Here is a 72,089-nt window from a genome sequence, read left to right as displayed (position 1 = left end):
GGAGTAGGAAATATGAAAGCATATCCCCCCCCCCCCTTTTTATAAAGGATTGGAGAGATAAGTATGTGTTACAAATCCTATCAATTTAGCTGATGTGGTCTTGATCTTTTTCTGTGGAGACTGGCCATGCCAGCTTTAGGAAGATGATTTTGCCATTGTTCCTTAGGTAGCTGTGGTCCCTCCAGGGTCGGCTGCTTTGAACAAAACAAAGAGTCAGAAGGCTTGATGAATGGCCACTATTTTAAAAGCTAACATCTGGTTTTCTTTACTGCTCTGGTAATGGACATTGTGTGTGGCTTTTCAGGGAGCATCCACTGGACTACTAGGTCTGTTTGTTTAATTCAATTGAGATTATTATAGTATTCACTGATGCTAATTTGATAATAGGAAGAAGGCTTTCCAGTACTCTCTTTGCTTCCTCTCACCAAGGCATTTGATTATCCCACCTATCTGGGGATTTAAACATGAATCTCTAAAGTGCTAGACTTCCTCAGAAGACCAGATGTTGGAAGAGAGAACCACTGGGCTGTTCTACTTTATCACATTCTTGTGTTACTGTGACATATGGTATGAAGCAAATATTAGTGCATGGAAATATAAAACATCAGGATGCATCTGAGTTATTTCTCCCTAGTTACATTTGATCTGTGAATGCCGGAAACACTCCATTTCATAGCCATATTTATCATTCAAAGTAAATCATGCATTTGGGGGGCATAAAATGAGATGCTTTAGAATGCATGCAATTACCAACTATTGCATATTTCTCCAAAGAAAGATTTGAATTATATGGTCAGTAAAAAGGGTTGCGGCTTTAAAATGTGGCAAAGAGAAGCTGAGGTGAAGAATACATTATAATAGGTTAATATTAAGCAAATGTTATTTTCCCTTCCCTTCAGTCCCAGAAATCAATTCCTTTAACAGTTGCCTTTTGGAGTATTTTTGTTTGTTTTGTTTACTTTGTTTTGTTTTTATTATACAGTCATTCTTGAAATTTAGTATCTGTAAATCAGACTTTTATAGATCAACTAATAGTTTTCAATAGATTTCCATTGCATTTTCAGAGTACACTTGGCTCTGAGACATATTAAAAATTACTTTTAAAATAATTTGCTAGTGGGACAGGGTATCAAGATAAAAAATCAAGAGTGAGTATTAGAGAAGCTGTGAATGAATGCTAAATCTAGTGTTAGAGGTAAAAGGAAATTCCAGGAGAAAATTTAAGGTCAGCTTAGTTTCAGGAGGTTAAACAGACAATGTCAAGAATCCTGAGGGTCCAAATTTGGAATCAGCAGAAGCACTGAGGTTGCAGCAGTAAAGATGTCTTAAGGAGGAAATCCCCAACTGTTTATCCTTGTTTTCCTGTCTTAGTTCTTCTTCCTTTACCCTCTGACTTGCACTACAAAAACATACAGTGGAGGTTAGGGTGAGGATTTTTAAATTTATTAAAAAAATTGCCTTGAAAAATAAAGTCAAATGAATACTATCCTAAGCTCCTTATTGCTTGTCAATATAAAGAACAGACTAGGGAGTACTTACAGTTTAATTTTTAGAAACTACTTTAAAAATTGTTGACTTAAGAACCTTAAGTGGCTATCCTTCCCTTGGAAGAACTTTCTAATTTTATACATTTATGTATTCTTTCCTGCTACCTCCCCACCTCTTTCCTCCACCTCTATCCCCCAAAAAGCCCAACAAAGATACGTCATTTCTTTTAATAGACCTGATTATATACATTCCATCTGGAAATCACTTCTTTGCTTTCTAAGATACCAACCCATCTTGTAATCAATCAAACTGATGCTAATGTTTGTTTGTTTGTTTAATACAGTGACTTCACATTTGCAATGAAATATTGGATAAGATAAGAGTCTCAGCTTTCTTAGAGTCAATAAAGCTTAGAGTCTCAGCTTTACTTTTTTTGGTAAGGTCCAAATTACTCCTGCTCACCAGATAGGGAAGCCCATATGCAGTCATTTCTTTTGCTTTTCTTTCTGCCCTCCCCAACCTTCTGTCCTCATGATAGTTTGCTATACATATTTACATCTTGTTTCAAGATTTATGTCTTCTGCAATGAATCTGCCTCTACTCCTCCTGGAAGACTTATGCTTTCCTTCCTATGTGTTCCCATAGCATGTTTTTATTAAAGCATTAAAGCAAATTTCACATTGTGCTGTCATTTTATCTCACCCTTCCCAAAACACAATGTCTTTTAAATCAAAGCTCTATTTTATTCTTGCCCATATTCCTAAAATTTGGTACAGTATACAGCATATAAAAATAACAACAATGCTAACAAGGAGATACAGAAACAGGAAAAAAAATAATGACAGGAGGGGTGCCTGGGTGGTTCAGTCGGTTAAGTGTCTGACTTTGGCTCAGGTCATGATCTCACGGTTCGTGAGTTCGAGCCCCACATTGGGCTCTGTGCTGACAGCTCGGAGCCTAGAGCCTGCTTCAGATCCTGTGTCTCCCTCTCTCTCTCCCCCTACCCACTCACTCTCTGTCTCTCTCTCAAAAGTAAATAAACATTTAAAAAAATTTTTTTAAATAATGACAGTAATACCAACTAAAAGACAATACTTATTAAGGTTTTATAGTCCAAAGTTTGTCTTGGTCACTTACATGTTAAAATTGTTTCTTGTTTGAAAGAAACAGAAAATCTCAAAATAATGAGTTAAGAATGAAAGAAGTCTACTTTTTTCCTCACAGTCAAGAAGTTCAGAGGCTAGACATAATATGTCACTCTGTGGTAGCAAAACCCCAGGCCCTTTGTATCTTATGATCCTCCATGGTAGAATTCTATTCTGAAGGTCATCTCATGCTTCAAGATGGATGTTAGAGCTTCTGGAGATCTGGCCATCATGCCTGAATTGCTGTCAGCCAAGAAAGAGAAGGGGGACAAACTCCTCCTCTTCACCTACTTCTTTTAAGATCTCTTCTCAGAAGTTTCATGTGGAACTTTGCTTATGCCATATTGGCTGAAACTAGTCACATGAGCATTCTTAACTGAAAGGCATGGTGGGAAATGGAGTCTTTTTTTGTGTGCAAATGATGTGAAATGTTCATTTTCTATATCAGACAAGAACACAGCTAAGTAATCCAACTCTACTGCAGCACTATAAAAACTATCCCTTAACCACAGTGCAATATTTCAATGCATCTGCACAAGGATGCATGCTCTATAAAAGGAGTAAGGTTTCTGCTGCCTTGTCAAGTATTTCTGGTCCTTACCCAGGTCCTACTGCAATACTGGTGGTCCCAGTGATTTTATCAAATAAATCATGTTTTAAAAATAAAACATTTAAAAAGAAGTCAAAATGCCTGAGTAACCAACTTAAACTTTATGTGTTTAAATGTGAGATTTGCCTCCTGCTAATAAACCTTTATTTCACTCAGACTAAGCAATACATCTTCCATACTGAAATATCTTCTTTGCTCAATTAAGCCAAAGAGGAAAAAAAAAAAAAAACAAACTGAAATGATTAGTAAGGAAAAATGTAGGGATTAACACACCCTCTTAAATGGTTTTCAAATATTTTTAAGACTTAAGAAGTGTTTAAAGTTTGTCATTCCTAGTAGGAAAATATTATCTGAATGAATACCCCAATGGGAAACCACTGTAAAATGTCTCAGTTGCATATTGGGCAGAGGGGTAGCGATTATCTTCACAGCACCCCAGCTTTCTCCATGAGAAGGCCAGAGGTACGCTGGTTTGTGTTATTGTGACGTCCATTAGGTGATCTAAGTTGCTTATCCTTCAGCAAGGGCTTTATTTGTCAGAAGGGCATTATTCTTGACCTCCAAATTTGGCTGACAATTTACTGGTGAGATTCATAACCTTTGGGTTGCTCTGATATTTTTATATATTTGCTGGGTTCTGGGCCACATGCTGGAAGGCCATGATAACTTCTGGATCCTGCATTCCTGCAAGAACCTCTGGATCACTAAGAATTTCACTGAGCCCAGGCATTCCTGACATTCCAGGCTTGCCCCCTGTCATTCCAGGCATCCCCCCAGGAAAGCCACCTGGGAAAGAGCCATCCTGAGCTCCTGATAGTCCTCTGGCTTCTTCTTTCCTCTAGGCTCTCTCATGTTCTTTCCAAGTCTTCTTAACCCTTTCTACTTTTTCTTTGATCTCTCACTTTTCACATTTTCTCTCCTACTTTCTCTGATGTCCAGCAGTTTTCTGGGTCCTCGGTTGAATTTCTCTCCTCATTACACTAGCATCTTCATCATAATCCAGTTTACAAGCAAGGGCAAGATCATGTGCTGCTTCTTCCCAATGGCCTAGAAGTCTGTATGCTTTCCCTTGTTGCTTGTGAGATTGAGCTGAATCAGGATTTCTTTCTATAGCTCTGTCACAGTCTTGCATGGCAGTATTTATTTGGCTTCTGTAATTTGATGAAGACACTGGCTCTCTTGGCATACAGAGTGCCCAAGCAAGCATTCAGCTTAATAGCATCTGTGAACAAGTCAATGGCTTTCTGTAGTTCACCATCACTTAGGGCATCAATGGCAGCTACATTTTTATCATTTGCCATATCCATCATTTCCTCAGTCATCTCTACATTTTCATCTCCCATTTCTTGAGGGGCATGAGTATCTGGTTCAATCACACTTCACTGTAAACTTTTAGACCACTTTCCTCACTTTATGATTTGTCTGTCTTTGTTTTCCTCCTCCTTCTTACTGTTTTTTCTTCTTTGATATTGTCTTCTGATGTAGTTTTATAAATAGCAGGTGGTATTTTACCCCCATGCTCTCCACCCACTCATGCAGGAAGTGCATTTCCTCAGTGTGCAGAATACTCAGATCCTGCCTGCACATTTTCACCAAGGCCCGAAGCTTGTTCACTGTGGGGTCCATGGTCCAGAGGCAACAGGAGGTGGTGGGTGCAACAGTGGTTGCAGTCTGATTCCAGGCATGGCACTAGTTCAGAGTGATTGAAACCATATGACTAAATAAAAATTGGGGATTCTATTAGGAAGGAAGGAAAGAAGAATTGACGTTAGAAGATAATTAGGAGTCTTTGGCATATGTGTATTATCAAATTTAACCATCTAAACAACCTTATAAGTACTAACCTTAGGGTACTATTATTACTACCATTCATTTCTTTGACGAATATGATTGTACATTACTGTACATTAGATATAGTTCTAGGGCTTTGGGATTTGGCAGGACACAAAGCATGCAAGCCCTTGTCCCCTTGGAGGTTTTATTCTAGTTGGTAAGGGAGACATCAAACAAATACACATATAATATGCTAAGCAGTGATAAGGGTAATGAAGAAATGTTAATCAGCATAGGAGAATAGTGTATAATGTTTAATTTTAATAGAGTGACCCTGAAAGGACTTTGAAGAGGTGACTTCTGAGCAAGGATCTGAATGGAGCCATATAAACATCTGGGAGAGGAGGTTTCCAGGCAAAAGGAACAAAAACACCTTCAGTTGATGGGTGCCTGAGTGACTCAGTCAGTTAAGCATCTGACTTCAGCTTAGGTCATAATCTCGTGGTCTGTGAATCCTAGCCCCGCATCGGGCTCTGCTCACTGGTTCAGATTCTGTGTCTCCCCCTCTCAAAAATAAATAAACATTAAGAAACATTAAAAAAAAAACAACACACCTATAGTTGGAAATTAGGAAGTTAATAAAAATGCTGGTGAATATGGAAGTAAAATCAGAGAAAGAGGCAGGGTCAGACTGCAGAGAGTTGTAAACAATAGGAAGTTTGAGTTTTACTTTTGCGTTTGATAGGGCCACTGGAGTTTTGGAGCTGATGAGTGAAATGATTAAATTTAGATCTTAAATAAACCATTTTGGTTGCTGCATAAATTACAGACTCAGAGTGTATGTGGGACCAGTGGGATAGAAGGCAGAGTGAAAGCAAAGAAAGCAAAAAGACTATTTTAAGAGTGTAGGTGAGAGATGATGATGGTTTGGATGAGGACGGCAACAATGTTGAATGTGATAAATGATAAGAGGCAGGGTATACTCTGAAAGTGGAGTTGATGGATCAAATGTGGTAAGAATGAAAAACGTTAAGGATTGTAGGTTTTTATAATGCTTAATTTTATGCGTCAGGTTAGCTGGAGCATGGTGCCCAGTTTTTGGAATTGGTTCTCTAATCTTACTAAATTCAAAGGCACTGATGACTACTCCATTAGTAAACAGAGCATGGATAGTTTGTGGTGTGATGTGACAATAGAGGTTCATGAAGTATCGCCATTGGATACTCCTAATCAAACTCTTAGACAAGTTTCTGAGTGACCATGTTTTTAATATTTTAGAACATTTTTTATCAAAATAATGAGTATGAGATTGGCTAGTTGCTCCTAATTGCACTGGACAAAGTGAGGAAATAAAAGGATGAGGAAATGAAAGGAAATAAAAGGATGAAAAATTCCCAGATCATGTGCTGCATAAATGACCTAAAAGTATCTCTGTCTGTCCTGAAAGAAACCCTTATCACCTGTAGCCAAAGAGCTGAGATTGCTGAAAACTAAACTCAGAGTCTCATCCTGCAAGTGGTTGAATTACAATGCAAATTGAATTTTCAACCTCACAGGGTGTCTGCTATTAAAGTGAGGGCATAGATTGGGAAGGAATGAGATCCTGAAAATTTGATTGGGGACATATGGGAAGATCCTGATAAAGCTGGGGACATTGAACCCTTAAACTCCCATGAGTCTTCTTTGCCAGTAGAAGAAACCACTCCATCCTTATCTGAGGAGATTAACCCTCCTCTGCCTGAACAAATTGTAATGGCCTCCCCTAAGGTAGTTGCCTTACAAGACACTGCTGATTCTCCTCAGAACCTACCCCCACCACTCCTCTTTGCTTCTAGATTTATCACTGGACTCAAGTTCCTGTAGGCCCCTAATGGTGAGGTACAAAGTGTAACCCATAAATAGGTGGAGTACACTCCACAAGAACTACTTGATTTTTCCAATTTATATAAAGAGAAATCCAAGAAATGTGGATAGGAGTAAATATTAAAGGTGTGGCATAGTGGTAGAAAGACCATAAAATTGGATCAGGCAGAATTTATTTAGGCCCACTAAGCAGAGATCTGGATTTAATGTTGCAACTTAGAGGGTTGGAAAAAGCTCTAACTGGTTGGTTGGTTGGCTACCTAAAACACAAACCAACAGGTGACTGACACTAAATGAACTGAAATGCCAGAACTGCCTTGATAAACTAGAAAGGAGGAGATTCAAAAGCTTAGGGAGACTGGAATGTTAGAGTGGATTTATCATTTAAGATATGCTCATCCACCCTAGGAGGGTACAAAGGACATAATTTTCACTATGACTATGAACAACAAGTTTGTGAGGGGAGCCCCAACATTCTTGAGGAGCTCTGTGATTTTCTTTCTTTTTTCCTTTTATTTTTGAGAGAGAGAGAGAGAGAGAGACAGAGTGTGAGTGGTAGAGGCAGAGAGAGAGAGAAAGAGAGAGAAAGAATTTGAAGCAGGCTCCAAGCTGTCAGCACAGAGCCTGACATGCGGCTCGAACTTAAGAACTGTGAGACCATGACCTGAGCTGAAATCAGATGCCTAACTTACTGAGCCACCCAGGTGCCCCTGATTTTCTAAGTCAGAAATTATAGTGGGAACATCTGTCACTGAATTGGAAAACCTAAATGCAATGGAAGTAATTGAATCCCAAGATGTCAGAGGCCAAGTGGTGCTATTTAATCACCAAAGGCAAGGTGGGCATGGTTACTATAATGGACAGCAGAATCAAAGCAGCAGTCAGAATCTTATGACTTTCAGAGACCTACAGTATTGGCTAGTTGATCATGGTATTTCTAGGAGTAAAACACATGGTAAGTCTACTAAATTCTTACTTGATTTGTATAAGCAGAGAGATCTAGGTCACAGGAACAAGAGACAAATTTGAATTATAAAAGCAGAATCACAGACCCATAATTCCTAAACTCCAAGCCAGTTTATAGAGACTAAGAACCCCTTGAATTGAATGAAAGAGAGGACAGTTCCCCTTGTGGAAGGACCTCACCACACTGTCAAAAATGTATACTGTTAATATTTCTCTCAGTGTATTCCAAAGGGATATATGGCCTTTTATCAAGGTGACTATGTACTGAGGAAAATAAAATAATGCCCTTTTTTTCCACAACTTGTCAGTGGCACTTTTTCTTTTCAACATCCTGTTCTGTAGCTTCCTTGGTCTTTTTTTGCCTGGATGCCAAAGAGCCTGGCATTGGCATGGGTCATGCTAACACTGGAAAAGGTCTTGAAGTTCTTCTCTTTTATAATGACTCTGGCTTTCTCCTTCTTATAGGCATTCCCTATAGGCATGACCAGTCTTGTCAGCTGGGTAGCCAATCTGAGTTCTTCAGAAGAGTTGTCTTCTTTCTTGGAGGCTGAGGGCTTCCTGGGGGGAGAGGATGAGCTTGGAGTGGTATTCCTTCAGCTGCTGCACATTGGCCTGCAGAGGTTTAAGGACTTGTTCCACCTTCTTGGATCTACTGATCCCAATGGCCTGTGCCACCTTCTTGTGAATGCCAGCCACCCTTCCACCCTTTAACTCTTCCAAGCTGAAGCCCCTGCCAGCTCGCACTTTGGTGTGATACCTCACCATAGGGCACCTCACAGTGGGCTGGATGGGCCCACATGCAGGGCATTGGGCATTGTGGCATGCCTTGGCTTCTCAGGTCTTGTATTTGTGGATCTTCTGCACCAGCTGGCTGAACCACATGGCCAAGTGCCCTGGCCTGTCCTTGTGAAAGTCACGCTTCAGGATCATGTCATTCTGAATGGGTGCCATGGTTGCTGCCTATGGGCCTCCTACAAGGGAGAACTAAAAATAGTGACCGTTTAAGATTATTGGACACAAGCTCTGCATTGACACCAAAAATATTACATATACATAATATTTAATAAATAGATATGAATACATATAATAAACATAAATAATATATATAAAATATTTGTTTTTTTCCCTTTTCTCTCTTTATCATATCACATAAGATAAGATGTACAGATTTTACATTACAGTATTTAAATACAAGATATAAGGAAGAAAAGTGAATGTCACCTAAGGACTTTGCATCCTTTTCTAGGAAAACTATGAGTGTGTTTTGGTTGTACATAGGATATCTCTATCATGTTAGGCAGAAGTGTGACCTTATGGCCTTTGTTTGGAGATTAAATATGATTTAAGAAGGTGCATATGGACGTCAAGTTGATAAGGGGTGGACGGTGATGGTTAATTTTATGTCAGCTTGGCTAGATGTTGATGTGAAGATACTTTTTAAATTAACATTTAAATTTAAGTTTCATTTAGATAAATATTAACATGATTAATGTGATTAACATTTAAATCAATAGACTCTGAGTAAAGTAGATTACCCTTCATAACGTGAGGCAGTACCCTTTAATCGTTGAAGGCCTTAAGTGCAAAGACTATGGTTCCCCAAGGAAGAAGGAATTCTGCTTCCTGACTGTGTTTGGACTTAAGCTGCAACCTCAACTCCTCCCCAAGTTTCTAGCCTATTGGCCTTCCCTACAGATTTCAGACTAGCTATCCCTCAACAATTGCCTGAGCTAATAATTCTTTAAAAGACATCTCTCTTTCTACATGCTTACACATCTAATTGGTTCTGCCTTATGGAGAACCCTGACTAACACAGTTTTGATCTGAGCAGATAGGTGAATTGTAACATTGATGAAGATGAAACAGGCAGAGAACTGACTTGTGGTGGGGAGGGGAGAGAGCAAATGGAGAGGAGCATGAGTGTTATATTAGACATGCTAATTTTGAGAACCTTATTAGACAACCACGTGGAGATGTTGAGTAAGCAATTGGTAAATGAGTTTAATGCTCAGGGGATATGTCAGAACTAGAAATCTAAAACTGGGAGCCATCAGCATATAGAAGATGTTTAAAACACTGGAACTAATGAGCTCATCTATAGAGAGAATGTTGATAGAGAATGGAAGAGAGCTGACGACTAAGCCCCGAGGAAGTCCAATATTTAAAGGTCAGGAAGAAGGAGAACCAAGCATAAGGAACTAAAAAAGAACAGCCAAAAGTGCAAGTACAAGAAAACCCAGGAGATTATAGTGATCTAGAAGATAAATAAAGAAGGTGTCTTAAGAACAGGCGATTCATCAACTGTGTCAGATGCTGCCAAGAATTGGGAATTGTTCATTGGGTTTGGCATTGTAGATGTCCACGGTGACCCTGAGAAGTGGAATATCAGTAAATGGTAGGGGCAAAGCCTGATTGAGATGGGATGCTTCCACTGCCCCACATGGCATTTCACATGTTTTTCTAATCTTCAATACTCTATTCATATTATATATCCAGGTGATGGCTTCAACTTCTATTTCACTGGGAGGAAGATTCAAAGCAATCAGACAAAATCTATGGCATTTCCCCATTATCAAATCTTGTCATCTGTTGCATTTTTATGCAAATATTCATCTTCCCTGCTCCTATTTAACTCCTTGCTTTAATTTAATATCAACCTCCCAGGATGCACTCAATCTCATCCCCTCTTGCCTATTCTATGACTTTCCAATTACAATTGTACTTTCTGTTCTGCATCCTTTTTCTCTCTTTGCTGCATTGCTAACCTCACAATACAAAATACAGAAATTTCTCCCATTAAAAAAAAAAAATCCTCCCTGGACTTTGTCATGGAAAAGATATATGGTTCCTGGGTACAGTGTAATGTGTTATGGCCTTCTTACTCTACACTGTGCTAGAACTTGTCCAGTAATGCATAAAGATCTAAGCAAGTATCCACACATTCAATGTTCAGTAATTTGAAAATATTAACAGTGAAAAGCTGAAATTAAAATTTTCTAAGTGGATTCTTTTGGGTTTTCACACCAACTAGTAGTCAATACAAACGCCCCCCTCTGCTTTCCCACCAATCTTTCTTTGCTCTTAAATCCCACAAAACCCTACAGCACTACCCCCATTTCTGTGCTCATTTTTATAGCAAAACTCCTTAGAAAGTTGTCCACTCTTGCTCTCTTTACTTCCCCAATAGCTATTTTCTCTTCAACTCATTCCAGTCAGACTTTGCCCCTACCATTTACTAATATTCCACTTCTCAGGGTCACTGTGGACCTACATTTTGCCAAACCCAATGAACAATTCCCAATTCTTGGCAACATCTGACACAGTTGATAAATCCCCAGTTCCTAAGACACCTTCTTTATTTATTGTCTAGATCACTGTACTCTCCTTGTACTTGTGGCTGCTTTTTTTTTTCTTCAGTTCCTTTTGTTTGATTCTCCTTCTTCCTGACTTCTAAATATTGGACTTCCTCAGAGCTCAATCATCAGCTCTCTTCTGTTCTCTATCAACATTCTCTCTATTGTTGAGCTCATTAGTCCCAATGTCTTAAACATCTTCTATATGCTGGTGTCCCTAGGGAAGCACAGAATGATTGTTGGACTGTGCTGAGTCCTGCTTGAGGTTTGCCATCACAAATTCAGAATGTCCCTGTAAGAATATTGAATGTTTTTCTTCAGCCATACTGAGATGCTATGGAGTAGCTGCAAAGTGGTCAAGAACCAGGTTTAAACAGAGTTAGAGTTTGTCATGTAAAAGTTACATGGATGGTGGTAGGCAAAATTTTAAAGATGACTCTCCAGGATCCTATCCACTGGTTATTCCATCAGGCATTAATCTAGCTCCTGCTATAAAGGAACTTTGAAGACGTAAGGTTATTAATCAGCTGAATTTAAGATAAGGAGATTATCTTGCATAATCCAGGTGGGCCCAATGTAGACACATGAAACATTAAAAGCAGAGAGGCAGAAGAAGAGATTAGAGATATTCTAAGTATGAGAAAGATTCAATGGAACTTATTGGCTTTGAAATGTGATGGTCTACATGCAAGGACCAGACAGTGGCCTCTAGGGGCTAAGGGTGGCTCCCAGCCAACAGCCTGCAAAGAAATGGGACCTCAGTCCTACAATTGTATGGAATTGTTTGGCCAACATCTGAATGAGCTTAGAAGTGGATAATTCCTCAGAGTCTCCAGGTAAGAACCCACAAGACATTGACCTATAGAACTGTGAAATAAACAAATGAGTGTTGTTTCAAACCACTGTGTTTGCATAGGAAATAAAGGTCAAGTCGTTGATGGACTATGAAAAGGATTGGTCATTAGTAATAGACTGTAGAATCCTACCTACATAGCAAGGTAAGGAGGAAGAAGAAGGAAGAGAGGAATGTTGAAAAAAAGTGGATTAAAATTCTTGATGAACTAAGAATTATTGGAACCAGTGCTAAGCTGAAAAGATAGGATCCAAAATATGGCTGTAAAAGTGCATGGTAGAGATGGGATAAAAGACAAGACTTTTAGAAGAGGGAAGGACAATTTATTGTTAGAGGCCAGGATAATGGGTGGATTATCTGTACATGTGGTAAAACCAGATAACATAGTGACTGATACAGTAGCAGAGAAAAACTTATTGACTGAGGCAGGTGCTAAAGTCCCAAGTGAATGGTAAGGAAAAAGCATGGTATCCATGGATGATTGTGTTATGTAGTGATGGCAGGCAATATAGTCTTATGGCATTTACTTTGAAGAACATTGGATTTGGGGATGGTGAGAAAAGAAATGATTTAGACACAGTAAGAAAGATCAAGAAAGATGATTATCCTACCACAAAGCCCTTCACCACATGGGGTGATGTGGTAAAAAACAAAACAAAACAAAACAAACAAACAAACAAACAGAAACAAGAGAAACGAAGAAACAGCCACTGCAGAGAAGAGCTTTAGGAAACCATTTTCCCTTAAAGAAGGTGAAGAGATTGCTTAGAAAAGAAGTTTTTGTTTGTTTTTGTTTTTGCCCTTATGATGCCCATGAATTCCAAAAGGAAGAGTGGAAGAGTTTGGTGCTCTGCTGGGGCAAGGGTGATGGTGGTAATGGTAGACGAGAGCTTGCATTAGATTCAGGGTTATATAAAAACATAAGGGAATAGGAATTCTTTTTTTTTTTTTTAATTTTTTTTTTTAACGTTTATTTATTTTTGAGACAGAGAGAGACAGAGCATGAACAGGGGAGGGGCAGAGAGAGAGGGAGACACAGATCGGAAACAGGCTCCAGGCTCTGAGCCATCAGCCCAGAGCCCGACGCTGGGCTCGAACTCATGGACCGTGAGATCGTGACCTGAGCCGAGGTTGGATGCTTAACCGACTGAGCCACCCAGGCGCCCCAGGAATTCTTGTAAAAGATATCATATAAGTCTTGGACCTCTTGTGGAGATAAAATGTATGGCAATTTTGGAGAAGGTAGGCCATTAATTCTAATTTTACCTTCCTTCTTGGGATTGATTTTTTAAGGCATTGGGGCTGAGCTGATGGTATTGCAGGGGTAGAAATTAGTGCTCTTATTAGGTACATGAGAAGTTCTCTGGACTTTCCTTAAATCCTGATGCTTTACATTTAATAAAACTGAGGCAAAGAGAGATTGAGTAAATCTTCCTAATTTGTCAGCAAGCAAGTGGAAGAGCTAGGATGCAAAGTCAAGCAATTGGACTCCAGAGCAGAGTTCTATTGTGCTAGAGGCACTCAGGAATGCTTGTTGACTAAAAAAATGGTTGCAGAGAAACCTGTTATTTGGGAAAATGCCCTCCCTCTGGGGTGATGTCAGTTTGCTAAGGACCCAACACTAGTGAGAGGCAGACCTGGGCATAATGGGCTTCCAAGACTACACCATCATAATGCCATGTTTTTCTATCTTATGCTTCTCTTAGAACATTGTTTTAGAAACCCAGTCACTATGCCGTGAGGAAGCCCAGTCTGCATGGAGAGAAAAGGAGGCCCACAGGCCCTCCGACAGTCATTGGATAAATTGGATAAATAACACTAACTTGCCAGCCATGGGAAAGAGTCATCTTGGATATGGATCCTTAGCCCTAAATTGTGCTCCCCAAATGATGCCACAGGGGACAGACATAAGCCTTCCCTTTTGAGTCTTGCCCAAATTGCATATTTATGAGCAACATAAATAATAATTGTTATTTTAAGCCACAAAATTCAGGAGTTTGTAAGGCAACAATAAATAACTAGAACATTTGTCCACCGAACTACCTGATGTCCCTGAGCTTTTGCTTCCCCAGCTATAAAATAAGGATCAGATCAACAGACCAGAGGGTTGCCCCACAGATTCACAAAACGGAAATATACATATTGTGGCACAAGTAGGTATTCAATCAAAGTTGCCTTTCTCCTCATGCCCTCTGTAGCTTCCCTCCCAGATTAGACAATGCAGCCAGAAATGTTTTGTATGTATATAAGTAGGCAAAAAGCTGAGATCAGAGGGGCACCTGGGTGGCTCAGTTGGTTAAGTGTCCAACTTCAGCTCAGGTCATGATCTCACGGTTCATGAGTTCAAGCCCTGCATCGGGCTCTGTGCTGACAGCTCAGAGCCTGGAGCCTGCCTTGGATTCTGTCTGTCTGTCTGTCTGTCTCTCTCTCTCTCTCTCTCTCTCTCTCTCCCTCCCCCCCCTCCCCCACTCACCCTCTGTCTCTCTCTCTCAAAAAAACAAAACAAAACATTAAACAATTGTTTTTTAAATGGGAGGAAGAAGAAAGGCTACTCTATCTGCTGATTCTCATCCCCCAATAGCTCACACTTTTGCTTTAGTTGAGTCTCTGCTTGAGATTCTCCATCTTGTGCCTTTCTACACATCAACATTCATTATTTTTCTCTGTAGCTCTGATCACCTGAATATTATATATTTGTGTGTCTATTATACTGACTTACTGCACTGACATGGAAACTCCATGAAAACAGGGATTTTTCACTTATGTCCCCCTCTTTCTGCAGCACCTGGAACAGTGCCTGACCTACAGCAGGAATTCCATAAATATTTGTTGAGTGGCTCAATGAATGAATTCTTCCTGGTATAGTCTCTCCTTTTGTTTTAATTTACTTCTTTTAGATGGCATGCACAAGAACATGTTGAATGGAACATTGACTTTAAGATTAGAAAGTCAGACAGACTCTAAGAAAGGAAAAGGCAGTCAAATATGCCAATTACTTCAGAAGGGTAATGGCATATTTTGAAATTTGGAGGCTGGTTCATTAAAATTCATTTTGCACTACATAAAATAAGGAATCGGAAGCCTGACAGAAATGAAACTCAAATAGGCATTCATTTCCTTTATCTTTTTACAAGACAGATCAATTAGTAATTTTATGGTTGAAAAACCCCATTTTTAAATGTTATGTGGGACTTAGTGTAATATCAAATCTGGCCTAATGTCACCTTTATTAAGGAATTGAAAACACTTTTACATCTGTTCATTCTACTAAAAAAAAACATACTGAGAAGCACATTTTTGTCATCTAAAGTTTATAACGGAGGAGAAAAATGGGCACAGAAATGATCTTGTTGCATAATTAACATCCCAAAAAGTAAGGGCGAATGATCAGCACTGGACTGGAACATTTTGAGCTGCACTTACATTTGTAAACGAAGCTACGGAAACCCTCCCAAACAGGTGTGTTAGAGGGTCCAGATGGCCTCAACGAGAGGCCAGGAAGCCAACACCTTCTGCTGTGTTTCTGGCCACTCTCACAGGCTCAGTGGGTTTGGCTGCATCAGTGCCTTGTGCTGGGGGGCAGCCAAGGGGACACACAGGTGGTGCCGGATGAGAAACAGGGTTTCCAACAAGAGACTGCTGTGCTGCTGGAGAACTGCCTCCCTTTCCACTACCAGGTTATAAAACTAAGATCCAAGTCATTTATGGCTGGTATAGATCCTAGATACTTTTAGGTAAGAGAGCATAGGTGTTATTTAACCTCAATATCCTAACTCAGGTAATTACATTATGCCACCTGAAATTTTCCCTGCAGGTTCAATCAAATCTGGTATTTTCCTTTGCTTTTTAGTCCTGTGTACAGTTGCTGTGCTGTTAAACAGCTGCTAAGCACCATCCTATACACCACAAAGAGTGTATATTCTTTATGAGTTGGATGTAGGGATGAGGATGTGTGATGCTGGCAAACCTTCTTGTGGAGCTCGTTCTAGCAGGATGTTTTGCTAATCATAAACAAGAAAACCTTTGGCCCTTTTGGTTGCAAACAGAGCCTTGGGAAAGTGATGCGGATTGATTCATTTGGTCCCTTCCAGTGAGAGTGAGGCAGCAAGGGAGTTTTACAAGTCACAAACCTAATGATGGAATCTTTACCTAGTGCAGGGAGCCCTAAAGAATGATCACTGTACAAATAAACCTACTGAGAAAGCTTGGGAGCCATATGCAAAGTATTATGATGGAGGCCACTTCTTTCCTCTCTCCCTTTCGCTTTTCCACCAACTTACCTCCATCTAGCATTCATATTTTAAAAGAGGATTACCCATGGAGGGGAACCAATTTTGAATACTGAAAGGACCAGTTCCCCAAACACCCACCTTCTCATTCTTCTACAGAATTTTGTTGGGTTAAGACTTTGCATTTAAAGAAAGGATCATTAAAATCAGCGTGTGAATTTAGAAAACTAATCATAGCTACATGTATTATTCCAGCAGTTTTTATTTTTTTTATTTTTATTTTTTCAATATATGAAATTTATTGTCAAATTGGTTTCCATACAACACCCAGTGCTCATCCCAAAAGGTGCCCTCCTCGATACCCATCACCCACCCTCCCCTCCCTCCCACCCCCCATCAACTCTCAGTTTGTTCTCAGTTTTTTAAGAGTCTCTTATGCTTTGGCTCTCTCCCACTCTAACCTCTTTTTTTTTTTTTTCTTCCCCTCCCCCGTGGGTTTCTGTTAAGTTTCTCAGGATCCACATAAGAGTGAAACCATGTGGTATCTGTCTTTCTCTCTATGGCTTATTTCACTTAGCATCACACTCTCCAGTTCCATCCACGTTGCTACAAAGGGCCATATTTTGTTCTTTCTCATTGCCACGTAGTATTCCATTGTGTATATAAACCACAATTTCTTTATCCATTCATCAGTTGATGGACATTTAGGCTCTTTCCATAATTTGGCTATTGTTGAGAATGCTGCTATAAACATTGGGGTACAAGTGCCCCTATGCATCAGTACTCCTGTATCCCTTGGGTAAATTCCTAGCAGTGCTATTGCTGGGTCATAGGGTAGGTCTATTTTTAATTTTCTGAGGAACCTCCACACTGTTTTCCAGAGTGGCTGCACCAATTTGCATTCCCACCAACAGTGCAAGAGGCTTCCCGTTTCTCCACATCCTTTCCAGCATCTGTAGTCTCCTGATTTGTTCATTTTGGCCACTCTGACTGGCGTGAGGTGATATCTGAGTGTGGTTCTGATTTGTATTTCCCTGATAAGGAGCGATGTTGAGCATCTTTTCATGTGCCTGTTGGCCATCCAGATGTCTTCTTTAGAGAAGTGTCTATTCATGTTTTCAGCCCATTTCTTCACTGGGTTATTTGTTTTTAGGGTGTGGAGTTTGGTGAGCTCTTTATAGATTGTGGATACTAGCCCTTTGTCTGATATGTCATTTGCAAATATCTTTTCCCATTCCGTTGGTTGCCTTTTAGTTTTGTTGATTGTTTCCTTTGCTGTGCAGAAGCTTTCTGTCTTCATAAGGTCCCAGTAATTCATTTTTGCTTTTAATTCCCTTGCCTTTGGGGATGTGTCGAGTAAGAGATTGCTACGGCTGAGGTCAGAGAGGTCTTTTCCTGCTTTCACCTCTAGGGTTTTGATGGTTTCCTGTCTCACATTCAGGTCCTTTATCCATTTTGAGTTTATTTTTGTAAATGGCGTGAGAAAGTGGTCTAGTTTCAACCTTCTGCATGTTGCTGTCCAGTTCTCCCAGGCCCATTTGTTAAAGAGACTGTCTTTTTCCATTGGATGTTCTTTCCTGCTTTGTCAAAGATGAGTTGGCCATACGTTTGTGGGTCTAGTTCTGGGGTTTCTATTCTATTCCATTGGTCTATGTGTCTGTTTTTGTGCCAATACCATGCTGTCTTGATGATGACAGCTTTGTAGTAGAGGCTAAAGTCTGGGATTGTGATGCCTCCTGCTTCGGTCTTCTTCAAAATTACTTTGGCTATTCGGGGCTTTTTGTTGTTCCATATGAATTTTAGGATTGCTTGTTCGATTCCAGCAGTTTTTAAATAGTTTCCTGTGACAAATATAGCATAGGAGATTCCCTTGGAGGATAAACTCCCAGGGTGTGTTTGATTCCAGGAGTGCTACTTAAAGTTCCTCCCTTCTATCACTAGTAGGGAACTTCAATTGACAAGTGAAGGAAAGAGGCATTATTGTGGGAAAAATATTCAATGCATTTTAATTTGCATAAAGAGAAATAACTTACTAATGCCAGTCCCTTGGCAAAGAAAGAATAGCCAAAATTTGTTTGTCTTTTTCTTCTTCCCTTTATGTAAGTCTGTAGTTTCAGAGAGAAACTGAACTTGCTCAAGGTACTATGCAGTACCCTTTCCTGCATAGAAGTCTGAGCTAGTCCTCAGAGTCTTAAAATAAGACCTTCCCAGCATTTTCCCCCCAAATAGACCACTTTTTGTCAATATTAAAATCTGTTGGAGCAGTTTGTATCACTTAGAACTACAAATGGCTTCATATCACAGAAACCTCAAGTGTGGCTCAAACAGAGACTTTTCTCACATGACCAGAATTCCAGATACAGGCAGTCCAAAACTGGGACAGTTGTTCTAGGAAGTCATCAAAAGCAAGGCTCCTTCTTCCTCTTGGTCTTAGCTTGTTTGTTTTAACTTCATGATTGCAAGATGGCCGTGCTTCAGACATTGCATCTGTATTCCAGCAAGAGGAAAAGAGAAAAATAAACAGCAAACGGTTCATATGATTCATGTCAAATGAGTTTGTCTCTTTTGACAGGAAAACAATATTATTCTCAAAATCTCCACTTGGAGACCTCCCCTCATTAGCCACAACTGGGCCATATAATCCTCTAGTTTCAAGGAGGCCTAAGGTGGTAAGTTCTTTTCTTTGGCCTAAACAGTGAATCACTGCTACTTGGAATGAAATCAGAGCTGATAAGGAAGTAAGGGTTATAAATAAAAAATTCATTATGAATAAGAAATTCAAGTTATGAATTAAAAATAGGAAAACAGATATTGTAGGTTAACAAGCAGTGGAAGCCACATGTCATTAATAAACTTCACAAGTTTATTTTCCATCTTACCGTTAGCCTTAATGATGTGCAGATGCAAATTGTCTTGAGTGTGAACCAACATTATAGTCCCCAGAAAAATTTCCATCAGCAGTAACTTTACTACATGTAGGAATTAAGTCTCAAACATACTCCTGTCCTTCTCCTGTATCAACCTTAGGCACGCAGTGTTGAAACTCTTCCATATCATAATTCTCACATTCAGTCTTGAAAGGGTGGTCTGTGAAGTTAACAAAAGATAGATTAAGAGGTAAAAGGCACAGAATTTTTATTAAGAGTTACATACATAAGAGTTCATAGAAAAATGACACTCAAAAAAGTGGTTAGACTCAGGGGTTTGTATACCATTTTAACAAAAGAAAGGAAGTTTGAGCTTCAGAGGGCAATAAATTATGGGGAAGGGACTAGGGAATATATGGGGCAATGGATGGGAGATAAGGGCTTTTTAGTAAAGTTTGCTCAAACTCACCTTGGCTCTCTGTCTCAGGTGACAGTCACTCTTCTCTTCCTGATAAAATGAGGTAACCTTCACAAAGGGAAATTTATGTTCTGCTTTTAGGCAGATAAGGGGAGGGCAGAGAACACTTTCTGCATCTGTTAGTTCTCAATTGCCTTCAACTCAAAGTAATCCTTATGTCAAGATGGTATATTTTTAGGTGGTATATCTGATCCTTCAATACCTATCTGCAGGATCCCCCATATATTATCATTTGTTGAGGAAAGAAAAGTTGACGATTCTTTAGTGAAAATTTTTTGTCTAAAAGAGTCTGAAGTTGAAAGTCTTTAAGTAGAGGAGTCTCTGTATAGGTGTCAAATGAATTATAGTAAACTTCACAGTTTATTGGGGTTCCTGGATGGCTCAGTTGGTTAAGCATCTGACTTTGACTCAGGTCATGATCTTGCAAGTCATGAGTTCAAGCCCTGTATTGGGCTCTCTGCTGTCAGTGCAGAGTCTACTTTGGATCCTCTCTGTCTCTCTCTCTCTCTGCCCCTCTCCAACTAGTGGTCTGTGTCAAAAATATTTAAACTTTAAAAAAGTAAATAAATAAACTTCACAGTTGATTGTGGTCCAGGAATATATTGACACTGAAAGCTGAGAACAGCTGCACTAAACAATAAGGTTAGTCGACTGTTTTTTATCATAGGGTTAACATTTAATCTGGTGGATGGAATAAGATCCAGGACACACAGTGTTGATGGTTGAGTACAAAACAGAGAGAAGAGAAAATGAAATAGTAACAGTGAGGATGCTGCTAGGATAAGCAGTCACCATATGGGAGGACAGAGCCAGCTGGAAAGTAGAAGGTAACTTTGAAATCCAACTTAACCTTCTCCCTGAACCAGGAGGCCAAATTTGCTTCTGCAGGCTAGAGCCAGATGCCTTAATTGTTACCCAATTTGCTTTATACTGAATCCTGTTAGATAAGCATTTTTATAGTTAACTGAGAAGCATTAGCAACTTTATGAATTATGTTTCAGTGGGCCCTTCAATTATAAAAAAATAGAGTGTTTTTTTTTTGTTTTTTTGTTTTTTTTGCTTTGATTTCAAGAGTCAGTAGGTGAAATTATTGACCCAAGATTGGTATGAAATGCAAAGTATGGTTGTTAAATTGAGTTAAGGGGAGGAATCATGCACTTGAGAAAATTCAAACTCTTTCATTTCTGTCTGGTCACTAATGGCCTTGAGGAAGAACTCTTCCAGAAAACACTATGATTAGCATTATGTAAAGAGAGTCTTAATCTAGGTTCTCAATGGCCACTTGGAAGTGTCCTCAGGCCTGACCCACACCCAGATGTAGGTGGGAAAATGTTTATTCTCTACTGTGAGGTGTCTGTTTAAAAGCCAATTCTTCCTCCACTGCTGCTGAGGAATGGAAGAGTTTCTGAGCAGTCTTTTAAAAGGTAATTTAACTGTCTAAGGCAAAACACAAGATAACTGTTTCCAGTAAAACTGTAGGAAAAATTCAGAAAGCAGAGTGAATTTTCTAATATGGAATCTGGCTGTAACAAAGGCAAACTCACTTCCATTTCGTCTTTAATGGCCACAATTTTAGGACTACTGCCTCTTCCATTAAAATGTCTCTGCTATGGTTTTGAATTGTCCCTCCTCAATGTTGCCAAATCCTAAGTTACTAAATTGACCATTCTGCTTTTCATGTGTCATTGGTTTTTTTAAGTTTATTTATTATTTATTTATTTGTCTGTTTACTTGTTTGTATATTTAGTAATCTCTACCACCCAATGTGGGGCTCGAATTCACAATCCCAAGATCAAGAGTCACAATCTCTTCCAACTGAGCCAACCAGGAGCCCCCTGTGTTTCATTGTTTTATTATTCTTTTTTAACCTCAAAGCCTCTGTTTTAAATGTTCACCAGTCCTGCTGAGAGAGAACAACCCTATCTCCATTTAGTTGTTTCTGTTTGCCATAATTTCTCCCCTTAGCCTAAAGTACATTTTAAATGAATAAAAACATCATTTTGTATTCAAGTTAGATATAAAGCTCATAGTCTTCCCTTATTTAATGGCCTGTACAAGACATGCTGACCTTGAGTTTGAAAGTCCAAGTTCAGAGATTTGCAAATTTCTTGGGATCCTGAGAATAGGTTTACAAGGCAGAGGGCATCACAAATTTCTCAATTTTAATAGTAATAATAGTATGATTCTACCTCAGCTGGGCCACATTTAACCTGGAAATGGAATGAAATAGAAAGCCAGATTGTTTTATAATTGACAACTTTGTCTCTCACCAGATGGCTGTAATCTCCTGCATGTGCCAAACACAGACTCTAGGATTTTTGAGTTTGTAGTGAAAACAGAAAGGACAAATATTTATCGTAATTACAACATTTGTGCATTAGATATAGTTTCACAGCCTTTTAATCCTCCTTGATTAGAAAATACAGAGTGATTTTTTTTCCTTGCCAGTTCAAGAAGTTTGTTTACCATCACTTTGAGAAACATTTCAAGTTTTAATAAAGCTAGGTCATTCAGAAACAGAAAACAGCTCTTTTTTTAGTTTACTTCCTAGTGAATCTATATGTCACATTCAGGGAGTTTGAATTAGCAATTGTAGTCCCCAGTATGCAACTACAGCACTCAAATTCAAGAAGCATTGTAGTCAACTCTGGATTTGTCTGAGGAAATGATCCAGTTTTCAGTATTTTCTTTTTCCACTCATTACTGCTGGTTAGGTCTTGTCAAGAAGGTCAGTTGGGGATCTCTAAAGTGATTTACATAATTAGGTTTTCTGTGTAGTTTATGGAAATTACTTCTGGGGCAGCGTGACCCATACCTGATTAATCCCATCAGATCATGCCCACCTCCATTGTTAATAAATCCTTAGTCAGCATCTACATTGTGGCCATCCTGGAAAGTACTGAGCTATTTCCAGAGAACTGCAAATTGTAATTCAAATGTAAAGTCCTTGGACTGAAATCAAGGTTTTCCTTCAGTTTTGGAGTAATGGGTGAAAATATAGGAAAATATAGGAAACTACATCAGCAAATGTAAGTTCAAGACATACCTCCTCCACTTTAAGCTTTGGTGCCTTGGGCAAGTCAATTAAGTTTTCTTAGACTATTTCCTGACTTGTCAAATGCTAAACCATTTAAGATTGTTACTTTGACAAAAACATCCAAAAGTATTATATATGTGGCCACCCAGATTCTTTCTTCTCTTTTTTTTTTACTAATAAAAAATACTTTTTATTTTTAGCTGTGATGAAAACACATAAAATAAAATTCATCATCTTCACCACTTACAAGTGTGTAATTCAGTAATGTTAGTACATTCACATTGTTGTGAACTCAGAAAATTCATCCCTAAGATTCTGTTCTTCCAGAACCACTCCCAGTACCAAAATTTATACTAGTCAGGATACTCCAGAGAAACAGAATCAACAGAGAGAGAGAGAAAAGAGAGATAGAGAGAAAAGAGAGACAGAGAGAAGGGAGAGAGAAAGGAGGGAGGGGGTGAGAAAGGGAGGGAGAGAGATTTATTATAAAGTATTGGTTTACACTGATATGGAGGCTGACAAGTCAAAAATCTGCAGAGCGGGCTCATGGGCTAGAGACACAGAAGAGCCAATGTTCCAGTTGAGTCTAAGACTACTCTGCTCTAGAACCAGGAAAAAGTGATGTTGCAGATAAAGTCTGAAGGCAGTTTGCTGAAGAATTCTCTCTTCCTCAGGGGAGACCAGTCTTTTTATTCTACTTAGGTCTTCAACTGACCGGATGAAGCTCAGCCACATTAGGTACAGCAATCTGCTTTACTCAAAGTCTACCCATTTAAATGTTAATTTCATCCAAAACACCTTCACAGAAACACCCAGAACAATGTTTGACCAAATATATGGGCACGCTATGGCCCTGACACATAAAATTCACCACCACACTCAGTAAAAGTAGCCCCAAAATAGATTTTCCCTGCCTTTCACTTCAGCATTCATACTAACACCAGAGTAAACCTTAAGTGCAAATCAGATTACATCATATCCTGCTTAAAACTATTGAATTATTCTACATTTCCCAAAGGACAAAGGACAAACTCCTGAAAACCACCTGTAAGCCTCCTCCATTTCTCACCTGACTTTAATCTCTATTTCCAAGTGTACTTTCTACTCCTCAGAACTGATCCAATCTAACACATGAACTCCTTCTCTTCCAGCCTACAGAACCATTTACATTTCTTTTTTTTTATTTTTATTTTTTTATTTTTTAAAATTTACATCCAAGTTAGCATATAGTGCAACAATGATTTCAGGAGTAGATTCCTTAGTGCCCCTTACCCATTTAGCCTATCCTCCCTCCCACAACTCCTCCAGTAACCCTCAGTTTATTCTCCATATTTATGAGTCTCTTCTGTGTTGTCCCCCTCCCTCGTTTTATATTACTTTTGTTTCCCTTCCCTTATGTTCATCTGTTTTGTCTCTTAAAGTCCTCATATGAGTGAAGCCATATGATTTTTGTCTTTCTCTGACTAATTTCACTTAGCATAATACCCTCTAGTTCTATCCACGTAGTTGCAAATGGCAACATTTCATTCTTTTTGATTGCCAAGTAATACTCCATTGTATATATATATACCACATTTTCTTTATCCATTCATACATCAATGGACATTTGGGCTCTTTCCATACTTTGGCTATTGTTGATAGTGCCACTATAAACATGGGGGTGCATGTGTCCCTTCAAAACAGCACACCTGTATCCCTGGGATAAATGCCTAGTAGTGCAATTGCTGGGTCATAGGGTAGTTCTATTTTTAGTTTTTTGAGAAACCTCCGTACTGTTTTCCAGAGTGGCTGCACCAGCTTGCATTCCCACCAACAATGCAAAAGAGATCCTCTTTCTCTGCATCCTCGCCAACATGTTGTTGCCTGAGTTGTTAATGTTAGCCATTCTGAAGGTGTAAGGTGGTATCTCATTGTGGCTTTGATTTGTATTTCCCTGATGATGAGTGACGTTGAGCATTTTCTCATGTGTCGGTTGGCCATCTAGATGTCTTCTTTGGAGAAGTGTCTGTTCATGTCTTTTGCCCATTTCTTCACTGGATTCTTTGTTTTTTGGGTGTTGAGTTTGATAAGTTCTTTGTAGATTTTGGATATGTCTGATATTATCTGATATGTCATTTGTAAATATCTTCTCCCATTCTGTCTGTTGCCTTTTAGTTTTGCTGATTGTTTCCTTCTCTGTGCAGAAGCTTTTTATTTTGATGAGGTCTCAGTAGTTCATTTTTGCTTTTGTTTCCCTTGCCTCTGAAGATGTGTTGAGTAAGAAATTGCTGTGGCCAAGATCAGAGAGGTTTTTGCCTGCTTTCTCCTTGAAGATTTTGATGGCTTCCTGTCTTACATTGAGGTCTTTCATCCATTTTGAGTTTATTTTTGTCTATGGTGTCAGAAAGGGTCCAGGTTCATTCCTCTGCATGTCGCTGTCCAGTTTTCCCAGCACCACTTGCTGAAGAGACTGTCTTTATTCCATTGAATACTCTTTCCTGCTTTGTCAAAGATTAGTTGGCCATACGTTTGTGGGTCCATTTCTGGGTTCTCTATTCTGTTTCATCGATCTGAGTGTCTGTTCTTGTGCCAATACCATACTATCTTGATGACCACAGCTTTGTAGTATAGCTTAAAGTCCGGGATTGTGATTCTTCCTGCTTTGGTTTTCTTTTTCAAGATTGCTTTGGCTCTTCGGGGTCTTTTCTTGTTCCATACAAAATTTAGGATAATTTGTTCTAGCTCTGTGAAGAATGCTATGGATTGCATTGAATAGGTAGATTGCTTTGGGTAGTTATAGACATTTTAACAATATTTTCTCTTCTAATCCATGAGCATGGAATGTTTTTCCATTTCTTTGTGTCTTCTTCAATTTCTTTCATAAGCTTTCTATAGTTTTCAGCATATAGATTTTTCATCCCTTCAGTTAGGTTTTTTCCCTAGTTATTTTACTGGTTTGGGTGCAATTATAAATGGGATGGATTCCTTCATTTCTCATTCTGATGCTTCATTATTGATGTATAGGATTGAAACTGTTTTCTGTGTGTTGATTTTATATCCTGCTACTTTACTGAGTTCATGGATCAGTTCTAGCAGTTTTTTAGTGGAATCTTTTGGTTTTCCATATAGAGTATCATGTCATCTGCGAAGAGTGAAAGTTTGGCCTCCTTCTGGACGATTTGGATGCCTTTTATTTCTTTGTGTTGTCTGACTGCAGAGGCTAAGACTCCCGATACTATGTTGAATAACAGTGGCAAGAGTGGACATCCCTGTCTTGTTCCTGACTTTAGGAGGAAAGCTGTCAGTTTTTCCACATTGAGGATGATTTAGCATTGGGTCGTTCATATATGGCTTTTATGATCTCGAGGTATGCTCCTTCTATCCCTGCTTTCTTGAGGGTTTTTATCAAGAAAGGATGCTGTATTTTGTCAAATGCTTTCTCTGCATCTGTGAAGAGGATCATACGGTTCTTGTCCTATCTTTCATTGATGTGATGAATCACGTTAATTGTTTTGTGGATATTGAACGAGCTCTGCATCCCAGGTATAAATCCCACTTGGTTGTGGTGAATAATTTTTCAAATGTATTGTTGGAGCCCGTTGGCTAATATCTTGTTGAGTATTTTTGCATCCATGTTCATCAGGGAAATTGGTCTGTAGTTCTCCTTTTTAGTGGGGTCTCTGTCTGGTTTTGGAATCAAGGTAATGCTGGCTTCATAGAAAGAGTTTGGAAGTTTTCCTTCCGTTTCTATTTTTTGGAACAGCTTCAAGCGAATAGGTGTTAACTCTTCCTTAAATGTTTGGTAGAATTCCTCTGGAAAGCCATCTGGCCCTGGAGTCTTGTTTTTTGGCAGATTTTTGATTACTAATTCGATTTCCTTACTGGTTACGGGTCTGTTCAAATTTTCTGTTTCTTCCTGTTTCAGTTTTGGTAGTGTATATGTGTCTAGGAATTTGTCCATTTCTTCCAGATTGCCCATTTTATTGGTATATAATTGTTCATAATATTCTCTTATTATTGTTTTTATTTCTGTTGTGTTGGTTGTGATCTCTCCTCTTTCATTCTTGATATTACTTATTTGGGTCCTTTCCTTTTTCTTCTTGATGAAACTGGCTAGTGGTTTATCAATTTTGTTAATTCTTTCAAAGAACCAACTTCTGCTTTCTTTGATCTGTTCTACTGTTTTGTTTTTTTGTTTTTTGGGGTTTTTTTTTTTGGTTTCAATAGCATTAATTTCTGCTCTAATCTTTATCCTGTCTTCTGCTGGTTTGGGGTTGTATTTGCTGTACTTTTTCCAGCTCCTTAAGGCGTAAGGTTAGGTTGTGTATCTGAGACCTTTCTTCCTTCTCTAGGAAGGCCTGGATTGCTATATAGTTTCCTCTTATGACCACCTTTGCTGTGTCCCAGAGGTTTTGGGTTGTAGTGTTATCATTTTCATTGACTTCCATATACTTTTTAATTTCCTCTTTAACTTCTTGGTTAGCCCATTCATTTTTCAGTAGGATGTTCCTCAGTCTCCAAGTATTTGTTACCTTTCCAAATTTTTTCATGTGGTTGATTTCGAGTTTCATAGCATTGTGGTCTGAAAATATGCACGGTATGATCTCGATCTTTTGTATTTACTTAGGGCTGGTTTGTGTCCCAGTATATGGTCTGTTCTGGAGAACATTCCATGTCCACTGGAGAAGAATGTATATTCTGCTGCTTTAGGATGAAATGTTCTGAATATATCTGTTAAGTCCATCTGGTACAGCGTGCCATTCAAAGCCATTGTTTCCTTGTTGATGTTTTGATTAGATGATCTGTCCGTTGCTTGAGTGGGGTGTTGAAGTCTCCTACAGTTATGGTATTACTATCGATGAGTTTCTTCATGTTTGTGATTAATTGATGTATATATTTGGGTTCTCACACATTTGGCACATAAATGTTTACAATTTTTAGGTCTTCTTGGTGGATAGACCCCTTCATTATGATATAATGCCCTTCTTCATCTCTTGATACAGTCTTTATTTTATTTTTTTATTTTTTTAATGATTATTTATTTATTTTTGAGAGAGAAAGAGACAGAGCACGAGCAGGGGAGGAGCAGAGAGAGGGAGACACAGAATCAGAAACAGGCTCCAGGCTCTGAGCTGTCAGCACAGAGCCTGACGCAGGGCTTAAACTCACAAACCATGAGATCATGACCTGAGCCGAACCCAGACGCTCAACTGACTGAGCCACCCAGGTGCCTCAATACAGTCTTTATTTTAATGTCTAGATTGTCTGATATAAGTATGGCTACTCCGGCTTTCTTTTGTTGACCATTAGCAAGATAGATGGTTCTCCATCCCCTTATTTTCAATATGAAGGTGTCTTTAGGTCTAAAGTGGGTCTCTTGTAAACAGCATATAGATGGATCTTTTTTCTTATCCATTCTGTTACCCTGTGTCTTTTGATTGGAGCATTGAGTACATTGACGTTTAGAGTGAGTACTGAAAGATATGAAGTTATTGCCATTATGGTGTTTGTAGAGTGGGAGTTTCTGGTGGTGTTCTCTGGTCCTTTCTAATCTTGTGTTGCTTTTGGCATTTATTTATATATATATAAATATAAATATTTGTGTATATAAATATTTATATAAATATAAATATATTTATAATATGTATAAATATTGATATATATATTTATACACATATATACATATATGTATATATGTATATATTTATACATATATGTATATATTTATACACATATATGTATATATATATTTTTTTCATCTTTTCTCTCCTCAGAGAGTCCCCCTTAAAATTTCTTGCAGAGCTGGTTTAGTGGTCACAGACTCCTTTAATTTTTGTTTGTCTGGGAAGCTTTTTATCTCTCCTTCTATTTTGAATGACAGCCTTGCTGGTTAAAGAATACTTGGATGCATATTTTTCTGATTCAGCACACTGAGTATATCCTGCCACTCCTTTCTGGCTTGCCAAGTTTCTGTGGATAGGTCTGCTGCAATCCTGATCTGTCTTCCACTGTAGGTTAAGGACTTTTTTTTCCTTTGCTGCTCTCATGATTCTCTCCTTGCCTGAGTATTTTGTGAATTTGACTATGATATGCCTTGTTGTTGGTTGGTTTTTGTTGAATATAATGGGGGTCCTCTGTGCTTCCTGGATTTTGATGTCTGTGTCTTTCCCCAGGTTAGGAACGTTTTCCACTATGATTTGCTCACATAACCCCCTTTTCTCTCTCTGCCTCTTCTGGGACCCCTATGATTCTGATGTTCCTTTTTAATGAGTCACTGATTTCTCTAGTTCTTAAATCGTGCTCTTTTGCCTTAATCTCCCTCTTTTTTTTTTTGCTTCATTAGTCTCTATAAATGTGTCCTCTATATCGCTGATTCTCTGTTCTGTCTCACCCTTCCTGGCTGTCGCTGCATCCATCTGTGATTACAGCTCATTTATAGAATTTTTAATTTCATTCTGGCTATTTTTTATTTCTTTTATCTCTGAAGAAAGGGATTCTAATCTATTTTTAACTCCAGCTATTATTCTTGTTATCATGGTTCTAAATTCTGGTTCAGACATCTTTATTATACCTGTGTTGGTTAAATCCTGACTGTCGTTTCTTCGTGCTCTTTCTTTTGGGATGAATTCCTTTATTTTGTCATTTTGAAGGGAGAAAAGGAATTAATGAGGTAGAAAAATTGAAATTGAAAAAATAAATTAAAAAAAATATTAAACTTAAAAAATTAAACACACACACACACACACACACACACAAATTGAATATATGATGCTAGATCCTAGGTGTGTTATGGTCTGGGTATTGAAAATGGTTTGACAGATTAGAGAAAAAAATGGGAGGGAGAGAAAAAAAAGACATCGTTTGAGATTTTGAATAATTGAATACACTGAAGCAGACTAAAATAAAATGATGGAAGTAAAATAGAATTTGAAAAAATTACACAAAAGTTAAAAACAGTAATAAAAATTAAAAATATTTTTAAAAAATGAAAATAGAAATGAATTTTTTCTCTTTCTGTATTCAAGAAAAGGAAAAGAATTCTAAACTTGAAAAAAAAGAAAAGAGAGAAAATTGAATAGATGGACCTGCTAACAGATTGAAGTAGGACTGAAATTACTTCCTTTTCCCCTAGAAGTCTGTCTATGTAGCGCTTTATAGTCCATAAACTAAGCACGCGGTAAGACTTGTGTTCTTGAAGAGCGAAGTCAGCCCAGTTTGGCAGGGCTCAGTGTAACAGCTCCGCTCTCCACTAGATGGTGCTGCTAGTCTACTGGGGTGAACTGTCGCAAGGCTTGTAGGTGCGTATGCACATGCGCGGGAGCGGTGAAGATGGTGCCACTCAGTTACCCAGTCTGTTCTACGGGATCAACAATCACGCACCGGTCCTCTGTCTACAGCTTTCATCCACTCCCCGCTTCTTCACTCTCCGTGACCAGGCCCCAGGCAGTAACTCTCTCCCAAGTTTTGTCTCAAATGTGGCTGTTTTCCCTGGCCCCTTCCTTCTGAAGGACTGTGGCTTTGACCCATTCTGACCCTCTGTGGGAGGGTCTCACTGAGCAATGGCCGAATATCGGCTGCACCCAGGAACACTTGCTGGACCCTGCTGCTGCTGGTCCCTGAGACTATGGCCAGTTGCCAGCCCGCCCTAGAAAAAGTTCATGAGATAGTGTAGCAGTGGCGTTTCAGGGATTATGGAAAATCACAACACACATCTGGCACCAGGCTTCACCCTTACGAACCTGTTTCAACACCAGTGAATGTGGCTGTTTTCCAGGGTCTGCTGGGACCAGGTGGCTTCTACAGTCTCTACCAAGTGTCCTTCCAGCAGTGGGACTGCTTTTCCCTGTGTGGCCCGAGAACCTCCCGGACCCCACTCTGTTCCTGGGGATTCGCCCTTCCCACCAGAGCACCGCCAGGTATGGAGCTGCGGAGCTGCAGCCTTTGCGCTCCCCTTGTTTACAGTCTTAATGGAATTTAAACCCTCTCCTCTCTCCTTTCTCCCTTTTTAATTTAGTCCCTGTGGCTATTTCCAATTTTCCACTTTCTCTTCAGCTGCTTTTGGGGAGGGGTGCTTTTCCGATATGCTCCCCCCTCCCCAGTCTCTGTCCTCTCTCCGCCCACAAAAGTGGCTCCCTACCCTCTGTGGCTTCCTGCTCCCCAAATTCACTTCTCCATACTGCATACATGCTGAATTCTGTGGTTCAGGTTGTGCAGATTGATGTGTTAATCTTCCAATCAGTTTTCTAGATGTGTAGGATGGTTTAGTGTTGGTCTGCTGTATTTCATGGACACGAAACACACAAAAAACATCCATGCTGTTCCACTATCTTGGCTCCTTCTCACCATTTACATTTCTTACAACACACCAATTTTCATGCCTCCATCTATCTTTATCTACTCTCTTCCCTCTTCCTTCACTCCTCCCTAGTTTGCCTATTTTCAACTATATTTGCCTAGAAAGCATATATTAAAAATCCAAGAACCACCTTAAGCATCTCCTCCTCAGAGATGCCTTTACTGACTTCCAATCAAAGTTATTTACTTCTTGATCTTACCACTGAATTATGCCACTATAGCATCACTCTGAAATGCCCTCATTTTCTCTTTATGCCTGGCTATAAGCTATGTTAAATTCAGGAACTCTTTTCTTTGTTTCTTAAATGCCTGATTCCCATTAAGAACACAAAAATTGTAGAATGAATGAAAGGAGGGATTTGATGAATAAATTGAGGCTTAATTTGGTAATCAGTGGAATAATCACTAAAGGTGTTTAATTAAAAATGTCTTCTTTGAAAGAAGAAAGAGTTGTGTTTTAAGAAGATCAGTCTGCCATTGATGGAAAGAAGGTATGAGGGCAAGATAGAGGAAAGAAAAGGGAGGCAGGGAGGCTATGTAGGTGATTCTAATAGTCCAAGGATAAAGTAAGAAGGAATTAAACCAGATAAATGGAATAGAAATAGGAGATACTCCTATTTATGAATATTTTCCCCTTCTTTAGAGTATGTGGTAGAATTTCATTTTCTTTGACCTTTGTATCATGGCTACATGTTTTTCTTTGGTCACTGAGATGTTACTGGAAGTGATATGTGCCACATCTAAACAGAAGCTCAAAAAGCCAGTACATCATCTGCCATATTCTGATTTTAACATCTCAAGGATCATGACCATATGTCAAGCTGTAACCTATGTTAGTCTGGTTCTCTGAAAGACAATCTTGAGAAGAATTGTATTGGACATGTGTGATGAGTGAGTCACTTTTCTTGGGTTAAATAATGAGATTTTGGAACTGTTTGTTACTACAGCAAAACCTAGCTAATCCTGATTTATCAGGATTTGGCAACCAATGGAAGAGGGCATGAGTAGCGTAAAATACTAACATTCAGCATGAGGGAATATAGAACTTTCATCTTGAATGACTGAGTCTGCCACATGTTGTTGCTCCTGGTGTGCACCTCACAACTGCAGGCCTCCTGTTCACATCATAATCTATCTGAATTGGGGCTCTCAGAGTTATGTTATGCATAACCTGCACAGATATACACAACATCCCTGGGAATGATTCATTCAGAAAAATATATATATATTATTTATTGTCCACTGACTCTTAAATGAAATTCTGAGTACTGCAAATACAAAGGCAAAGTAGAGTTTTTCACTCTCTGTGATGTGGTCAGAGGCCAGCACAATGTGGCAGAGGCTCTGATAGATCAACTCTGCACAGATGGAGGAGGCAACCAGCTCTGTGAGTTGTAGTGGAGCTGGAGTTTGAAGACTGATTTGGAATCATTCATACAGAGAAGGGAAGTGGGTCATTTAAGTGCAAGAAACAGGTAAAAGTCCATGAAATTTTAGAGAAACTGCAACAGATCCATGTAGCTATAGTTTAGGTATAAATTTTGGAGATGAGTAGAAATGTAGGAAAAAGATTGGAAAGTTAAGTTGAGGTCATTTTGAAAGATTTTGTATTCTGCCAGTGATTTAGGCTTTATTTCTGGAACAAGAGTCCTAGAATTTTTTAATCAGTTGAGTGTTGTATTTCAGTTTTATGTTTTAAAAACATATTAATAGGAGATTTCTATCATAATATTGATTGAAATAAGGATATTCGATCTAAAAGGGGAAGCTGATATATTCTGCTTAGGATCTTTAGATTAGCTTTCTGATTTGAAAAAAAAAATAAATTTGAGAGTTAAATTTTATTAATACTGATTCACATGGATGAATCCAACTCCATCACTTGTACTACTTTGAAATTTTATTGACTTGAATGTAGCTTGGAATACATGGGCCGTCATGTAGAACCTGGAAATCTTTGTGTCATGCAAAGATTGCCTCTCTTCTACTGATATGTAATCATGTAGGGCAATAAACAGTACCACCCAGAGCGAGAGGACTTTTTGAGAACTTATAAAGAGCAGAGGTCACCCAATTATAATCTGAATTTACAAGTCCTCTAGGGAGCAAAGTCCAATTGGATGAGCTTTGTGTCTGATCTTTTTTGTTTTTTGGCTTTTAAAGTCTTCCCCAGACTGACATTTACCATGATAGATTGCCACCTGTATCATGGGCAATGATCTCTGGTTAATGTTTGTCAGTTCAGGCATTACTATAAAATGCTAGCATCTAGATCTGCTGCATCATCAGAATTTGAAATAAGCCCTTTAGGCATTCTTCCTGCCATGAAATTACTGCTTTCAGCCTAGTGTAGCCCCTTAGTTACCCTATTTATAAGTCTTTCAGATGTGTCATTTAGTGTTAACTGTCCTCTGCTTTTTCATTGAATAAATAAAAATTGGGCAATAAGGACTATCCTAGTGATGTCGCAAATGACCCAACATGATAACACAGCTGATCCCTAAAAATCTGCCTCTGACTGTGAAAATGCACTGAACTTTAAGGCCTTTGTACATTGGTGAGGAATTCATTAAAAAGCAGCCTTCAGAATGAAGACAAAATCAGAGAGTTATAAATGGCCTGGTGAGACATAGATGTCAAAGTAGATGCCAGATGTTGGCATATCTAAAGTCAAAGGAGAACTTAATTTGAATTTTGATTCACTTGAGGGGAAGGCACAATAATTATTCCCTACCCAAGGATTGTTGTCCCAGACACCTACAGAATGTTCCCCTAAATTGAGAAATATTTGTGCTAGGGAATCTAGTGCCTGGCACAGAGTAATCACTCCATTAATGCTAGCTATTAATATTACTGTCCCACTGAACTGAGAAATAAATTAAAAATTTCAAGTTGAACTTAAATCAAGTACTCCTTTGGCTTTTATACTAATTAACACATAGCCTATGATTCAAACTATATACATCTTTAATCCTTCTGCCAAATTCGTAATGTGATGAGATGGCTCCCCTGCCCCTTGATAATGCTGCAGATGGCAAAACAGGACTGGTGGTGTCTGATAATATGTGCTCCCTACCATGTTCAATAGAGATATTTTGAAAAATGAGATTTAACTAAAGGAATCTGTGAAACTGAAATAAGAAACCTTCTCATAATGAGATTGGCCATTTTGCAGCCTTTAAGAATAACTATAGTTACAGTTTTGGGAAAATGCACATCTTACTAGGTTTCATATTTACAACCATTATCTCATTCGATTTTCTCAGCAGTCGTATGAGGTAGATATTCTTACTTCTTTTCGCATATGAGGAAACTGAGATTCAGGAACTGGCCCTCATCACACAGCCAGTAATTGGTGTGCTGTGATTTGCATCCAGACTGGCTGAATCCAAAGTCTGTGTTTTTAATCACTACAATTCATGGCTTTCCCACTAGTGCAAGTTCAGGGTAAGTTTTATTCCTCTCTTTGCATTATTTTATGCATCAAGAGGCTTCACAAATGTGATTCCTTAGACTGTCTGAATGATTGAGTGAACCTCAATGCAAGGATTGTTAGGTTTCTCTGAAACACCCTTTCTTTGATAAATCTCTCAAAGGGAATAGTCCAGGGATAATAAATCGAGGCATCTCGGGGACTCATGGGAATTTACCTCTGTGATTGATGGAATGAGTAGGCTGTCACCTGCATACATAGTAAATAAAGCCATGGAAATGCATGAGATTGCCACCTGAAAATTGACATTGGTTTGTTCATTTTCTTACGGGAAGAATACAATTGAAATGAAGGGAGCTGAGGGGAACCATAAGAGTGATTGATAGAAAGATACAGAGTTTAGATTAGGAAACTAGAAAAGAAAATAGAAGGTTTTATTATTATTATATTACTATGTCTTCAAAGTGTGCCAGCACCCTTTCCTCAGTGCAATCACAAAGTATACAACACCCTACTAGGCACGATAGAAGACAGAAAGACTGAGAGAGAAGGGAGGATAGAGATGTGCTCTCTGTTCTTAAGGAGACAGTGATTTAATTAACATATTAAAAGTTAATTTGTACTGGGTTGAAGGGCATGCACATGAATGATATGAGCACATGTTCATCACCCAAGGCCACCTTTACTGATATCATTTCATATAATTTGTCTCTAAGCAAATGGACCTTCTAAAAAAGAAAACCCAAGCTCTCTTGACCAGCAAAGGCTAAGCAGGATATGAAATGCAATGTGTCAAAGGCATGCAGGCAAAGCATTCTTTAAATAGACACAGGAAAGAAAACCAAGGCAAAAGACTGTCTTTTATGATATGGAAAAGGAAGGCAGATACTTAATGATCCAAGTGCCAGAGAACCTTGCTACCTTCATTTACCTCAAATTTTAGTAAGGGAATAATTTAAAGAATTGATTATAAAAGAGTTCCACACAGGGCTATTTAAATAGGATTTTTCAGCCTTTTTTATAGCAAAAATGCACTTATTTTTAATTTGTATGCGATATAAAATGCAGATATCTTAGTGGATCTGAGATAATCATCAAGGTACCTTCCAAGGATATTTGGCCAACTTTTAGAAATCCTTAGGTATCAACTTCCAAACCACAGTTACATGGAAATGATAATGGAATAGGGTAAGCATTACACTGTAAGGAAATAACAGGAGGCGAAAGATTCAAAAAGAGAAAGAAAAATATTCTCCTTTAAATTCAAGGAAATAGGGGGATACCAGCTTCTAACAGACCATGAATTTGAGCTTCCATGGAAAATTGTGAACATTTCCCTTTAAGACATTTCAAACTGGGGTGAATCATGTTTCTAGCAAAGTCTTTTCTAAGTAAGTCTTCTGTATCTGTCTATAGGATGTGGGATTAGCTGTGTCTCTGACTCCCATGCCTTTTCCAGCATTTAATTCCAGTTGGAAAACTTTAATGTGAAACCACACTTCTATCCTTTAAGGTCATAGCTGTTAAGAACTTGCTCATGAGTGTGGCTTATTGTTTGCTCTGAAGAACAGTTCCCAGAGAGTGATGTGGCTCAGGGACAACACTGCACATGGTAGGCATTAAACAAATTCTTGTTGAGTGTTTTTTAATTGACAGACCACAATTGGGGAATATCTCTCTTATGTGGACCCTCCATAGTATAAAATCTATCTCCATATCATTGTCCTCATGACAAGGGATAGGTTGAGCATCAGGTTTAGAATTCTGTCAGTTGTCACGCCCTTTGCCATTTAGACAGTCCCCACTCATCTGCTCATTTGGGTTTTAGAGGCAAATAGTGACTGCCACTCAGGTTTAATGATAGTTTCACTTTGAAGTATTCAGAAGAAAAAGTCACCTCAGCACAAAATAATGTTCTCCCTAGATTACTGTGATCATCTGATACCAGAAGATGAAAAGGAACACTCTTTGGTAGTATAAGGCATTTAGTACCCATTAATACACAACTCAACCTTTCTGAACAAAGGCTATCACAGAAATCTGGCCAAATTAGAAGGTGAGGAGGCTCCTCTTGTGGGCAACCAGAGGTGATATTTTACTGCATATACCTCTGTTCAGAGGAAGCTTCAAAGATTCCACATACCCTGGGCCAGATGAAGACTTTAAATCTCACCAAAGAGCATTGCACATCTGGACTGTGTCTTCTAGACTAAGTATGAATCCTGGAAGACTGAATACGCATATTGCTTTTCCAGAGCTGAGATTTAAAAAACCCCATAGTGTCTCTCTCTTTATTTTTCTGGCTATTGTCAGTTTAAATGTCTTGGTTTAGGGGCGCCTGGGTGGCTCAGTCGTTTGGGCGTCTGACTTCGGCTCAGGTCATGATCTCGCGGTCCGTGAGTTCGAGCCCTGCGTCGGGCTCTGTGCTGACAGTTCAGAGCCTGCAGCCTGTTTCAGATTCTGTGTCTCCCTCTTTCTATGACCTTCCCCCATTCATGCTCTGTCTCTCTCTGTCTCAAAAATGAATAAACGTTAAAAAAAATTTTAAATGTCTTGGTTTAAAGTGTAAGTGAAAAAGCTAACGGAACTTCATTTGAAAAGAAAGGGTGCCAAGAGACATGATAACTTAAAATCAACTTTGGTTAATACTTCGGTTTTCCAATTAATACTTGTTTTCTTCTATAAGAGAATGATTTAAACTGAAATGATAAAAACTCTTGATTAACCAGAGATTCAGTCATAACTTCATGGTAGCTTAAACTTAGGACAAAAATAATATTTTTAGGCCGTTTAGAATTTAAATACATATATAAAAACACATAAAATGAATTCCTTGGTTACTTAAACACGTCAGCTTATCAGTAAGAATGACTGATTTATTAAACTTCAAGGGAAATTAATCAGAAGTTCAAGTTCACCTGATCAACGTGGGTGTTGGTCATTTTTACAACAGTTTAGACACCTGAAGGGGGGTGGGGTGGGGAAAGAATCTTTAAAGTCTGGTTGTCTGTTTTGTTTGCTTGTTTTGTTTTTTGCTTTTTGTTTTTCTTTCATTTGTTTTTTGCTTCATGGTTCCCTCAAACCAAACATTTTTTTAAATCTTTTATGACATTGAGATTAAAAAAAAAATCCAATGACTTAAGCAATAATACCACATCTCTGAAGTGGCAGAGACTGCGTTCAAGTCTCTGTGACACCAATAATTTTACTATAGCCACTGTGCTTTGGTGACTATGACTTACTCATTTGTAAAACAAGGGGTTATATCTATTTCACAAAGTTTAAGAAGATAACATATTGAACATGGAGAGCAATGTCTGACATCTGGTAGGTAGCCACAAAACAGAATGCAGTGACAGTAGTACTAACGGTGATTATGGCTATTATAAGAAAAAATGCCAGAAAGACCTGCCCCCTGAATGCTTTGAGAATAATGTCCTAAGTTCATTAAAAGAAAAAGAATTGTGACTGTGGAGCACAAACTAATCTCCCAAATCCGCATGCCCTTATTTCTTGCAAGAATAGATAGTTTCACCAATAGAGTTGGTCACACACCATAGTTCACAGTTAAGTGTTGACTGAGTGGAGGATATTTTGCAGTAGTCCAAAAAGAGGGAAAAAAATAGGGCCACTTCAAAATTCTATTGCCATGACTAGAAAGTACTAAATTAACTGCCTAAGAAATCCATCTGGAAAATTATTTTCATGGGCTAGAATATGAAGCTCAACCCAGAATCAGAGAAACCTATTTTAAACCAAAACAAACACAAGGACACGTTTCATATAAGCACACTTATATTTTAGCTCATAATGAATGAAGACGTTCTAGCTATGTCTATGTTCTGAGTTCTCTTACATACATAGTTCTGTCATGATTGGACACTGCCAAAAAGGAAGCCTGCTTGAGATAAGAAGCTACACTAAAGGAGTAGAAAACATCCAGCAAGTGTAACATCCTGTATGGGTGAGTTCTGTCCTACTCTCTCAGCTCCATGATTATCTGAAGGAAAATTCCTGAAAGGAACTGGAGAGAAAGTTATCAATAACCTCAGGGTAAAAAGCTTTTCCTATTTGTATGCACTTTCTCTCAAAGGATATACTTCTCTGGTCTTTGTTTCATTTTGTAAACATACACATGTATATATACATGCACACCAAGAATCATAAAGTAGCTGTAGCAGCAAACATGTCTGGTTTTCAAGACACAAGGAATAGAGTATTAATGCTACATATTCTCATTTTATTTAGAGTTTATTTATTTACTTTCAGAGAGAGAGAGGGAGAGAATCCTAAGCAGGCTCTGTGCAGTCAGCATGGAGCCTGACATGGGGCTTCATCTCACAAACTGTGAGATCATGACCTGAGCTGAAATCAAGGGTCTGACACTTAACCGACTGAGCCACCTAGATGCCCCTACATATTTCCAATTTTAGATCACTTTTGGCAACTCTAATTTATGAGGTAGTGATTTAAAAGTAACACTAGACTATTTAATACCACAAATTACAAATTATTATTTAATCCTAACACCTCTCTAACATATTCATCTTCAAATCAGCAACAGTATCCCATTCATTATCTATACTTCACCTAGGAAGATAAAGGACCAACATGAGTAGAAAATTTTCCATCTGAGGAACCTGAAAAAAGAATGTCTCTTAGTTGCTTTAGATCAAACCGCAGCAATGGAATAGAATCTAGTTTCCCATGTCTTTCCCCTCCCTTATTCACACAGCCATATTTGGTAAGTAAAGAAAAAAACAGATATGGAAAATTCCCCTGAGAACATTAAATTAATTCTCTGTGAAATTTCATTATTTTATCCATAAATGGTATGGTGTAGGTTATAAATGTAGTCAGATAGCAATTGTGTTAGAACAAGCTGCAGAGTAAATTTTTTTAAAACACTGAATTTCATTACCAAAACAGAACCCGAGACACCATAAATGAACGTAGGCTTTAATCTTTGATTGAATATAAGACTCACACTCAACTGTGTGACTATTTGCACATCATCAGAAAGAGATAAAATTTCCCATTAACTGTTGCATCAAGCTTTGAGTCCAAGCAAAGAGTCTTGCTCACTAAAACTAAAAACAAAACAAGGTCTTACCCAATTTGATTTCTTTTTGCAGGGCTGACCTAATAGGTGTCTTGGGTAAAACCTTACTGCTTTTTTTTTACAATCTAAAGGAGTAGGAATCCTTAATAGATAAGCCTAAGGCATTCTGAAATATACTTGCTAAATAATAAACTTATCAATTCCTTCCAAATGAATAAATTATTAATTCTCATTCAACTCTACCAACCTGACAGAGAATGCAGGTGCCAAGAAAAAGAAATGAATCTCAGTAGAGTATACAGCATGCAATAGGAGGGTCAAGGCTGACATTAGATAGAAACCTTAGAGACAATGCCTTAAAACATAGGAAGGGAAATTTTCAATTAAACATTAGGAGAATCTATTGCAATTTTAAACATTTTCAGCTACACAGGAGAGAAAATACCAAAGGACAGGAAGAAGTGCCCACCTGAGACATCTGAGATCCATTGATATTGATTCATATCTCTAGTAAAATAATTAATTCTACACTAGAACCAGCATTGGTGATGGAAGGGTGTGAATGTGTCCAGCCTTGTTCAAACCTGATGTTTTAAACATATATGCTTCAATAATTATTAATTTCAATAACTCAACGTGAGTATTCCATTTTTATAAGGGTGAAAGTTGTTTTTCCATGATTTCCCCAAATAAGGCAAAAACATCCATTTGTTACAGATTCTCTATGTGTCAGGAACTTGAATAGGGCACAGGAGAGATAGCTTGTCTCTGATCCATATTGATGAAGCCTCATCTGGAAGATACTACCAAGGAAGACTAGGGACTGGAATCATCTGGAGGCTATTCACTTGCATGCCTGGCAGTTGATAATAGCTTTCATCTGGGACTTGATTTAGGACTGTCAACCAGATCACCTACAGGTGGCTTCTTCATGGAGCCTTGGATTCCTCAAAATTTGGTGGCTGAGGTCCAAAAGGGAGGGTCCCAGAGAAAGACCCAGATGGAAGCTGTATCACCTTTTGTGTCCTAGCCTCAAAAGTCACACAGTATCTCTTCCTTTGCATTCTGTTTATTGGGCAGTCACAAATGTTGACCTACATTCAAGGAGTGAACATTAGACTCTACCTTCTGATGGGAGAAATGGCAAGGTTCTGCAATTGTAGAACTGGAAACATGGCTTTTGAAACACCATCTGCCAAAGCAATTGTTTCTTTTTCTTTTTCCTTCTCTTCTTTCCTGTGTGTATGTGTGTGTGTTTGTATGTCCTGCCTGTGCTTTCTCATAGTTTCTAGAAAAAATAACAAGTCACACACAGCACATTTCTAGCAAATTCTAGTGATATTTTGGTCATCTGTTATGAATTAGCTCATCTCAGATTAATAACTTTTGTACCCAGGGTTATTCTGGTAGGTTTATCAGATGCTTGTTCTGACACAGACATTTTGGAGCTTATACATGAGGATAAGAGAAAGGAACAGAACTTGAAAGTGTTAATTGTTGGAAAGAAGTGCAGAATGGGTAAGAAGATGTTTAAAAGAGGAATGAAAACAGATGTTGGGATTTGAGTCTATTGAGAAAAAGGATTTAGGATGTGAAGAAAAGATCTCTTTGCTGAAAAGGATTAAATGTTTCTTGGTGTGTGTAAAGCTTCTGATAATTTTTAGAAATTAGTTGTTTGACTTCAGGACATGTTATTTTTCTGCATATTTCTAACTAAACATTTTAATGAAAAACACTGTCATTTATTTATCAACTGATATTGTAGCCCCATTTTAATGTTCTGGGAATCCATGGGTGATGCTTCTTTTTTGCATGATGCTTCTCTGTGTGTTTGAATACCCAACTCTGTCCTGGTTCTACTACTCTGATTAAATGAGGATACTTAGAGATGACGGGCCGTCACTCAACTCCCTGGACTGAAATAGCCAGAACAATAAGCACCTCGATCTAATGCAAATGGGGTTAACAAAAACATGGAGAAAAAAGAATGATCTCTTTCTCCGAAAACCACATCGCATGAATATATCTTTTTGACTTTATAAATCTGCACTGAAAAATCAATCCTATAGAGACAATTTCAAAAGTGTGTGATGCACTATTTCAGTATTGTTTATAACAGTAAAAATTGGAAAGAAATGAAAATGGTCGTCAATGGGAATGTCTATGTGGTATATTCATATCTACAACACTATTGCAACCTTAAAATAACATGTACCTCCTTTCATGGAAGTGTGTTTAATTGATTCATTAAAAATGTTCCAAAATATTATGAAGAGTAAAAAACCCATTAAAAAAAAAGATGTAAAATTTCATTCTGGATGGCAGACTTAGCACTACTTTAGCCACTCCATGTCATAAAATATCTCTACAAATGATTATGTATTGTCTTTTTAAAATTCACATCTGGTATGTCGATCAAGAATGAAAACTCTTAATGGACCATAACACATAAAAAATTCTTGAAAAATGGGAAATGAGAAGAATGAAGTGAGAAAAAATTTAAGTTCCCAAGACATAGAACATATTTTGCTTCTAGAAAAGTTGGGAAAGGTCCCAAGGGAGCTTCATAACCAAGTGTAGTGGACTCTGAGTTCAAGAGAGGTACTAAGAGTAACCAAACGGTTATCGGAAGAGGGAACCAAGCAGGACAGATTCTGCATAACCTACCTTCTTAGTCCAGAGAACAGCCACAGAGGTTTCAGACTCAGGTGAGATGGAGGTAGGAGGGTATTAGGCTGTGAGAATTTGGGGTCAAGGAAATGGGATAATGCTGAAGGCTGCCATATTGCACCCAAGCCTCTCTACTCTGAAAGAAACCTGCTAAATCCAGGCCACAGCAATTCATCTCACCTCTCCCCATAAGTGGACAGTCAATCCAGCAAGGTATTTTGGCTATAGACATTAAAGCACACCAATAGTTACCAATTACATCATGCTTTTTCTGGAACTGGTCATTTTACAACTGTCCCCCTCCTGTGGTGGCTGGTGTGGAGTCAGCTCATACATCTCTGAGATCCCAAAATTGAGAGCTTCTTTGCACCTGGCAGGTACACCTGATCACTTGGCAGTTATCACCATGCCACAAAAGGAACATATTGAATTTGGATTAGCATGAGAAAAGGAGAAAGAAGGAAGGTCAAGAGGCTCATAAATGTTGAAAGGCAAAAATGATGATTGGTTTGAATGCTAAGCTCTACCATAAACAGAGCCATGCTGAGAAAATACAAATGAAAGCTACCAAGATGCAAGAAAAGAGAAGCACCAAACAAACTAATGATTAAAAAAAAGACTCCACAAGGAGCAGTACCTACAAATCCACTGGACAGAAGGGAACAGTCCTGAGCTAAAATACTTTCTAATATGATTAAACAAAAACAAAAAAGGAGAGCAGGAAAGTTCTGCCCAAATTCCTGTCTGGAAAGAAACAGAAGTATTAAGTTATTTGAACAGAAAGGAGAAAGGAGAAGATGTGGAAGAGGATATTTACTAAAGTCTGCTTTGTTGGAAATAGCTGTACTCAAAAACCACCTAAATATGAAAGACTCATTAAGCCAATGGATTTATGTTTCAAAAGTGCACGTAAACTCATCCTGAACTGAACAGAACCTTTTGCCTATCAATACTTGGTATAAATAAGAATGTCCTATCCCCACTATATGCAACTTTGGGTATCATTACCAAAGGAGTGTCACTGAGGTGAACATGAGCAGGTTGGACCTTGGGACACAAGAAGGCAAAGTATTGGGGGAAATTATACCCACAGGTAACCAGCAATCTTGAAAATAATGGATGCATAAATGTGGCCCTATATTTTGACATCAATTTCATATAAGTAACTCCTGACAATTATTGAAGACTACACGCCAATCAGGAAAACCAGCATTACTGAGATGTTTCTTAATACTACCCAAGAACCTCATATGTCTGCAATTACCAAGAGAACTATTTATTCTACTGTAGAAAAAAACCACACACAAAAAACCCAAAAAACATTAAAGTGACTTACTTAAAAAAAGTCATCGACTACTTGAGGAAAGCTAGTAGTTTGTTGTTCCTCAATAAAAGAGTAACTTAATCATGAGGACAGAGACTTAGAATAATCATAACAAGAAGTTTAGGGTAAGTATTATTTATATCCTCAGAAATGTAAGAAGATATTTGACCCATAATAAAATTAACCTAATATATAAAGAAAAGCTGTCATCATTATTGGCGAGAATATGGGGAAAAAATGGAACCTCTGAATACTGTTGATAAGAATATAAGAGTGTAGCTGTTATGAAAAATATTATGGAAGTTCTCACAAAAAACAATGAAATCTTGGCCTTTTCAACAATGTGGATGGAACTGGAGGCTATTATGCTAAGCGAAATAAGTCAGAGAAAGACAGATATCATCTGATTTCATTCATATGTAGAGAAACTTAATAGATGAACATAGGGGAAGGGAAGGAAAAAATAAGATGAAGACAGAGAGAAAGGCAAACCATAAAACCTGAGGGTTGATGGGGATGGGTTAAATGGGTGACGGGCATTAAGGAGGGTACTCTTCAGGAAGAGCATGGGGTGTCATACGTAAGAGATGAATCACTGGGTTCTATTCCTGAAGCCAAGACTACACTATATGTTAGCTAGCTTGAGGATAAGTAACTAAACAAACAAACAAATAATTAATTAATTAAATAAAATTAGCATATGATCCAGCAATCCCATTTCTGTGTATTTATCCAAAAAGAATCGAGAGATATTAGTACTTCCATATTTACTGCAGCACTATTCACACATAGCCCAGATGTGGAAACAACTTAAATGCCCATTGATGGATGAATGGGGAAAGAAAGGGTGTTATACAGAAAAAAATGGAATATTATTTAGCCTTAAAAAAGAATATGTGACTACATGGATGAACCTTGAGGACATTATACTTAGTAGAATAATCCAGCCACAGAAGGACAAACACTTCATGATTCCACTTATATAAGCTACCTAGAATAGTTTAAGTCAGAGAAGAAGAGAGTAGAATGGTGGTTGCCAGGGCCTGGTGGGGGGAATGAGGAGTTGCTATTACGTGAGTATAAAGTTTCAATAATAGAAAATGAACAACGTCTAGAGATCTGTACAACATTATGCCTATAGTTAACAACACTGTATTGTACACTTCAAAATTTAAGAGCATAAACATCATGTTAAGTGTTCTTACCATAATAAAATTTTAAAAATTTAAAAATAAAACTCTCATCATTGAAATAATACTCAGTAGTTGGGCAGAACAGAAGAAAGACCATAGCTCGAGAGAAACTAGTGAGATAGAATTAAGTAGTTTTCTGGAATTTAAACAGTTGGAGAGGTAATATTGTGTGGTGGTTAAGAGCACAGATGCTGGAAACAGACTGCCTAGGTTTGAATACTAGGTCTATACTTAATGGCTGTGTGATATTAGAAAAATTATTTAAATTTTTGGTGTTCATTATTAAGCTTTTTTCTTTAAACTCTATATCCTACAATACTTTTCTCTATGAAGCTGGAGCTATGAATTTGTAAACTTATTTCTCTTTGTCATTTTATGAACTATAAAGTTATGCCCACAGAGAACACAAAAAGCACAACTAAGAGGCAGGGGTAGGAATTTCCTGGTTTGTTTGTAGTTAATGTTACCAGGGTCCTAACAATAGGAGGTAATCCTGGAAATAGCAGTTGGTTCTAGTCTTCTACCTTCTTTTGGCATCCCAGAACAAGCTTCTTCACTCTCCCTCATCAATATCCATACAGTGGGCACTGCCTCCTCTCCAAGAGACCCCTCCTCTGCCGACCTGACCTACACTGGCATCTCCTGCTCAGAATTCTGCCTTCCAATTCTATGGAGTTTCTAGGTTCTGAAACTCTTTCATAAATTTCCCTACACTTATAGGTGGCAGCCACTTTCTGCCACTATTACTTCCATATGGCTCTAGGTTACTTCACTGTTCTCATTTTGATTTTTCAGTGTTCCAAACTTGTTTAACCAATACCCTAAGTACTCTTTGCTGAAATATCTGGGGTGTTTTGTTTTCCCAAATCAATCCCAACTAATATAGTTTATCATGTTCAACCAGAAGTAGGTGGCTATGAAGATTGAATTGAGTCAATACATGAAAAACACTGAGAACAGTGCCTGTCTATAAAGAGCTATGTGAGTATTCACTACCATTTTCAAATGCTATCTCAAAAATCCGAGAAAAACACAAGAAAAAAGGGAGGCACTGAAGATACAAGTAAAAATTTCAGCAGCTATTTTAGAAGATGAAAATCAAAATTACTCAGAGGAGGCAATAGTATATATATATATAGATGAATACTTGATAGATTTATAGAGACAGGGAGAGTGAGAAAGATGGTGGATAGAGAGATAGATGAGAAGACTTTGCATGAATTTAATGTAGATATGTCACTGGCAGAACAAAACACACACATACAAACAGACATACAAACACAGTACCTTATACCTAGAGATAACCATAAGCCACTCTTACACCATCAAGGATAAAGGAGCTGAATTTCATCTGACCCTTGAACAACATGAGGGTTACAGGTGCCGACCCCACATGCAGCTGAAAATTTATTTTTGAGAGACATAGACAGAGCATGAGCGGGGGATGGGCAGAGAGAGAGGGAGACAGCATCTGAAGCAGCATCTGAAGCTGTCAGCACAGAGCCCGACCCGGGGGCTCAAACTCATGAATGGCGAGATCATGACCTGAGCCAAAGTTGGGCGCTTAACAGACTGAGCCACCCAGGCACCCTGAAAGTCCAAAACTTTAACCATGAACAGTCTACTGTTGACCAGAAGGAAGCCTTACAGATAACATAAATAGTCAATTAACACATATTTTGTTATGCTATATACTGTATTCTTACAATAAAGTAAGCTAGAGAAAAGAAAATGTTATTAAGAAGATAATAAGAAAGAGGGGAACCTGGGTGGCTCAGTCGGTTAAGCACCCAACTTTGGCTTGGGTCATGATCTCATGGTTCATGGGTTTGAGCCCACATCACACTCTCTGCTGTCAGCGCAGAGCCTGCTTTGGATCCTCTGTCCCTCTCTCTGCCTCTCCCCTGGCTTGCTTGTGAGTGCACTCTCTCTCTTTCTCTCTCTCTCAAAAATAAAATAAACATTAAAAAAAAGATAATAAGAGAAAATACATTTACGGCACTGTATCAAAAAAAATCCACATATAAATGGACTCTTCCAGTTCGAATCCTCTTGTTCCTCTTGTCAACTATAATCAATTATTAAATGTAGATAAGGAGACAATAAGAAAATAAAACTATTGAAAAATTTCATTTGTGAACAGTATTTTATTAAAGTAAAATACTACTAAAAAGGCATAGTAGTGTTTTAGAAAATAATACAACATAATTAGTATTTATTTCAGAAATGCAAGAGTAGTTTAATAATAGAATTTATTATGATAATTCAGCTCATAAATAAGAAGGAAAGCACTATCTCAATAGATAATGAAAAAGCATCTGATGATATTCAGCACCCATTCTTTATTTAAAAAAAAAACCACTCCAAGAAAATGAGAACTAAGAACAACTCTAATTTGATATAAAATTTCTACCTGTAACCCATAGCAAATATCATGATCAATGGTGAATCACTAGAAATATTCCCATCAAAGTCAGAAGCTAAAGATGCCTACTAACACCTTTAATACTCTACACCAGAGTTCTAATCTAATAAAATAAAAAAAAATAATATGAGATATACATAGTGAAAGGAAGAATTAATCATTATTTACAAGTGATAAGATTACCTCTAGAGTTTGTCAGTTGATTGTCTTAGTTTTCCTATTAGAATGAATAAGAAAGTGCAGTATTGTGGCCTGATAAAAGATAAACGCAAAAAAAAAAAAAAAAAAATCTAGGGCTCTCCTATGTACCAGTGGAACATAATAGACTTGATCCTTCTGGGGTGCCTGGTGGCTCAGTTGGTTAAGTGTCTGACTCTTGATTTGGCTCAGGTCATGATCTCACAGGGTCAAGCCCCACATCAGGCTTTGTGCTGAGCATGGAGCCTGCTTGGGATTTTCTCTCTCTCTCTCTCTCTCTCTCTCTCTCTCTCTCTCTCTCTCTCTCTCTCTTTCTCTCTCTCCCCTCCCCTGCTCTCTCTCTGTCAAAATAAATAATAATAAATAAGCATTAAACAAAATAAAGATCCTTCTTCTGATGGAAACACAATATATAAACCAACGATAAAGGAGTCTAGAAATAAATGTATAATAGTATATAGAAAGTTATAGAATTTTGCTGAAGGTGATGAAAAGACCTAAGTAAAAGAGAAATATAATATGTGAATGGGAGGTGCAATACGATAAACTTAAGTCTTTCAAACTTAATAAATTCAGTGTAATCCCCCAGAATTCCCTACAAGATATTTCATCTATCTTGACTAGATGAATATTAAATTCAAGTGAAAGAATAAATGTGAAAGAAAGTAAAGGCAGCTTTGTAAAAGAATAAATTGAGAGTAACTTGATTTAACAGATTTCACATTATAAAGATTAGGTAGTAAAGCAGTAAGGTACGTGTGTGCATGCGTGTAGGAATAGACTTAAGTTCATTGGGATGGAGATATTTCCCAGCCATACTGTTGAGTGAATAAAGTAAAAAGTGAAGAAAGTAAAATCTCTGTTTTCTAATTCACAAAGCAGGTATAGATCCAGAAGAACACATACCCACTGATGACTTGGATGGTGGCTACTGATTAAAGGGATTCTTTCACCTTATGTGTACGCTTGTGATTTTTTAAATTAATTTTTTTTTTATTTAAGAGAGAGAACATGCACATGAGAAGGGGAGAGAGGCAAAGGGAGAGAGAGAATGTTTTCTGTTTCTTTTTTTGTTTATTTATTTTGAGAGAGAGAGAGCAGGGGAAGGGCGGGGGCGGGGGTGGGGGGTAGAGAGAGAGAAAAAAAAGAGAGAGAGAGAGAGAGAATCCCAAACAGGCTCTGCATTGTCAGAGAGGAGCCCCACAAACTGTGAGATAATGACCTGAGCCAAAATCAAGAGTCAGATGCTTAACCGACTGAGCCACCCAGGGACCCCTGGATGCTTGGGATTTTTAAAGAATGTAACCATATATTACTCATGTGGCTATAAATAAATATTTTTAAACCTGTAATATTTATATACAGAAATAAAAACCTATTTATATCTTTTCATCTTTATGAACTAACTTACAATGTGCAACAAACCATTTCAAAACTCAGTTACTTAAAACATCTATTCTCATGAGTCAATGAATGGGTTTGGAAGTTGTTCTCACTTAGCTGAGGATGGATGGATGGTCGAGAATGGCCTCACTCACATGCCCAGGCCTCTGCTGCAAAGTCAGGGATGGTTAGGGTGACTGAGGCCTTCCTCCATGTGGTCTCTCACCTTTCAGGAAGCCAGCCTAGGCTTGTTCACATGAGGTAGAAAGGTTGCCAACAGCAGCAGAGGGCAAACCTTAATGCAGGAGCGTTTTTCAAGCTCCTACTTGTATGAGATTTGCTATCATCTCATTGGCTAAAGTCATGTGGCTAAACCCAAGACAGTGTGGGAGGGGACTACCTATTGAAAAAAAGAATACATACCAAGTAATAAAAGGTGGATATACCTGGGAAGTGGAAATAATGGAGGATGAGGGAGGATTTTAACATCTCTACATACCAACAATGCTGTTTTGTTGTTTTCAATGAACATGGATTATCTTTTCAAATTATATTACTTTGAAAAGTTAACAGAAGAAAACATTCTTCGCAGGTATGGACTCTGAGAGTTTCCCAACTTTGACCTCATTCCCCATATCTGCATTCCTTTACTCTCCCCTACCACTGAATCTTCTTGCCCTTACCTTTGTCAACATGCATTTTCCCACAGTGAGATGCCACTTCCTAGAAACCTCACGTTTGCAGTCACCCTAGCATCTGCCAGCACATATGCACAGATATCATGGAAACATGTATAACAAAGTAAACAAGGACAAAAAGGCTTTTAGAAGTCCCAATTGGTGGCAGCTGCTTCTGTCTCCCAAGGGAGTAGTATAATTTTTTTTTTTTTCCCTCTAGAGCAGCAGGTTTTTGTAAAGCAAAATGCCTCCATTTGGCAGATTTAGGGTACAAACAGTGAGTCTCCCAGGGCATAGTTTGGAGAATGCAATGTAAAAAAAGAAAGAGTCATGTTTCTTGGGAGTTTGGAGAAAATAAAGATGATTCAGGAAGGAATGAGAAGAAAACAAAGGAAGAAAAAGCTAACTAATAATGGCTTTGGGCAGTGTGGGTGGCTAAACTTCTTTTAAGGACAGAGGGTGTTAATTATTAAGAGGTTGTCTTTCTCCTCTGTTGCCTTTCTATACTCTACTTTGCTATGGTGTTGCTTAGATGCTATATATCTAAGCATTTTCTTTTGTCAGCTGCCTTTGTTAGTTTTTGCCACAATGAGTCTGGGGACTTGCTGGGAACTTGCTCCTTCCTCTTTGTTTGCTATTCTTGTCACTGGAGCCATTTGCTATTTCTATAACCATCCACCTGACAAAGAACTTCATTCAAATAGCATCAGTCAGCTTCAGTGTCTATCTTCTGGCATTTCCAGGACCAGCCTCATTGTACCCTCTTAGATGTACCAGACTAGAGGGGCAGCATCCTTGTCTCAGAGGGCTCAGCCCCAGCCATAAGCCAAGATCCCTCTCCAAGATCCTGATTTGCTATCATCAGCCAGATGGTAACCCTTTCCTCAACTGTGTGGGGTCTGAGCTTCTAGGCTGTAATATCTCCTTTTTTCTCCTCCAACACTAAGGGTGGTGGTGACTTGCAGTGCTTATTAACTTTGTATTACCTCAGTGTAACCTCATTTTTAAATTCCAAACTGTGGAAAAAAACAAAGAACGCCAAAATGAGAACAAACAGGCTATTTATCCAACGCTTTCCATAGCAAAGGAGTCAACCACCATCACTTGCACTTGGCAGCAACTCCAAGACAGACTGAGAGTGGAGAATCTTTATGGTGAAAGAAGGGGAAGGTTTCAGGTGTGCTCTGACTGGGGTTTGTTGGAATGAGGAATCTTGGAGGCAGGCTAGTTAGAAGCAGGGTATCATGGGATTGATTTGGAGAGCATATTTGGTTTGGGACATACTCCCCAAAGTTGGGGGAAGGGTGGATAGTGGATAAAGAAAATAGGGAAACTAGTGTTCATTGGTCGAGTCTTGACTGTGCTGGGCTGACTTCTACAGAGGTCAAGGGTCAGAGTTCTTTTGTAATACATACCAGGCCATTGTTCATTTGTATACCCAGTTGCTCACCTCAAATGCCTGTTCATATAATTCCCTGTTAAGTCCTCTCTGTTTAAATGTTTAGTGTGCTTTCTGCTTTCCTGACTAGAATGTGACTGATACAAAGAGTATCTAACCTTCCATTTTCAAAAGTTCCCATTGTGTGAGTGTGTGTATCTATTTTGCCAAATCTTTAGTGAGTCTGACATAGATGCAAATGGCTTATCTGAATGGTGTTTGGGGAAAATCAAGGAAATAAACACATCTGTAAGAATCCAGGATGGAAAGAACAGCAGCAGGAGGCAGTACATTAGTGACACCAGACTTAAGGTGAACCTTGAGGGATCAAGAGAACAAAGCCCCAAGTGCCTTTCCTTATCCTTATCCTGCATGAAGGTGCCTAATAAGCATTTTGGTTTGGTTAACCAACTCCCAAATTGATAAATCAGTTTTATCTAAATTTATTGGTAATACTTTTGTGATTCATTCATATTTTTTGCCAATTCTCTTCAGTTTATCTTATCTTTACTGAATTTCGGGTCAGGGCAAGATATTGTGAGCTATTTGTAAAATGGAAACTACCCAACCTCCGTCCTTAAAGGGTTTAAAGGCTTTCTGGGAAGAAATAAATAAGCAGGAAGTCAGTGGAAGTAATAAAAAATAATATATGGAAGGTCCAGAATAAGAAGTACAACTAAATGGCATTGTATTATTTTTAAAAAGGGAAGAAAGTACATATAATTTCAGTTCAGTGAGAAGCTGTGGCACAGTAGGTCAGACTTTGATCTTCACTTTTCAATAAAGAAAAATGCCAAGATTTTTAAAAATTCCAAAATATTGTCATCACAAAAATTGCTAATTCTAACCTCGTTAAAAGCTCATATTTTTTTCGCTATAACTTTCACATATGCATAGTCTAGTCGTAATCTTGATATAGAACTTATTAAGCATTTTTATTTACATTGTCATAAATATTTTTCATGTTTTTACATGTTTTATATGTTATTACCATTTTTAATTGTTCTGTTACATTCCATTGTTTGGTTGTGCCATAAATTACATAGTCTTCCATTTGTGGTGTTTGTTTTTTAAAACTTTTCCATCTTAGGTTTACCCATGAAGATATTAATTGTGTCACTAAATTTTTGCTTCTGGCACATTTGGATATACTTTTTGAGAAGGGATGCTGACTAAGAGCACATTTATGGCTCTTACTTTTGAAATATTGCTTTACAAAAAGATTGTAAAGTATTGTTAGTAAGGAACTAGTTTATCTTAGCCACATCAGCTCATGTTATCTTTTTTTTTAAATCCTCATTTCCAGGGTGCTATAATTTGCATTTTTAACTACTAATGAGGAAAAGAATCTTTCCATCTGTTTTCTTCTTGTATTTGTTGATGAGGATTATAAAATGTGTGGAAGAAAGGAAAATACCTTGAACAATGAACAAGGCTGGGTGGTAAAAGGGAAGATAGCTGGATGGTAGGATAGACAGAAATGTTATTTATAATATGCATGTATATTTTTATAGATATACCCATGTACACATATTACATGTCTCCATCTTTCTCCCTGATCAAGTATTTGCTAGAGTCTCAGAACTATATTAAGTGATGTTTTAAATAAATCTCATATTATCCTCATAACAATCCCATGTTTGTTTTCTCCATTTTTCTGGTGAGAAACTGAAAGCTCATCGAGATTAAGTCACATACACAGCCACCACGCATAGCAGCAGTATGGGATTTTTCCAATGTCCCTCTTACACTAGCACAATTCTAAACACCAGGTGATACTCAAAATATTTTGCTGAATATGAAAAGTCAGCACTGAGAAATAAAGGCAACCATGAAAGAAGACTATCATAAATTGCTAATAGTTGAATCCTTCTGGGCCCTGGTAGGATCTACCAAAGCGAGATCCATATTGGCTGTAAGGACTATATTCATTTTCTGCTGCCAAATGGACTTGGTTTTAGTTTAATTCTCTTTATAGAATTGATGTTTGTTCTTGGCTAACCATCTATGATATCATTATACTGCACACAATGAATTATTCACCCGAATGTGCCTTACAATTAGCCTCAGCAGAGTATTTGCTCCTTTCGTCCAAACATTTTACTTTATCTATAAAGATTAAATTAATCATCTCTGCCAGCAATGAATAACTGAGAGAATTAGTTTTTAATATCTGGAGTAGAGAAGGGGAAATTGCAGGCAGAGCAATACATTTTGCTTGACCAGTGTTCCATGTTTCCTTTTATAATTTGTATTCAGTATCATAGGCACCATCTTTGGCTGGGGAGAGGAAGAGATAGGATACATTATTTGATCAATGACTGCCAACCTTTAGGGAGGAAGACAGCTGAACAAAGATGATTAATTAAAATGCACTTCAACTTTAGTCATCCTATTTCAAAATCCCATCATTTAATTGTTACAACAATGCTATAAGGTAGATAGTATTAGTTCCCTATTTTACAGATGAGAAAGTGGGCACAGTGGATTTAAGTGATTAAGCCACAGTGGATTTAAGAATGTACCTAGGCCACGCAGCATCTGTATTCCAATCTTGACCACTGTTTGGGTGCTTCCCGATGGCATCCTGCTATGGGTCCACTCCTTTTTCTGTTCTGATCCACCACCCACAGAGCAATAAAATTCCCCAGAAGGAAAGCAACAGGAGGAAAGCAAGAGGGCTCTCTATTCCCAACATGTGTACTATTTGGTAGATCATCAATAGTTATTCACATTTAACATGGGATAATCAGTTTGGAAACAGGTTGCCTTGTTGAAACAGTTTTTCTGTTTTTTTCTACTTCCATGTGATTGAACTTTAAAAAAAAAAAAAAGGAGAGCTAAACTCCTTACCTTAACCCTTGTAGGGACCAAGGGCAAGTTGCTCCATAGTGTGCCACTTTGGCATGGAGATTATATTTCAAACAGAAAACAATCAGGGTCCAAATGACCCAGGAACAAATTGTGACCTTCCCCTAACTGCCTGAAATAATTTAGATAAAGGACCTGTTCCAGGAAGGAAGCTATCACCATAGATAACTACAGTAAAATATGAATTAGGTAGAGTAGACAGGGAGGAATTTAGCAAAGTCTGTTTGTTAAAATTCCTTTCTTCGTCCCCTTGTTTCCGTGTGGGTCAGTGAATGTTTGTTTGTCAAACATTTACTCTTTTTTCATCTTCCCATGAATTGCTTTCCTTTTCTTTGAAGTCCCATACCTCATCCCCTTCTTAGATGAGGATGGCATATGTCCTTCATTTTGCCTGTCTTTGGAACCTCATGTCTGTGTGAATTCATCATATTTACAAAATTAAATTTTATTTCCCCCTGTTAATCTGTCTCATGTCATTTTAATTCTTAGACCAGCTGTAAGTCAGAAGTTCAAAATGTAGTCAGTGGAACCTTTTTACATCAGAATTATCTGGGCCCAGCCCCACAAGCTGAATCAGAATCTTTGGACATGAGGTCCAAGAATCTTCATTCGAAACCCCTCTCCAGGGCACCTGGGCAGCTCAGTCATTAAGCATCTGACTTAGACTCAGGTCATGATTTCATGGTTCGTGAGTTGAAGTTCCACATCAGGTGAGCTTGAGCCCTGCATTATTGAGTGAGCCTCACTTCTCTCTCTCTCCTTCCCTCTCTCTCTTTCTCTTTATCTGCCCCTCATGGGATTCTCTCTCTGTCCGTTGCTTACTTGCACTCTCTCTCTCAAAAAACAAACAAACAAAATAAAAACAAAAACAAAACCCACTTTTCAGTATCTGAGACCTACTGATTAAGAAGCTTATCCACCACAGGTTTGGTTATGGTGGTGATCATAATGATGATAAATGAAGCAAGACCTGGCACCCACTTAGTGATATGTAGAAATGTATGTTTTACATTATCTTGTTGAAAGTCATAAAATCCCTAGAGGCACTTACTATTATTATCCTCATGTTAGATGAAGGAACCGGAACTTCATAAAGAGAAAAAGTCAAATATAAGTATCCTGGTTCCAGACGTTATTATGTCTCCTTAAACTCTACATTTTATCGGTGTGTTTCAGTTACAGAAAATTTCAGGCAGCGGTGTCCAAAGCAAAGATAAGTGTGGCAATTTGTGGTGAAACAAACAAACAAAAAAATTAAATAAAGCTGTACATCTCATTTTGAACAGGTATTCTGTCATTTTCCTAGGATTTCCTGAAGGACTAAATGCAAAGTGATTATATTGTGATTACATTTTTAAAAATCCTACAGTTATATTAAAAGATATAAATAAGGACTTGGCCAAAATTCTATAAAGTATTTAAACATTAGCATGGGAAAACCAGACAAACAGAACTCAGTGAAAGTAAGAACTGTTCTTAAAAATGAGAAATATTCAGACATAAATTACTTTACCTAGCTTACAGAGATTGGAAGTGGTCTTCAAGGGGCGATAATTACAGAATGGTCTCACTCAGAGCAGTCATGGCTTCCTTCACCTTGACTACAGAAACTATTGGAAATATATTTCCTGCGGATCTCTACAAAGCTTCCTAATCAGAGAAAACAGGCAATTTCCAAACACACTTGTTACTATGCTGAAAAGCAGCAGTACATGACAATGATGTCTTCTCAACTTCTTTGCATATTTTCCATAGTAATCATAAAACACAGTAGATCTTAGAACCACATTTGGAAAAAAAAGGCTCAAATGTTGATGGTTTACTTCACTTTTCTTTTCTTTTTAAAAATTACAATGGGGGTCACCTGGGTGGCTCAGTCAGTTAATCATCCGACACTTGATTTCAGCTCAGGTCATGATCCCACAGTTCATAGGATCAAGTCACATGTCAGTCTCTGAGCTGACAGTGTGGAGCTTGCTTGGGATTCTTTCTCTCTCTCTGCCTCTGCCTCTCTCTCTCTCTCTCCCAAAAGTAAACATTAAAAATAAAAAAATAAGTAAATAAAAATAAATCAGAAATAGATAAATAAATAAAATAAAAATGAAAGTTACAAGGGGGCATCCTATTTACTGCCTGATGGACTGTACATTTGTATAAAAATTTCTGAGTAGCAATTGGCACTAGATAAGAAGTTTTGGAAACATTCTTTGATCTAATATGTCTATTTATAGGATTTGTTGTAAGGCAATTACAAATGATAAGAACAAAAATTTTCCCACGAGGATGTTTATTATGGTAATCATTGTAATTTTTATTAAAAATGTTGGTAGTACCACCTGCTATTTCAACAAGAAAACACGGCAATAATGAAACATGATGCACTTGCCTTCCGATCTTTGTTTCACTAATCATAGCTGTACCTAATTGTCATCAATTGTTTGTTTTATATGTTTTCAAACTTAATATCATGTCAAAAGCTTTTTCTCATATAGATAAATTGTTATACACATGAATTTTAATGTCTTTAAAATGATTTAAATAAGTACTGCTAAGGCAAGTCATTATTTTAATTGCATTGTTTTAACGGTGTAACATAAGTTAAATAATTCCCTGTTGTTGAATATGTTTTTCATTTTATTTAATATTATAAATAATGATACAAACAATTGGATGCTTAATTTTTTAAGCAAGCTACTCATAACTATAGGCAATTTCTTTTCATATAAAGAACTTATTTATAAAATTATAAATATAGGTATTTTTAAAAAAAGTCAAATCCCACAAAGCACAAACTGGGCCTTTATTTAAAGCATATTAAGTATAATATGTTTTTATTACTCAAATAACCATTTGCTTTTAAAAACTTATTTAGGGGGCACCTGGCTTGCTCAGTAAGTGGAACACACAACTCTTGATCTCAGGGTTGTGAGTTCGAGCCCCACACTGGGTGTAGAGATTACTTAAAAATAAAATCTTGGGGTACACAGGTGGCTCAGTCAGTTACACATCTGACTCTTTTTTTTTCTTTTAACGTTTATTCATTTTTGAGAGAGAGAGAGTGAGTGGGGGAGGGGAAGAGAGAGAGGAGGACACAGAATCTGAAACAGGCTCCAGGCTCTGAGTTGTCAGCACAGCTCCTGACCTGGGGCTCAAACTCACAGATCACAAGATCATGACCTGAGCTGGAGTCAGATACTCAACCAACTGGGCCACCCAGGTGCCCACATCTGACTCTTGATTTCAGTTCAGGTCGTATCTCACAGTTCATGAGTTAGACCCCGCATAGGGTTCTGTGCTGACAGTGAGGAGCCTGCTTGGGATTCTCTCTGTCTCTCCATCTCTCTGCCACTCCCCTGCTTGTGCTCTCTCTCTCTCTCTCAATCTCTCTCTCTCTCTCAAAATAAATAAGTAAACATTAAAATGAGTAAATAAAATCTAAAAATAATCCTAACTTACTTAGGAATTTTTATTGCTTCTTTTTGTCTATTAACTTTAATTAGGGTAGGTACCTATAATCGGCTTTTATAATTTAAATCAATATCATCAAGTCTTTATCACTGAGGATGATTTTTTTTAATTTATTTTTTAAATTTACATCCAAGTTAGTTAGCATATAGTGCAACAATGATTTCAGGGGTAGATTCCTTAATGCCCCATTCCCATTTAGCCCATCCCCCCTCCCACAATCTGCCTCCCCCATTTGTTCTCCATATTTAAGAGTCTCTTATGTTTTGTCCCTCTCCTTGTTTTTATATTATTTTTGCTTCCTTTCACTTGTGTTCATCTGTTCTGTGGCTTAAAGTCCTCATATGACTGAAGTCATATGATATTTGTCTTTCTCTGACTAATTTCGCTTAGCATAATACCCTCTAGTTCCATGCATATAGTTGCAAATGGCAAAGTTTCATTCTTTTTGATTGCTGAGTAATACTCCATTGTATGTATATGTGTGTGTGTGTGTGTGTGTGTGTGTGTGTGTGTGTGTATATATATATATATATATATCTTTATTCATCCATCGATGGGCATTTAGTCTCTTTCCATACTTTGGCTATTGTTAATAGTGCTGCTATAAACATTGGGGTGCATGTGCTTCTTCAAAACAGCATACCTGTATCCCTTGGATAAATACCTAATAGTGCAATTGCTGGGTTGTAGGGTAGTTCTATTTTTAATTTTTTGAGGAACCTCCATACTGTTTTCCAGAGTGGCTGCACCAGTTTGCATTCCCACCAGCAGTACAAAAGAGATTCTCTTTTCTTTGCATCCTCGCCAACATCTGTTGTTGCCTGTGTTGTTAATGTTAGCCATTCTGATGGGTGTAAGGTGGTATCTCATTGTGGTTTTGGTTTGTATTTCCCTGATTATGAGTGATGTTGAGCATTTTTTCATGTGTCGGTTGGCCATCTGGATGTCTTCTTTGGAGAAGTGTCTATTCATGTCTCTTGCCCATTTCTTCACTGGATTCATTGTTTTTTGGGTGTTGAGTTTGATAAGTTCTTTATAGATTTTGGATACTAACCCTGTATCTGATACATCATTTGTAAATATCTTCTCCCATTCTGTCTGTTGCCTTTTCGTTTTGCTGATTGTTTCCTTCAGTGCAGAAGCCTTTTATTTTGATGAGGTCCCAATATTTCATTTTTGCTTTGGTTTCCCTTGCCTCTGGATATGTGTTGAGTAAGAAGTTGCTGTGGCCAAAGTCAAAGAGGTTTTTGACTGCTTTATCCTCGAGGATTATGATGGCTTCCTGTCTTACATTTAGGTCTCTCATCCATTTTGAGTTTCTTTTTGTGTATGGTGTAAGAAAGTGATACAGGTTAATTTTTCTGCATGTCGCTGTCCAGTTTTCCCAGCACCACTTACTGAAGAGACTGTCTTTATTCCTCTGAATATTCTTTCCTGCTTTGCAAAGATTAGTTGGCCATACGTTTGTGGGTCCATTTCTGAGTTCTCTATTCTGTTCCATTGATCTGAGTGTCTGTTTTTGTGCCAGTACCGTACTGGTTTGATGATTACAGCTTTGTAATACAGCCTGAAGTCCAGGATTGTGATGCCTCCTGCTTTGGTTTTCTTTTTCAAGATTGCTTTGGCTATTTGGGGTCTTTTCTGGTTCCATACAAATTTTAGGATTATTTGTTCTATCTCTGTGAAGAATGCTGGTGTTATTTTGAAAGGGATTACATTGAATATGTAGATTGCTTTGGGTAGTATCGACATTTTAACAATATTTGTTTTTCCTATCCAGGAGCATGGAATCTTTTTCCTTTTTTTTTTTTTTTTGTCTTCCTCAATTTCTTTCATAAGCTTTCTATAGTTTTCAGTGTATAGATTTTTCACCTCTTTGGTTAGATTTATTCCTAGGTATTTTATGGTTTTTGGTGTAATTGTAAATGGGATCAAACTTTGATTTCTCTTTCTGTTGCTTCATTGTTGGTATATAGGAATGCAACTGATTTGTGTGCATTGATTTTATATCCTGCAACTTTGCTGAATTCATGGATCAGTTCTAGCAGTTTTTTGGTGGAATCTTTTGGGTTTTCCATATAGAGTATCATGTCCTCTGCAAAGAGTGAAACTTTGACCTCCTCCTGACTGATTTGGATGCCTTGTATTTCTTTGTGTTGTCTGATTACAGAGGCTGACATCCAATACTATGTTGAATTACAGTGGCGAGAGTGGACATCCCTGTCTTGTTCCTGACCTTAGGGGGAAAGCTCTCAGTTTTTCCCCATTGAGGATGATATTAGCATTGGGTTGCTCCTATATGGCTTTTATGATCTCGAGGTATTATCCTTCTATCCCTAATTTCTTGAGGGTTTTTATCAAGAAAGGATGTTATATTTTGTCAAATGCTTTCTCTGCATCTATTGAGAGGATCATATGGTTTTTGTCCTTTCTTTTATTGATGTGATAAATCACATCACATTGATTGGTTTGTGGTTATTGAACCAGCCCTGCATTCCAGGTTTAAATCCCACTTGGTTGTGGTGAATAATTTTTTTAATGTATTGCTGGATCTGGTTGACTAATATCTTGTTGAGTATTTTTGCATCCATGTTCATCAGGGAAATTGGTCTATAGTTCTCCTTTTTAGTAGGGTCTCTGTCTGGTTTTGGAATCAAGGTAATGCTGGCTTCATAGAAAGAGTTTGGACATTTTCCTTCCATTTACATTTTTTGGAACAGTTTCAAGAAAATGTTAACTCTTCGTTAAATGTTTGGTAGAATTCCACTGGAAAGCCATCTGGCCCTGGACTCTTGTTTTTTGGCAGATTTTTGATTACTAATTTTATTTCCTTACTGGTTCTGAGTCTGTTCAAATTTTCTGTTTCTTCCTGTTTCAGTTTTGGTAGTGTATATGTTTCTAGGAATTTGTCCATTTCTTCCAGATTGCCCATTTTATTGGCATATAATTGCTCATAATATTCTCTTATTATTGTTTTTATTTCTGTTGTGTTGGTTGTGATCTCTCCTCTTTCATTCTTGATTTTATTTGGGTCCTTTCCTTTTTTTTGATCAAACTGGCTAGTTGCTTATCAATTTTGCTAATTCCTTCAAAGAACAAGCTTCTTGTTTCATTGATCTGTTCTGCTGGGTTTTTTTGTTGTTGTTTTTTTGTTGTGGGTTTTTTTTTTTTTTTTTGGTTTTGATAGCATTTAATTTCTGCTCTAATCTTTATTATTTCTTGTTTTCTGCTGGTTTTGGGTTTTATTTGCTGTTTCTTTTTAGCTCTTTAAGGTATAAATTTAGATTGTGTATCTGAGACCTTTCTTCCTTCTTTAAGAAGGCCTGGATTGCTATATACTTTCCTCTTATGACCACCTTTTCTGTGTCCCAGAGGTTTTGTGTTGTGGTGTTATCATTTTCATTGGCTTCCATGAACTTTTTAATTTCCCCTTTAACTTCTTAGTTAGCCCATTCATCCTTTAATAGGATGTTCTTTAGTCTCCATGTATTTGTTACCTTTCCAAATTTTTCCTGTGGTTGATTTTGAGTTTCATAGCATTTTGGTCTGAAAATATGCATGGTATGATCTTGTTTTTTTTGTACTTGTTGCAGTCTGATTTGTGTTCCAGTGTATGGTCTATTCTGGAGATCATTCCATGTCCACTGGAGAAGAATGTATATTTCACTATGTTAGGGTGAAATGTTCTGAATATATCTGTTAAGTCCATCTGGTCCAGTGTGTCATTCAAAGCCATTGTTTCCTTGTTGATTTTTGGTTAGATGATCTGTCCATTGCTGTAGGCAGGGTGTTGAAGTCTCCTACTATTATGCTATTGCTATCAATGAGTTTCTTTATGTTTGTGATTAATTGATTTATATATTTGGGTGCTCATACATTTGGCACATAAATCTTTACAATTATTAGGTCTTCTTGGTGTATAGACCCCTTAATTATGATATAATGTGCTTCTTTATCTCTTGTTACAGTCTTTATTTTAAACTCTAGATTGTCTGATATAAGTATGGCTACTCTTGCTTTCTTTTGTTGACCATAAGCATGATAGATGGTTCTCCATCATCTCACTTTCCATATGAAGGTGTCTTTAAATCTAAAGTGGGTCTCTTGTAAACAGCATATAGATGGATCTTGTTTTCTTATCCATTCTGTTACCCTATGTCATCTGATTGGAGAATTTAGTCCATTGACATTTAGAGTGAGTACTAAAAGATCTGAATTTATTGCCATTATGATGCTTGGAGAGTTGGAGCTTCTGGTGGTGTTCTCTGTTCCTTTCTAGTCTTTGTTGTTTTTGGTATGTATGTATGTATGATTTCATCTTTCTTTTCTCCCCTCAGAAAGTCCCTCCTAAAATTTCTTGCAGGGCTGGTTTAGTGGTCACGGACTTCTTTAATTTTTGTGTGTCTGGAAAACTTTTTATCTCTCCTTCTATTTTGAATGACAGCCTTGCTGGATAAAGAATTCTTGGCTGCATATTTTTCTGATTCAGCACATTGAATATATCCTGCCACCCCTTTCTGGCCTGCCACGTTTCTGTGGATAGGTCTGCTGCAATCCTGATATGTCTTCCCTTGTAGGTTAAGGACTTTTTTTTCCCCTTGCTGCTCTCATGATTCTCTCCTTGCCTGGGTATTTTGTGCATTTACTATGATATGCCTTGTTGATGGTAAGTTTTTGTTGAATCTAATGGGAGTCCTTTGTGCTTCTTGGATTTTGATGTCTGTGTCTTTCCCCAGGTTAGGAAAGTTTCCCACTATGATTTGCTCACATAACCCTCTACCGCTTTTTCTCTCTCTTCATCTTCTGGGACCCCTGTGATTCTTATGTTGTTCCTTTTTAATGAGTCACTGATTTCTCTAATTCTTAAATCATGATCTTTTGCCTTAGTCTGCCTCTTTTTTTTTCTGCCTCATTATTCTCCATAAGTTTGTCCTCTATATTGCTGATCCTCTGCTCTTCCTCGTCCATCCTTGCCACCATGGCTTCCATTCAAGATTGCAGCTCAGTTATAGAATTTTTTTTGTTCCATTCTGACTAGATGTTACTTCTTTTATCTCCACAGAAAGGGATTCTAATCTATTTTTGACTCCAGCTAGCATTCTTATTATCCTGATTGTAAATTCTGGTTCAGAAATCTTGCGTGTATCTGTGTTGGTTAAATCCCTGGCTGTCATTTTTGCCTGCTCTTTCTTTTGGGGTAAATTCCTTTGTTTTGTCATTTTGAAGGGACAAAGGGAATTAATGAGGTAAAAAAACAATTAAAATTAAAAAATTAAATAAAAAAATTAAAAACAATGAGCACACACAAAAAATCAAATAAATGATTCTATATCCTAGGTGTGTTTTGCCTGAGTGTTGAAATGGGCTTGAGAGATTAGAGCAAAAGGGAAAGAAAGAAAAAAAAAGAGGAAATCATTTGAAAATTGAAATAAAGAATACACTGAAGAATAAAACTAAATAATGAAAGTAAAATAGAATTTGAAGATTTTACAAAAAGTAAAACATATAGTAGAAAAAATTGAATAAAATATTTGTAATAAAAATTGAAAATAAAAATATTTTTTTCTCTTTCTGTATTCAAGAAAAGAAAAGAAATGAAAAAGAGAAAAAAACAGAAAAAAAAAAGAAAATTGTATATATGGACCAGTGAACAGTCTGAAATACGATTCAAATTACTTCGTTTTCCCCTGAAGTCAAAATATGAAGCATTTTAGAGTCTGTAAACTAAGCAGGCAGAGAGACTTGTGTTCCTGGATATCAAAGTTGGCCAAGTTGGGTGGGACTTTATGTAATGGCTCCCTTCTCCATTAGATGGTGCTGCCTAGCTTACTCGGGTGGATTGTTGTGGTGCTTGTAGGTGTGTATGCGTACGCAAGGGAGCGGTGAAAATGGTGTCACCCAGCTACCCAGTCTCTAGTATCAGAACTCTGTTCTCCCTGATCAGTAATCATGCACCCATCCTTTGTCTTTGGCTTCTGTCCACTCCCTGCTTTTACACTGTCTGTGACCAAGCCCCAGGGAGCACCATCCTGCTGAATTTTATCTAAGATGCAGCTGTGTTTCCCAACGCCTTACTTCTGAGGGACTGTGGCTTTGACTCCTTCTGCCCCTGTGGGAGTGTTTCACCAAGCAATGGCCAGGTGCCGGCTGCATCCAGGAATGTTCGTGGTACTGTGCTGCTGCTGATGCCCAGAGACTGTGGCTGGGTGTCAGTCTGCCCCAGAAAATGTTCACACAATTGTGTAGCAGCACTGTTTCAGGGATTATGGCAAATCACAACATGCCTCTGGTACCAGGCTTCACCCCAATGACCTTGTTCCAGCACCAGTGAATGTGGTTGTTCTCCCGGGTCCACTGGGGCCTTTTCCTGTGGGGGAGCCACACAGTCTCTACCAGATGTCCTCCCAGCAGGGGAACCGCCTCTCTCCATGTGGCCCAAAGACCCATGGACTTCACTTTGTTCCTGGGGATTCACCCTTCTCATCAGAGTACTGCCAGGTATCAAGCTGTGGAGTTTCAGACTCTGTGCTCCCCTGTTTATAGAGTCTTAATGTAATTTAAACCCTCTCCTTTCTCCTTTCTCCTTTCTCCCTTTTTAGTTCAGTACCTGTGGCTGTTTCCACTTTCTTTCCAGCTGCTTTTTTTTTTGGGGGGGTGCTTTCCCAAACTCTCCCCACCGCCACCCCCTCAGTTTCTGTCCTCTCTCTGGACACAAAAATAGCCCCCTGCCCTACACGGCTTCTGTCTCCCCCAATTCACCTCTCCATGCTGAGTACCTGCTGAGTTCTGTGGTTCAGGTTGTGGAGATTGTTGTGTTAATCCTCAAATCAGATTTCTAGGTGTGCAGTATGGTTTAGCATTTATCTGGCTTTATTTCATGGATGTGACACAAAAAAACTTCCGTGCTGTTCTGCCATCTTGGCTCCTCCCCAAGGATGATTGTTTATTTGTATATCTCAAAACCATGTTCATTATGTAATGGTTGATAATGGACTATGATGTCAGAATTTTTCCTCTAGTTCTATTTCCTCTATTTCTTTTTCTATAATTCATATATTTTCCACATTGAAGAACTAATATTAAATTGCTTTCATGCTTCAAAAACATGTAAAGAGAAAATATTCTTTTTTATAAGTACTAACTTATTTAAAAAAATTTGTTTAATGTTTATTATTCTTGAGAGAGAGAGAGAGAGTGCAAGCAAGCAAGGGAGGGGCCGAAAGTGAGGGAAACACAGAATCCAAATCAGGCTCCAGGCTCTGAGCTGTCAGCACAGAACCCTATGTGGCCCTCTAAGTCACAGACCATGAGATCATGACCTGAGCTGAAGTTGGCTGCTTAACCAACTGAGCCACCCAGGCATCCCAGTACTAACTTATATTTTAAAGATGTGTTTCATGTTGTTGGACAAGAACTGCAATGGGACCCCCTAATGATGCTTCAGTATGGGAAACTTTTTTTTAACCCAGGTACTGTGTTATGGAGAGCCTTTATTCTACAGTATGTTTTTTAGGTTGTTTAGCTATATCAGGTTTTTCTTTCACTATTCTTTTCACAGTGCATCAGCTTTCTTTGAAAGAATGAAAATTCCCTTACTCTTTGGATGTCCATTAGGTAGTTAAGTAGTTGGTGCATATTTGTGTCCCACAAATGGATGGGAATAATTGCTTTGTCTCAAGATAAATGACTAGAAAGTAGCTAATCAAAGTTGATTTGTTTCAGACTTTCTGAAAAACAGAGAATATGTTAATGTATTAATATTTAAGATGGTTTACAAAAACTCTGTAATTCTGCCTAAATCAAAAGCCCTTGACAGTGTAAATCTAACCATCTTATCATTAATAATGACAAACTGTTTTCATATACTAACCAAATATTTGTTTTGCTCCCTCTAATGACTTGACTTTACTCCATGGAATCCATCTAATGCCTTAGGGGAGTAAAGCCGGTAAGAGTGGTAAATAAGAACAACATTAATAATAATAATAGTACTATTATTATTAAAAATAAATCTGGGGGCGCCTGGGTGGCTCATTCGGTTAAGCGTCCGACTTCAGCTCAGGTCACGATCTCGCGGTCTGTGAGTTCGAGCCCCGCGTCAGACTCTGGGCTGATGGCTCAGAGCCTGGAGCCTGCTTTCGATTCTGTGTCTCCCTCTCTCTCTGCCCCTCCCCCGTTCATGCTCTGTCTCTCTCTGTCTCAAAAATAAATAAACGTTAAAAAAAAAATTAAAAATAAATAAATAAATAAATCTTATCTGTTTCAGAAACCAGAGCTTTTGATTTGCAAAAGCCTAAATATTATTTTTCTTTCTTTTTATTGACCTTATATGCTTATAATTGAATGAGTCATGATACTTGGTTTATGAAACACAGTATCATTTTTTTGTACAAGGACCTCATTTATTTTGTTTTATTTTTAATAATGTAAAGAGCACCTTATAACCTGGTATACTTTCCAAGAACAAAAGCCTTACCAATAACTTGCATCTATTTATATGATCCTATTCTGTCTCATCATCCTTCCTTTACCCCAAAGGTTATCCTCTCCCAGATTTCATGTCTATAACTCCCTTGAAATCTGGCTTTTTTTAAAAACTTTTTTTTAATGTTTCTTTATTTTTTGACAGAGAGCGACAGAGACACAGACAGAGAGACAGAGCATGAGTAGGGAGGGGCAGAGAGAGAATATAACACAGAATCCTAAGCAGTCTCTAGGCTCCGAACCCAAGGCTAGACTCCAATCCAGGAGCCATGCCATGAGATCATGACCTGAGCCACAGTTGGACACTTAAGCAACTGAGCCACCCAGGTGCCCGTAAAATCTGACTCTTAAACACATGAGCAAGAGTTGCACTTGGGTAGCAACTTTATTAGCTATGCAATTCTAATAGATAATGCTAAGGTGTTTGAAGCATGAGCTCTGTATAAGAAAGCCTGTTAATCTATTCTGGAATTGCTTAGCTTTTTTATCTTTACCCATTAAATGGAATCAAATTGTATCTTGTGTGGTCTTGATCTGCTTATCTTTACAGCTTGATTTTCTTCAAAGCATTTATGTGGTTTAGTACACTGATTAGCCATATGTCTTTTTTTTTCCCCTCTATTCATGGCTGTTTCTGCTTTTCCCTCCATTTTTCTATTGATATGTTTAATTTTTTTGTTAATTAAAAAAAATTGTTTAATTTTTTTTTTGAGGGAGAGAGAGAGAGACAGAACATGAGCAGGGGAGGGGCAGAGAGAGAGAGGGAGACACAGAAACTGAAGCAGGCTCCAGGCTCTATGCTGTCAGCACAGAGCCCGATGTGGGGCTCAAACTCACAAGCTGTGAGATCATGACCTGAGTCAAAGTCAGACGCTTAGCTGACTGAGCCACCTCACCCAGGCACCCCTGATATGTTTAATTTTTTCTATTGACTATTAAGATACATACTGATATACATATATAAATAAATATATAAGTATTTTTATATTGATTAGTAGGATATATATGTGTATACATATCTCCTTTGTGGACCTAGATATTGCAGATGTATTCTTCTAGTTTATTGCTCTTTTCATCTTTTTTTCTTTTAGGTATCTTGTTGACATTATTAAAACTAAGACACAGGGTTGATTTAGGTATGTGTAGTCTTTTTTGTTTTCCATATAAATTGCAGAATTATTTTTCCTATCTCTGTAAAAAATGCCACTGGAGGAGGGTGAAACAGCAAAGGTGATGAAATAAAAGGTCCCCAGCTCACATCCACAACCCAAACAACAATCTGATAGTCATCCATAAACAAAAGTGCCTTTATGGGAACATTGGGATCTAGGTGGGAGGTTTGAAATCCCAACAAAGTCCAAGATTAAGGAAAACTGCTTTGAGAGGGCAGGCCCACGCCCTGGTAGCAAGCTTGCTGCATGTAATTCCAGTTACAGGCCCAAAGCATCCATATTCCCCTCTAGACTCAGCTCCAGCCCAACTTGACCATGGTCGTACAAAGAGCCCCATCCTCCAAGAGACCAAGGAAGAGCCATTTCTCAGAAGAAGACATTCAGCAGGTCTATGAAAAGGTCCTCAACATCACTAATGATCAGGCAAATACAAATCCATACCATAGTGAGATATCAACTCACATACTTCAGAATGGCTAAGGGCAAAAGTTAAGTGTTGGTGAGGATGTAGAGAAATTGAAACCCTTCCACATGTTGATGGGAATGTAATTGGTACAGCCATTATGGAAACAGTATGGAGGTTCTTTTAAAAATTAAAAATAAAAGTACATATGACCCTGAAATTCCACCACTGGATATACATCCAAGGAAATGAAATCAATATTTCAAGGAGATATCTGTACCCCCATGTTCATTGCAGCACTATTCAAAATAGCTAAGATGTAGAAACAACCTAAATGCCCATCAATGAATGCAAGAGTAAAGAATAGCTAGTACGTGCACATTATGGAATGTTTTTCAGCTTTAGAAGGAAGGAAATTTTACAGTAAGAGACAACATGGAGGGACCTTGAAGACATTATGTTAGGTGGAATAAACCAACCATAGAAAGACACATACTATATGATCCCAATTATATGAGGTATTGACAATAGTTCAATCCATAGAATCGAAGAGTGGAATGATGGTTGTCAGGTGCTAAAGGGAGGGGAAAATGAGAAGTTACTAATTAATAAGCATAAAGTTGGAGTTAAGTAAGATGAATAAGTTCTGGAACTCTGCTGTATAATGTTGTACTTATAGTCACCAATAATGTATTGTACACTTAAAAGTATGTTGAGGGGCACCTGGGTGGCTCGGTTCATTAAGTGTTCTCTTGGTTTTGTCCCAGGTCATGATCTCATGGTATGTGGGTTTGAGCCCTGCATTGGGTTCCATGCTGACAGTGAAGAGCCTGCTTGAGATTCTTTCTCTCCCTCTCTCTCTCTCTGCCCCTCGCCACCCCCCTTTCTCATTCAAAATAAATATTTAAATAAATTTGTTGAGTGTAGTATGTTAAATGTTCTTAACAAAAATAAAAAAAAAATTAGAGAAGTCCCAAGATAAACATCCATTAATACATACTATATACATATAGGAAAAGAATTTATTTTACTTATAGGAAACGGAGTAGAAATCATGGAGAAATTGGAAAGATTATTGGAATAAGGCACATTCAGAAGTGTATCTGAGCTTCTTAAAAATATTTATTGATTGAGAGAGAAAGCAAGATTGGGGGAGGAGAGAGAGAATCCCAAGCAGGCTCCATGCTGTCAGCACAAAGCCCGACTTGGGGCTCAAACTCATGAACCATGAGATCATTACCTAAGCCGAAATCAAGAGTCAGATGTTCAACCAACTGAGCTACACAGATGCCCCTTTAAGCTTTTCGAACTGTGAAATCTGAAAATTCATGAGAATAACTTTCTTATAAGGAAGTTGAGAGAAGTATGGATGTGTCAGACAAAAACAAGAAGAAACTTGAAGAAAAAAACAAAGACATATTTTATACCATAAAGAGTAGATTTAGCAAAATGCATGAGGCAGTCACCATATTTAAGAGCCAGTTTTCTTAGCACCATAACAGGCCAGAGAAGGGAAATTTGCAGATATAGTTAAAAATGAAGCCATACACTTAAATTATGTTATTTGTCCCTAAAACAGAGTCCCATTCTTGCCCTTCCACTAGATAAGTCTGGATAGAGAAGGAGAATAAAATATAGAGTACACAACACCTGTCCCTAATATCCCATAGAGAGCCTGAGAGGGTTGAATACCTTAAACAGGTCCCCAATCTCATGGCATAGCATGAGAAGGGTAGAGAGAACTATGTGGAAATTTGTATTTTCTTAAAGAGGGTATGAAAGTCTTCTTACATGTAAAGGATGATGCAAAGTAGCAGGAGGCCCAAACTGAAGAGGCTAGCATAAGGAAGACAAAGTAGCAATCATCATGGAAAAACAGAAACCAGTTCAAAAATAAATAAATACAAACAGAGAGAGCAAGAGAGAAATTACAGAGGAGACCACAGGTGAATAACGGATAATAACTAAGGGTCAGATGGACCCAATCTTATGCCTTGATAACGGATGTGAGTTGAGTTGACAAAGGAAACTCTGCATCAATTGACTTCCCTGAATTAACTGAACTCGACTCTGTCACAGGGTGGAATGGTTAAGGTAATGTAAAATGATAAAGAGTGTTCTGCAACTTTAACTCATATCAGAATCACCTGGAATTCTTATAAACCACAGATTGCTGGCCCCACCTCCAGAGTTTCTGATTCAGCAGGTAGATGTGGGGTAGGGCCTAAAAATTTGCATTTCGTACATGTTCTCAGGTGATGCTACTGCTGTTCCTCTCAGAACCACATTTTAAGAATCACTGGTGTGATATACAAACATCATAATCTCAAAGGCTTAGTACAATGGAAACATGTTCCTTAGAATATCTATTCAACATGGTAGTATGTGTGTATGTATGTATGGGGGAGGGAGAAGTGATGCTTTTTGTACATGGCTTTCAAGGTCACCTTGGGCATTGATATCCAGCTCTCTGACAGTGGAAGAGAGTGAGTGGAGCATTGCACAGGAAGTTTTTGTTGGCAAAGCCTAGAAGAATCTTCTCTCATTCTATTGGTCAGACCTCAGACACATGGCCACAGCTAATTGCAAGGGAAACTGAAAAACATTGTCTAACCACATGTCTAAGAGGAATGGGAACTATATTTGGTAAACAGCTAGTCAATATTTATCATAGTGCTCAAAATAAAGTAAAATTAAGTTAGAAACACTTCATGTCTAAATTTTATGGTGTGAAGATTTATACTATCAACACATACCTTATAAGAATATTCAAGATTGGGGCACCTGGGTGGCTCAGTTGATTAAGTTTCCAATTCTTGGTTCAGCTCAGGTCATGATCTTAGGGTTGTGAGATCAAGCCTTGCATTGATCCCTGCATCAAGCCCCACATTGGGCTCCACGCCAAGCATGGGGTCTGCTTAGGATTCTTTCTCTTCCTCTCCCTCTGCCCCTCTCCCCTGCTGGCACTCTCTCTCTCTTTCTCTTAAAAAAAGACCTGGTTCCTGCCTACATCTGTATTCTCATCACTCCTCATTTCCAGTTTGACCAAACTCATTTCTGTTCCTTAAAGGAGTCATGTTCTTAGAGGATTCCTCTCTATATCCATTTTTCTCTACCTGAGAGACTCCTACTGCTTACCTTTCCACCTTCCCCACAGTGCCATTTGTCTAGTTAACTCTTATTCATCCTTCCGGTCTCACTGTGAAAGTCACTTCCTTAGAAAGTCTTCCTTGACTACCACCCAGACCCTAGACTAAATTAGTTACAACTGACTTCTGCATATACCAATTTTACCTTGTTTTTTCTTGTTTTGATTCTTATCATTGGGTGACTTGCCTACTGAAGTGTAAGCTCCAGGTGAAGGCCTGAGTTTATCTTACCTTATTTTATAAGTACTTCTTATAGTATTTGGAACTGAGTTTAAGAAATACTTTTGAAAGGAAGGAGGGAAGGAAGATAGGAAGGGAGGGAGGGAGGAAATATTTTTTGCAAGATTTCAGAATGCATCAACAATGAGATTGTTGTATTTGTTCCATATTGATTATCCAGATTGGCTCAGCTGATTATCTCAATAGTTAGGTCTAAACCCCTTCCTCCCTGACTACTCCATGTGTATAGTCTACACCTACCTCTCCTACAAACTGCATGCTTGGTCAAAGATAATGCCTCTGAGAGACGAAAACCCGTCCTGGGTCAATTGTCTATGAGTCACTGTGCTCCTTAGGCATCCCTAAGCATGATTTCATCTACCATTATGGGAAATGTATTTGTAACATCCTGATGAAAATTACTGCAAGGTGCATACATTGATTTTGACCTAGGGCTGAAAAAGAGAAAGAGAATTATGAAGCCTGCTTAGAGTATTCTAGATTCTTGTTGAATGGAGAGCATGAAGACAGGAACTGGCAGACATTTATCTAGATTTTGTAAAATGAAGTTTTAAAGATAAAAGTAATGATCAATCAAGAAACTTACTGAATCTGAAGTTAGAAGTGAATCTGAAGTCAGATTGTAATGTCAGTACAGAAGTCAGTCTGTAATGGATTATGGCTCAGCCCATGTTGGTACTGATAAGGTAGCAGGTACGCCAGTAAAAAATAACAATGAGATCTGTCTGTCTCTGATTGACTTATTTCACTTAGCATAATACCCTCCAGTTCCATCCATGTTGCTGCAAATGGCATGATGTTTTCACTCATATGTGGATCTTGAGAAACTTAACAGAAGACCATGGGGGAAGGGAAGGGGAAAAATAGTTATAAACAGAGAGGGAAGGAGGACAACCATAAGAGACTCTTAAAGACAGAGAACAAACTGAGGGTTGATGGGGGTGGGGGAGAGGGGAAAGTGGGTGTTGGGCATTGAGGAGAGCACTTGTTGGGATGAGCACTGGGTGTTGTATGTAAGCAATTTGACAATAAATTATATTAAATAAAATAACAATGAGAAAAAAGGTAAAGTAAAAGATTTTTTTTAATTGAGTGTAACAAAGAATCTTATATGCTAGTATTACTGAGGCTATTAGAGGGGAGCAGAAAATAAGGAAAAAAAGAATATCTAAATCATAGTCCCTCTACATAGTTACCAAACTAGAAGTTATTATGTTCTAGTTGGGACATTGCCACCTGGCTGTGCACACACCCTATCCAATACGTTGACTACTCACTGTTGTTTTAAACAGAATGATACTAACCCTACTCTCAATTATTCTCCAGGATAGGTTTACCACTGACAGTCTTTTGCTTTATATTGAGTCTGTTGGGGGATATATGGCTTCTCCTTGAGGCTCTGCCCCTTTCCTCTTCTTTCCTGACTGGGCTTTTTCACTGTTTGGATGGCCTTCCCCAGAGATTGCAGTGGAATAATCAAAGCAGAGGAGACATAAGCCAGAC

At 38.1% G+C, this 72,089-nt stretch overlaps 3 pseudogenes; 1 reads left to right on the top strand and 2 right to left on the bottom strand.

Annotated features, from left to right (window-relative positions):
• Positions 1-3,653: 3,653 nt before the first annotated feature.
• Positions 3,654-4,869, bottom strand: LOC109253783 (hsc70-interacting protein-like; annotated as a pseudogene).
• A 3,280-nt stretch (positions 4,870-8,149) lies between these two features.
• On the bottom strand, positions 8,150-8,796 carry LOC109253777 (60S ribosomal protein L13-like; annotated as a pseudogene).
• Positions 8,797-12,308: 3,512 nt separating this feature from the next.
• Positions 12,309-43,323, top strand: LOC109253776 (ribosome biogenesis protein NSA2 homolog; annotated as a pseudogene).
• The last annotated feature ends 28,766 nt before the right edge of the window (positions 43,324-72,089 follow it).

Source organism: Panthera pardus, unplaced genomic scaffold (genome assembly GCF_024362965.1).
Source record: "Panthera pardus isolate Hobbes unplaced genomic scaffold, ASM2436296v1 HiC_scaffold_24, whole genome shotgun sequence".
Taxonomy (NCBI): Eukaryota; Metazoa; Chordata; class Mammalia; order Carnivora; family Felidae; genus Panthera; species Panthera pardus.
Note: the sequence above shows the minus strand (reverse complement) of the source record. Positions and strands in the feature narration are given on the sequence as shown.